The sequence below is a fragment of the Pimephales promelas genome, chromosome 13 (assembly GCF_988280905.1).
Source record: "Pimephales promelas chromosome 13, fPimPro1.hap1.1, whole genome shotgun sequence".
Classification (NCBI taxonomy): Eukaryota; Metazoa; Chordata; class Actinopteri; order Cypriniformes; family Leuciscidae; genus Pimephales; species Pimephales promelas.
Window position 1 is genome coordinate 12,909,500 of NC_142781.1, and position 52,154 is coordinate 12,961,653.

At 38.1% G+C, this 52,154-nt stretch overlaps 1 protein-coding gene and 1 long non-coding RNA gene across 2 annotated transcripts; one reads left to right on the plus strand and one right to left on the minus strand.

The window, feature by feature from the left end:
• Nucleotides 1-6,858: 6,858 nt before the first annotated feature.
• LOC120494157 (uncharacterized protein C14orf132) lies at nucleotides 6,859-34,061 on the minus strand. Its single transcript, XM_039693329.2, has 2 exons — nucleotides 33,801-34,061; nucleotides 6,859-10,299 (listed from the first exon to the last, which is right to left on the minus strand). The coding sequence occupies exons 1-2, from the start codon at nucleotides 33,825-33,827 to the stop codon at nucleotides 10,069-10,071; spliced, it is 258 nt and encodes an 85-aa protein (XP_039549263.1). The 5' UTR covers nucleotides 33,828-34,061; the 3' UTR covers nucleotides 6,859-10,068.
• On the plus strand, nucleotides 10,232-16,020 carry LOC148976829 (uncharacterized). The gene is made up of 3 exons (XR_016145998.1): nucleotides 10,232-10,321; nucleotides 14,851-14,965; nucleotides 15,358-16,020. It is a non-coding gene; the product is annotated as an uncharacterized LOC148976829 (long non-coding RNA).
• Nucleotides 34,062-52,154: the final 18,093 nt, after the last annotated feature.

The following is a 52,154-nucleotide window of genomic DNA, read 5'->3' on the forward strand; positions in this document are numbered from 1 at the left end:
AACAGCGCAAGTAAAAGCTCTTGGGGTAGTCATATTTGGGTCGACTGAAATCAGAACTGAGTGTTCAAGGGAGACAGTGAAAGAGACGTGAGAGTTATGTTAAGTGTCGCTCTGAGCACCATTGAGGCGTCTGTAAAGCATGAGCTCTGAAACAGCAGATGTCTCTGGGGAGCCTGCCTCAGTCCGAGTCAACACAGACGAGGGTTTGTGGGAACAGGCTGAAAGGCTCATAGACTATGTATCAAATCAAAGGAAACAGGTTGGATACTGGGGTTTTGCAGGCTCACTGCTTCCTCCAGAGAAGAAGAAAAAAAAAACATATCCATATGTTTGGTCTCCAGAATAATTAGATTTATGTAGCTTCACAAAGCTTTTGATATAGGCTACTTCAAGTGTTAAATTATTCTATGAATGACACTATACTAGTTCTTGTCAATTTAACTCTAAGTAACTCGAGTGTTTATTTGGTTTGATGACAGAACTAGGCTTCATCATCATACTTTGATCTATAAAGGGAATAATTATCGGTTGGTTCTGATCTAGCGTCTAATATTAATGATTCGGAAACTCATCCGTGCTCCTTCATTAAAGGTCAATATCCTCCCTTTTATAATCTTGACCCACCAACAGTTCAAGAGGTTCAGAATATTATTTTATCACTTAAAAATGCAGCCCATGGTCATGATGGTATTAAAAGTGTTCTTATTAAAGAGACAATTGACTACATTATCAAACCTCTTACTCATATTCTTTCTCTGTCTCTGAGAACTGGAATTGTTCCTCAAAATTTGAAGGTTGCTAGGGTTATACCAATTTTTAAGACCGGTGACTCGAAGGATTTTAGTAATTACAGGCCAATATCAATTCTCCCGTGTATATCGAAAATCTTAGAAAGACTTGTCTATTCGAGATTATTTAATCACTTGGATGCTAATAATATTTTATATAAACATCAATATGGTTTTCGGAAGCGACACTCTACCTAGCATGCCCTTATTCAACTTGTAAACTATATTTCTTCAGCTCTTGATAATAAAAAATATGCTCTTGGAGTCTTCCTGGACTTGAGTAAAGCATTTGATACGGTTAGTCACAATATCTTGATTGCTAAACTTAGTAGATATGGAGTGAAGGATGTTGCCTTGAGATGGTTTAGAAGCTACTTAGCTAATAGAGAGCAATTTGTTAATCTGGAAGACTATGATTCTATGAAGTCACAAATTAAGATTGGGGTCCCTCAAGGATCAATTCTAGGGCCTCTTTTATTTTTAATTTACATTAATGATATGCCTATGACTTGTACTAAACTCCTCCCAGTTCTATTCGCTGATGATACAAATCTTGTAGCTTCGCACCATGACTTCAATATTCTAATAAAAATGGTTAACGAGGAACTATCATATATTATGGAATGGTTTCAATCGAACAAACTTACTCTCAATATAAAAAATTGCAACTTTATGATTTTTTGTAATACTCACAAACATTACCCTATTGAATTATCTAAGATCTACATTAATAATACTCAAATCGAATTGGTTCAGCTCAGCATACCAGAATCATATTAATTTTGTTTCTAAGAGGTCAGCTAAAATGTTGGGTATATTGAGGAGGGTTTGTCCTTTGGTTCATTCCTCAGCATTTTTAACCTTATATTATAGTTTTTTGTTTCCATTTATTAATTATTGCAACATTGTTTGGGCAGCTACATATCCTACCCACCTTAATAAATTATTAGTTATACAGAAAAAGTATCTTAGATGTATTTCCCATTCAAACAGATATGAACCTTCGGTCCCTCTTTTTAATAAATTTAAAGTTCTCCCTATTGATAAGGTAAATATTTATCAAACATGCTTACTTATGCATAAGTATTTATAGGAAAAAAGATCTACCATACTCTTTCCAGAATTTGTTTATTCCTATCTCACATGTTCATTCATTGCACACTAGACATAGCAATAATAACTTAGTCTTACCAATCGCACGTACCACAAGACACCAATTTAATATTTCTTTTAGAGGTCCTAAGCTTTGGAGTGAGTTAAGTCCATCGTTGCAATCAATGTCCTCTTATTCAGCTTTTACAAAGCATTTGAAGAGTTTACTATCGCTAGCTTGATGCCTTTTTATGTTGTAGTTTTTTTATTTATTTTATTATTATTATAATTTTTTTCCTCTCTTTTCTTTTCTACGCACATTTGTTTGTATTGAATTGCTTTCTATCATTTGTTGTTTATTTTTATTTTTCATCTTTTGTTTTGTGTGTTTTGTTTTTTGTTGTTCTTCTTTTTTTTCTTCTGTGATGCTTAGTCTGCATATCTCGTGAGTTAATAGGAATAGGAGTGGAACTCTGTACAAGCCTAGTCTGGCTTCGTTCCCTCCTAGCATTGTTCTGTACTTGTACTAAACGTGCTAAACAAATAAACCTAAACCTAAATAAAGCTGCAGTGATCTCTCATTTTATTTCCCAGGCATGTCTATGCAAGCAACAAAAAAGGGAATGATTTTAAAATCATTTATTGTGTAAAAGAAGTTAGTTAGTTAGTTAGTTAGTCAGTTAGTTGTTTGACTTTGGCTTCAAAGACATAACCACAGGGATCGACATAACTTAAAGGGGTGATGACATCAAATTTTCCTTGAGCTTTTGACCTTTAAGAGGTCATTCTATTATAAGAATATCCTGTAAGTTTCAGAACTGAAAACGCCTTTGTTAGTCCAATGAAAGCTTTTATTGACACCAGGCTCAGCAAACGACTCATTTTTCAAAGTGGGGAACTATGACGTCAAAGAGGATAAAACACCACCCCCGCAAAAGAAGATCGCCTACTTTAACACGACCGGTTTAGCTCCGCCCACCGAATCACGCATTACATGCATAGCTAAATAACATAGGCTTACCTCGTGATGACAAACTGGATCGCGCTACCGAGCAATACAAAATATTGTGCAGTGCCTGGTAGTGGAAGAAGACAGTCGCTGCATAAGCTTCCTCTGGATTCCAATAGGACTGCATGGTTAAACTTTGTTTGTAATGATGTTCCATCTGGTGAGGGTAAAAGATTGTCCATCTGTTCGCTTCATTTCACTGAGGATTGTTTTGTAAACATGACTGGATTTGCAGACCGATTAAGATTAAAAAATGGTGCTGTGCCGTCTATATTGGATCTGACAGGAATGGTGCAACACACGGACACGGGTCGAACATGTATGGGCGAATTATTACCTGTTGGCATTTTACAACATTGGACTTTTTCAAAACAATTTCCCCCAAGTGCACCGATGAAGTGAGTTGAAATTTATTATAATATGCAAAACTGTTATCCCCTCACAATAGTGGGCGTTTACTTCCAAGTCTTCAATGCAAGATGCCCATAAAAAACGAGCGTTTTTGAGCTAGGCTCATAACTAGGGTAAAAAATAGCCTATTTCTTATTCATTTTGATGTTTTTGAAAGTAAAAACCATGCGAACATCATAAGTTGACCTCAGACAACAATATAATAATTTTTAAAAAGCCAGTTCATGACCAATTTAAAAAAAAACTAAATGCATAAGGATGGTATAAAAGATCTAAAATGTAATATACTACATTACACTTAAACACACGTCAAACTGCTTTCAAGTAAAACAGATTGAAAATATTCTGATAGCCTATAATATTGCCTTCAATACCCTATTTATTTTTATAAACTCATATTTAATGTGTGCAAAAATATGCATATCAGTAAACAGCTTGTGATTTCCTCCATTAGCAACTATAATGTAGTGTAAACATCTCCCATAGCCACTAATCAGTCTCTGACATCTGTTTTGAGGGCTTTTGCCCGCTCTTCCAGAACTATACCTCAGAATTCATAATTTCCTTACAGAGGTGTAGTCAATGAAGCACGTCATCTTATACGGTAGGGGGCGGTAAAACTCCTAAGCGGTGAGCAGCCGGTAACAAAAAGTAGTCGAAGAAGAACGGTCTCGTCTCAGTTCTCGCGCATGCGCCCATAAGGAAGTAATGGAAAGTCGAATAAAGTCGTTATTTACGTTTTTTTTTCGCACAAAAAGTAGTCTCGTCGCTTGATAAAGTTATAGTTGAACCACTGTAGGCACATGGAATATTTAAACCTTTTCTTTTAATGACTTTCTGGGCCGTCAAGAGGCAGTCCCTCAGGCTGTCTATGGAAGAGTGATCCAGCCCTCAGATTCAATCAAAAATATCTTCATTTGTGTTCTGAAGATGAACGAAGGTCTTACGGGGTTGGTACAGCATGGGGGTGAGTAATTAATGACTTAATTTTCATTTTTGGGTGAACTAACCCTTTAAGTCTCGGAATTTGACTGCAGAGGTGTTACCTCGCATAGTAGGGCTGCTCTCTAAGAGCTTTACAGTTGTCTTTGGCTGAGGCCAGGGGACTAGTAGGCTGATATGACAGAGAGAGCAGGTGCACAGTTATCCCATTTGCTGCCTGCTTCAGCTTAAGCTGTAAGGAGTACCATGGATTATGTATTTACAGGCATTTGTTCAGGATAATATTCCCATAGCATCAACACCATAATGCAGCTTCAAGTTCCCTTGAGATGGAACGTTTTATGTTTACATATGTTACCTGGTTCCCTGAGATGGGAATGAGATGCTGTATCATGTTGCCATGATTGGGGCATGCCTGTGTGTCTTTATTCAGACAATTCAAAGTTGTATTGTATTCAATTCAATTCAAACGTGTAATGAAGTGTATACGAACGGTGCTCCATAGGACTGCCGTCAGTCAATAAGTTATCAGGGAGTCCGTCAATAACTATCTCAGACATCTGGGTTATGCCTGGTTCAGATTACACGATTTTAGCCCAATTTTGGCATGATACGCTTGACGTAGGGTGTCGTGGGGATTCGTAAACGACAATGGCCGTCGGGACACAAGATTCGATCGTATCATCTCGTATAGTGTGTCATAGTGGGTGACAACCTATGTCGCATCTGCGATGCATTACGACACCACGACAAAAAGACTAGCATGTTTAATTTTTTTAACGGTCGTCCACGACGGTTCCGTCACATATGAGGTTGACCAATAGGAGCACAGAAGCTTTTCCGTACACGACTTTGAAAAAATGGCGAAACGAAAAAGAGGCGATGGTGCTAATGTTAAAACTAAAAGTAAAAATATATAAGAAAACAATATTTTACCTCAAGTTCTCTTTAGAGGATTGACAGCCCACACTGTCCTCTTCGAGCAATCCAGGAACGTGTCCATTGTCGGGTTTTCTTTCTTTACATTTTTCTGAACACAGGACAGCCAATACAACACTCACCGCTTCATCCATTGTTTGTTTACGTTTGTTTCCGGAAATCACTCGCTACTGGTTTCGCCTTCTCGATGCGATTTTGGCATGATCCGCTTGATGTAGGGTGTCGTAGAGATTCGTAAACGACAACGGCCGTCGGGACGCAAGATTCGATCGTATCATCTTGTATACTGTGTCATAGTGCACTCTAAAAAATGCTGGGTTGTTTTAACCCAATTTTGGGTAAAATATGAACAAACCCAGCCATTGGGTTAAAAATATCATTTAAAAATGTAACCCAATGGCTGGGTTTGTCCATATTTTACCCAAAATTGGGTTAAAACAACCCAGCATTTTTTAGAGTGTGGGCGACATCCTACGTCGCATCTGCGATGCTTCACGACACCACGATAAAAAGACAAGCATGTTTAATTTTTTTAACGGTCGTCCACGTCGGTTCCGTCACATGTATGAGGTTGACCAATAGGAGCACAGAAGCTTTTCCGTACACAACTTTGAAAAAATGGCGAAACGAAAGAGAGACGATGGTGCTAACGTTAAAACTAAAAGTAAAAATATATAAGAAAACAATATTTTACCTCAAGTTCTCTTTGGAGGATTGACAGCCCATACTGTCCTCTTCAAGCAATCCAGGAACGTGTCCATTGTCGGGTTTTCTTTCTTTACTTTTTTCCTGAACACAGGACAGCCAATACACCACTCACCGCTTCATCCATTGTTTGTTTACGTTTGTTTTCAGAAATCACTCGCTACTGGTTTCGCCTTCTCGATGACATCGCACGCGCCGTTAAAGACGGCATGCAATGACTGGTCAGGAAGCAACGTGTAGTCTGACATGTGTCGTCCACGACACGACAAGATTTTACGAGTCAAAATCGCGTAATCTGATACAGTGACTATCGTAACAGACAAAAAAAAATTGTGTAATCTGAACCAGACATTAAATACATAATCCTAAAATGTTCTCCATGATTGTTTTCACTTCCTACTCAGTTACAGTTTCTGTGTGGACCAAGCTGCTATTGATTATTGATTGTAAACATGGGCATTCACATGTTAATGCATTCTGTTAAAGGGATAGTTCACTTTGAAATTAGTTTTTGATATGTTTTAGCTTACCTCAAGGGCATCCAAGATATAGGTGATTTAATGACTCGTAAATGTAAGTATACATTGATGGCCTAAGACACAAAACGAGCGGTTTTTGTGAGAAAACGAACAGTATTTATATCGTTTTTACCTCATGTAATCACAGAGACGTCCAAGTGGTCTGAATCAGTTGTGCAATGTCCAACTGAACCTAACTGAATCAGTTCAATGTTACGCCGGAAGTTTGACTGAAAAATGTCAAAATTGAAAATACTGTGGAAACAAAGACACCTACATCTTGGATGCCCTTGAGGTAAGCTAAAACATTAAAACATTAAAAAATAATTTCAAAGTGAACTATCCCTTTAATAACAGCTAGATTATTGAGGTGAAAGTGTCAAGGTTTTGCTTAGTTCATTTTCAGAAAAAGATGAGCAAATTTGTTATCATAAGTATACGACAGTCGCACATCTAGTGTTCAATGACTCGTTTAATTCAACAGTGGTTTTTTTCAATACAAAAAGAAACACATTGCAGTGCAGGTGAAGCAGAATTTAGCTGAACACACCAGTGTTCATTTGCCCTAATATACATCAGGCCTCTATATAAAGACCTCTCAACATCAACAGACATGACTTTTACTAAAAATCTTAATATCTACATTGTTTTTGCTGAGCAGATTTTTTTTGTTACTTTGCATCACTCTTCTAAATGAAGGTTTACTGTTGTTAGGGGATTGTGATTTGAGCTGGTTTAATTAACAGATGTCCCTCTATTAGGAACTGCAATGGTACCAGCAAACTGCAGTTTGTTCCCTTAATGGAAACAGACTTTGAAGGACATTTCAATCTTCTCTCCAATTGGACTGTATTACATACCATAATTAACAATCACCTCTTCATCAAACTTCATTGGGGCAGTTACAGTTTATCTGCAAAGTTTTTTTTTTTTTTACATATGGATGTGAGGCCTTCCAGCCCATAAATCAAATTCAATGATAAAGTGAAGGCCATTTCCTGTTCAGCATACAGTATATTCAACTTCATCTCCTAGTGCAATCCGTTGCAGAAAAGATTATCATCTTGGCTTGGTCCCAGTCCATTTCATCCAAGTGAACCGTAAGTCTGTTGATCAGATCAATACTGTGATCGTCATTCGTCACAGTCTGAAAACTGTCCGGTCAATAATGACTCAATTAGAAATCGTTTTGGTTTGTAAAATTTGACTGGTATGAAATAACTTTCTAAACCTTTTTTAGTTGGAGACATTTAAGTACATCTAAAGGCCCGTTCACCAAGCACGATAACTATGAAGATAACTATAAAGATAAAATTCAAAAAATCGTTCTCCATATTAAAAAATAACAGAGTTCACACCACAGCTATAACGATAAAGATATGAGGAACGATATCGTTGGGATCACTTTCAGAACGATTTTTTTTTTTCAGCTGTCCAACGATAAAACACTGACAACCAATCAGAATCCATTCTAATTTAAAGGTCTCGCGCATTTAAAATGGCAGATGACATGCAGAGAAGTTAATCGTCGAGGTACAAAAAAATCCTCCACTGGTTGACAAGGCAAACCCCCTTTTCAAGGATACGTTAAAAACGATAGATATATGGAAAGCAATCGGTCGTATCCTGGGCATAAATGGTGAGAAGTATTCACAATGAGATATTATGCATATTAGCATAGTGTTACAAAATAACCTCAGGTAGGCTATCCAGCGCTAGTTGACAATATTGTTGAAGTTGCAGTGAAAAAGCCGTTGTATATCCAGCCCGTTCTCATCCTTTAACGTCATATAGAAAGCTATATGCAAAAACGGCGCAGTACTACGCACATGGCACCCTTTATCGTTAATATAACACGCGAACCCAAGACGTTATAAATCCTTTAGCGTGAATATGACACGCACACCCTACCCCACACCTAAACTTAGCCCTCACAGCGCGTGTTATATTAACGATAACGGGTGCCATGTGCGTAGTATAGCGCCGTTTTGTCATATAGCGTTCTATATGACGTTAAAGGATGAGAATGCGTTGGTATATCCCATCATTGACTTCGTCATCTAAATCCACTGTTAGATATTACACTAGACTTGCTAGATTCACTGTTTAGATGCGCTTTCAACTCCTCTCGGCTTTTAAGGATATCGTGTACCCAAAAGCGCCTGTTTTTCTTTTGATATTTGTTTGTAACGTAAAGCAGCAGTCGTCCATTTTCGCTACTTTTGTGCTTAGAATGAAAAGACCGTTATCGGCCATTGGTGTGGACGCATATAGTTATCTTTATCGTTACCTTTTTAGTTATTGTGCTTGGTGTGAGCGGGCCTTTAGTCTCATTAACAATTTGCAGTCGTGTGAACAGAATTAAAGGAGAATTGATTAATTGTTAAAAAAAGAGTGTATTTGCTGTTCCTAAACTACAGTAGTAAACTATCTTCCCTTGAAAGACTATTGGTCAACTAGCAAGATCAGCACTAGCCAGCATCAGCAAACCTAGAGCAGGCAACTAATTCCAAATTACTTGGGATTGTTGGTCCATTCATATACTTCATTAAGGCTTTAAAACGCTCTTAACATATATAATAATAATGAGCAATAGGAAAGTTATTAGCGTAATTATGCATGAATACAATTTCTTTGTTTGGACAGTTGCCTTGTGCAAGCGGGCAGTAAATTTGTTTGCTGGTGTATGATGGTGGGATAAGAAGCCACAGCCACTTTCTCCCAGACAGCATGAAACAGTCACCATAGCAACCACCACCTTTTTATGCTGAGCTCATTAAAACCAAAGCTTTGACCTCTACCAAATTCAAGCTACACTTGTCATCCTCAACAAAGGGGACGGGATGATTCATCTGTATGAAATCATTTACTGGAACGCAGGTTTTAATTCAAATCATTGTGTGGAGGTGTGTTTCTTAAATGTTAAACTGGACCTTCCATAAACTAAAATTGATTTACGTGAGATTTACGTGAAGAGATTGTCTCCAAATTGATGTCTCCTAGGGTCAAAAAAATGAAATAATACATATAAAAAAAATAACCAATGTGTGAAAAAGAAAAAAAATATAAATGGCGTATTATCGGTTTCAGAACAAGGTTAAAATATTTCAATAATATACAGTATATTTAAAAAAAAAAAGGGTTTAGTTTCATGTTCTGGGCACTTACATTCTCCACTTCCTACTTTTACATTAAGTTATGGTTACTTTTCCAAATTAGGTTTGGGTATTCATTTCAACTTCCTTATCACTGCTCTAAAAAGGATGCTGGATGACTTCCAGAGAGTAGCGTTTGCCCTCTAGACATTTAAAGCTTAATAAAGCATTTCGTATCACACGCAAAAGCAAAAAAAGAAAACACACATACAAATGATTTGGCAAAATTCTGGCAGTATTAGTCACTCAGAAAAATAAAAACAGCAGATTTTCCTCACATTACGCTGTTTGGCATCAAACAATCTAGTCAAAAAAGTGTTTAACATGAAAATTACAAAATCATTTCTGGAGCTTCTATATACGGTTCTGAATAGAAAATAAACAACTAACACCGTGTACATTTTTTATTTCTGGAATGATTGCACACGATGTTCGTCTGATGAGGGCCCCGGCATCCTGTGTTTGGGGACGAATTTATCTCCAAAGTTCAGTTGGTTTCATTCTAGAGGTCAGAACGTAAAGGCATAAACAACGCCCACCACTATAATGTTCCCGATGGTGGCTGTGATGGCGATCCACAGCCATATGGCATCTCGGGACATGGACTGTTGCTCCTCCTGTTGGTTGTGAGCTGCCAGAGCGGCGGCGTGGACGCTAGCAGAGGAGTTGAAGAGAGAGTGATCCGTGCTGTAGTCATCGTGAGGCGATGAGTCCATGAAGGCTCCTGTCATCACAGGGATCTGATGATGGAGAAGAGATAAGGTAAGACGGATGACCACACAACCAAATGATTCAATCTTCTACATCGGTAACACTCTGATGTGCATCGTGGTCTGGCTTTATAGACGTCTTTCAAAACTTGGTAACAATTCGATTGTTTAGACATTTTGCTAACTAAAAGTAAATTTGCTACGACATGTCAACTAACTCCAGTTAGAGTAGTAGACTGTCTGCATTGATGCTCTCCAACAGACTATAAGTAACTACATGTCAACTTATCACACTAACCTTAACCCTAATGGGAGTTAGTTGACATGTTGCAACGTTAATTAGTTCAAAGAATGTTTAAAGTCTCACAAATGACTGCTAGCCACAATTACAGTTTCAGATACAATCAATAAGTGCACTTAGATGAGTTCATTCCTAGCCGAGCAGATTGATAAATGTTTAGACTAAACGTTTTACATTCCTTAAACATCTTTGACATGTTAATGTAAAATATTGCTTAATTGAGTAAACGTAATTAAACGAAAGGCCATTTTTACATTCATCTCAATAATGTACTGTATATAGACTGTAAAAAATCTTTTCAAGATTTGTTATCACAACATATTTTCTTTTGTCAAATCAACTTTAATAATTTATTTAGTTGAGATAACTTATTATTTTGAGTTTCAGATGGTTAAATTAATCTCCTTCATTGTATTAACTCACTTTTTCCAGTTCAATGAACTTAAAATTGTAAGGCAACCAGGTTACTTTTTTACTTTTTAAGTTAAACCATCAATATTTTTTTTACAGTGTACCCAGTTTGAGATTGGTCAGGTTTATTATTATCATTTTATGTTGAAAAATGTCTGCTTAATATTTCTGTGGAAACCACAGCACATTTTTTTTTCAGGATTTTTTTGTAAATATAACATATAAAATAACAGCATTTATTTATTTAATCATGTACCAGTGTTAGTATATTTGTAATGGATCTATACATTTTGGTTTTACTAGATTTATTGCAACAACAACAACAACAAAAATTACACAAACACCAAGCTTTTTATTGTACTTAACTAACTCAGAAAAGTGCAGAGTCATACCTTGGCTGCAGAATTACTGATGTAGCTGATAAAATATAAACTATTGCTGAATAGTTTAGTTTTATAACTATTGCTATATAAATTGAATGCAGTGTGAGTCGCTTTGATTAAACAGCATCTGTCAAATATACACTGTTTAGGAAGCAGGAGAAATGCTAAAGCCTTATCGGATTATTATTTATTTTTGAGGTGTCTAAATAATGTAACTAGACCTCTTTTTATGATCTGAATTCTGAAGTCTAACACAACAGGTACATTATTTTTATTCTCAGAAACAAACACAGATGTATCACAAAACAAATGTGTTACTTTCCATAAATCAAGATAATTGTTTTTTGTCTAACCTGTGGAGAGAAAACGATTCTCTTCACTCAGCGATAACAGCCTTCCCATTCACAGTCTGCAATCTGTCATTTGTTTGTGGTGTAGCAAAAAAAAGAACACAAAACAAATCTAAATAGTTACCCATTCATTTATTTGATTATAATGAAGACAGCTCCTAAGGATTTTGGTTGTTTGTTCAAAAGTTGAAATATGATGAATTATGTTATTTTAACTATTTTAATAACTATAAATTTCTTCATTTAGAAACTTGTTTTTATGAAATAGGACCAGAACACCTCATTAAAAATTAATCGTCTAGAATTTTATTGGATTAGTTTTATTGGAAGAAAGGCATTTTCTGAGATTTAATTGTCTTGTTTACTATTGACTTTTTTATTTATTTAAACATTCAAGGGAATAAGTAAGTTTAAGTACGTGTCTTTTTAACTCTTATGATCGTACATTGTAAACAATTAATGGACCCATTATCCACTGACAGATATTTGAATATTTTTTATTTATATAAATAGTTAAAAAAAAGGTTAATAATAAATCATTATCACAGCTCAACTAACAATAATAATTATTATTATTATTATTTTTTTTTAAATTGCGAGTGAGATTTTAAACCAACGGCTTTTCACATCAAATGCAAGAAATATACCTCTATACCAAACTATATCTCCCTATGTCTAACATGTTCCATCATCTCTCTGGGGCTTCTTCATAAAGACAAAAATAAAACGTGTTACAAATGAATTGCATTTTATATTTTACAAAACTTGACTATCTAATAGCCCTTGGCCTTCAAAATGCTCCCTTTTAGTCATTCACAAAGCAGAGCTGTCATTTCCACAACCTTCACAACAAATTGTCTAACAAGTTGCATGTTGATGATTAAAGCGAGAATGTGAATAAGAGCGAATAACAAATCTGGCTATTTCCAGAGAGGTGTCTGAGCTGGTTTAAGACTGATCAAAAGCTGCATGGGGCAGTAAAGAGTCTGAGAGCCTCCACTGATCCAAGATGAAAAGACGCTCACCACCAGGGTAAAAATATCTCAAAGAATCCAAAGATGGCCAATTTCTCTCCTCTCTATTCAGCCTGACATACACACCTGTCTGTGCTGGTTTGTGGGTGTGAACCCTTAAAAGCTGCACACTTCACAAACACACACACAGAGACGGATCCTTGTTGTGCTTCACTATGGCAACTGGTGACAGAAGAGAACAAGGAATGGTGGTGGCAGAGATGCTGTGAATGAAGAAGGATGACAAACTTAATGGTGTATGAGAGGCTACCAGTGAACCATCATGAGCTGAAAAAAAAAAACATAACTGAAGGCAACATTATGAATCATCCATCTTAGAGTATAATTGTTTATAATGTGTCATTTCACTCATGGCTGAACACTTTTTAAGCAGTATCACACACACACACAACAAATTCGCAAATAATATTGAAGATGTCTGTTTACATGCTGGTGTCGATCCAAGTTCTACAACATTTTTAAATTAAAATACGTATTTATTTTATATAAAATTAATAATTCAAAATTAAAATAGTTAGAATTATAGTATAATTCAATAATGCAGTATAGTCTGCCCGGCTTATATTAAGACCAGGGAAGCACAGCAGAATGTGAGGTTTTTATATTACTTAGGGTACATTTACACGACAATGTACTAAAAACAGAAAAAGGTTTTATATATATATATATATATATATATATATATATACACACACAGATGACAACGTTGTCAAAATGGTCCCTGTTCACATGGATCAACCAAAACTATTAAAAACACTGTATTATCATGCCAGGCCAGTAGTTGGCGATGTCACTTTGTAAAGAAACACTAGACGCCTACAGACTAAACACATAAGATACACTGTTTTCACAAATTCACGTTTGCTGTAATTTACAAATAGATGATATTGATAAGGGTATATATATTTTTTAAACTTGCAGTTTGAATACCTTTTTCAAAAGTTTGCATTTTCAGGACCCAAAAACTCCGTTGTCATGTACATGAACAGCCAAAACACGTAAAAAGTTTTCTCTTTTTCGTTGAAAACTGTGTCGTGTAAACTGCCCCTCAAAATTAGGCCTATTTTGAGGTGTTATGTTGCTGTATGACTCAGAGGAGAGTGATTGGCTGATTATTGAAGTCAGTGTAAAAGCAGAGGCAACTAGGCAGCAATCGATACAGCACTGCACCTGCTGTTCCTCACTGACAGAACAACTACATCAATCTTTGAGGAGAAAAACCTCTCGTCTTTTTGAAACATAAAAAAATTGACGTGCACATAAATAACAGTGCTAATAAATCAGAATGAGGACGTTCACTGGAATTCTAAATGGAACATTTTCAAAGTGCAGGGATTTTCCTTACACATTTCATTTCTTCATAACATTGTACAAAACAGGTAGCATTTGATTCAATGCATGCAATCAAAAGTGGATGTATAAATTCACATTATGTACTAATAAGCACCGACTAAAGGTACATAAAACATTCAAAAACCTGCCATTATTTACTATTTCATTTTTTTTGCATGATTTTTAATAAAATGAAAAGCTAGAGCTTTCAAAATGACAAAAAAAAAAGTTTTCTGAAGCTGTATGATAGATTTGTGTGAGAAATATATAAAGACTGATATACTGAGCTCTCATTTTGCATGTTCAACACAAGTAGGTGATTTGTGAACAAATCATTCATTTGAATTTAATATTTTCAATGAATCAATTGATCCAATGTACAAAACCAGCCAGAACGATTCGCTAATGAATACAAATCTAACTTAATGGTCAAATTTTTACCTTTAACTAAACATATTTAGATAGATATTTCGATATCTAAATATGTTTGATGAAAGGTAAATCTTCCAAAATCTCTGTGTAAACAATGTGTGACATAGACGCACGAGAGATCACTTCCGGCATAACGTTGGAAACGGTTCAGTTCGGTTCAGTTGGACATCTGATTCAGATCAGTTCAATAGCTGTTAACAAGAGGTAAAAACTATATAAATACTGTTAGTTTTCTCACACAAACCGCTCGTTTTGTGTCTTAAGCCATCAGCGTGTACTTACATTCACGAGTCATTAAATCATGTTTAATTTTGACTTCTCTGTGCATGCTCTTTGAGGTGGACCCCCTAAACCTGCATTATTTGACTGACAGACAACAACGGTTTGACCGAAAAATGTCAAAATTGAAAATACTGTGGAAACAAAGACACCTACATCTTGGATGCCCTTGAGGTAAGCTAAAACATATCAAAAATTAACTTCAAAGTGAAATATCCCTTTAATAGCTCATTGGAGGTGGATATTGTCCATGAATAACAACTACAGTGTAGCTTGAGTAGACTTCAAATATAGTGTGACTACTTTTATGATTTTATTTGGTTTTATTTATTGTTGGTTAAAACTAAAAGCTTTAATTCCCATGCCAGTCTTAAGAATTTAATATTTTTGGATTTGAAATATTAAAGACTTTAAAATAACTCTTGCAACAACAACAACCACCATTATTTTTAAAGCACTTTCAACACAATAAAATTGATCCAAAGTGCTGTACACAGTGCATAGCAGGTGTTATGATCCTCGATATTTTGTTGTGTGGGTTGTTGGTGTTCTGTGAACGTGTGCAGGGATTGGCGGCAGCTGGAGGACCCTGATTGGTGGATCTACAAATTCACGGCGTTTAAAAGGGCGGCGCTCAAGGAAGATGGGGAGCTCATTCTGGCATTTGGCCTTGTGGCGTGCAGAGCTCTGGATTCCTCCTCCCGTTGACAGATCCCAAAACCTTCGATTTTTATTGTTTATGTGGTGATGAGTTACTTTGACTTTTTTTAGTCTTTATGATTTAAGGAATGTAGGAGTGCCCTGCCATTTGATTTGACTTCCTTTGCAATCTGTTTATTTTCAGGGAGTTCGGGAAGTTATTTTGTTACTATTTTGTTGTATTTTTGGTTTACTCTCCGTTTAGGTAATTTAAGTATTGTTTTGTTTATAAGTTTCTTTTGTTTGTTATTTTGGCCTTGGGGCACCCTGAAGTCATTTTCCTTTAATTTATCATTTCTGTTTCCACTACACAAAAAAAAAAATAAATAAATTGTTTTTGTGGAACTTCGATTTTGTCTCTTTGGTGGTCTGTCGGCCGGGGCTGGTTTCCTTTTTAACATCATTTAAAAACTCCACGTCCAACCGTTCCGTATAATACGGGACATAACAGCAGGACTACACTATAAAAAAAATATATAAAATAAAGACAACAACAACAAATTACAGGTTTCCAAAAGCTATAAAGAATAAAAATGTGTTTTCAAAGTAGATTTAAAAATGTCCAAGGAAGGAGCAAACCTCACATGATACGGGAGAGCATTCCAAAGCTTGGGTCCAGCCACAGAAAAGGCCCGATCACTCTTAGATTTGTAGGGACATCGTGACACATTTAAAAGCAAGTGACTTGACGTTAGTAATGTGTGCTTATAGGGTCCACAGCGCATACACTCTGCTTATTAAACACAAAGGGACTCACAGCAGCATACAAACATGTCAAATATTTAAAATAAAAAGGATTACAATGTGAAAGATCATTATTGTGTACATAAAGATATGATGGATTCCGGCTTATCCTGTCCAGACTGATCTCATGAAGTAGCGTGTGTATGACACGCCAATTCGTATTTCCATTTTTGGCGCGCTATCAAGGCGCTATCATAATCGCTTTTCAGCTTGTTTATGAACGCCGTTGACTTAACGTTATTACTTTATATATAAATATATGACTTATCTCAACCCCGTCCCTAAACCTAACCGTCACGTAATGGCATTTATGAGTGTTCCCTTACCATCCTAGGGAAAAAAAAGGTCGCTCCCAAGATCTACACTTTGCTTCGTTCCGCGCGCACATTTGACGGCGTGTACAGACACACGGAATCACTCGGATGTTAATGGCGTAGACATACACGCATTCACGCGGATAGCTCAAAATGCGTAGAGATAACACGCTACTTGACCCGAAAGTGGCGTGTATGTTTACGCAAAAGTCATGATGTCATGTTGTCATGTCGATGGTCTGCTTGCGCACTTTTACCTCGAGCAGTTCTGTTTGCGGTCTGGAGAAGCGTTCGGTCTTTCCACAATCGAATTCCGTCATGTAAAGAATGCAATTGGCATTTAAAGGGAATGGGAAATGAGACTCGTAACGTATGTAAATCCCAAAACACACCCATTACTCATTAAGAGAATAGGGACAACACTTTTAGACCATGCGTCTGGCGTGCAGACCATTTTTCCCGTCGTTAAACAAGCAACAATGGATTCTGACACGCTCTAAGTGAACTTGCGCCCTGTGCTTTAGATCATGCGCTTAGATTGTTAAAATAGGGTCTTTTAGGTGTTTTTGCAGAGCAAAAGTTCATAGACCAAATAGTCTTATTTTGTAAAAGGAGAAAGGATTTGGAAAAGAAAAAGTCCACATTTCAATTTCTGCCACCAATTGATGCAGCATTGGAGCATGAACAGGAGATTCAAGCTGTTCCCTTTTTGAGGGAACTCAGGGAACACCTTCAGTGTGACTGCTTCTGAGGCACGTGTGAAACTAGTCCAATCCTGATTGGTGCTGTGTCACATTGTGAGGTGTGATGGCATAAGGCGGAAACTACAAAGGGAGGCCAGCAACACAGCGATGTCAGTTTTTGCTCTTTAGCAAGTACTCTGTGTTGAATTATCTGTCCTATTTGGTGTAATTTGTCCCGTAGGAACTTGCTCTGTCCTTCGGATGAGACATTAAACCGAGGTCTTGACTCTCCATGGTCATTAAAAATACCAAATTTGCCCCTTGGCCTCTGTCCATCGTGGCCTGTAATGGCTATCACTGTCTCCTCTCCACCAATGAGCAGGTGTGTGTGGTGGGTGTTCTGGCACAATATTGCTACCGTCGCATCATCCCGCTGGATGCTGCACATTGGTGGTGGTTGAGGAGATTCCCCCCTTCCATATGTGAAGTGCTCTGAAGTCCCAGAAAAAAAGCACAATATAAATGGAACAAATTATTATTATTATAGCTGAAAGAGAGTGTCTTCCTGTCCGCGATAAAACTTTTGGAGGTTACACATGAAATCTAGCATCACAAGAGAGGACCCACTGTCTGCTCTGGTTCCCCCTTAAGCCTCCTGCCCCATGGGGCCAGATTCCATGGTGCAGACTTAGCTGAGGCTTTGTCTGTGTGGCGAACAGGGTAGGGCCAAGGTGGAGCTACGCAAGAATAAAAGGAGGTGCGATGACAGTGAAGGATGACAGAGGACCAGACGGGGGGCTGAGGGGCTGCTGCTTTCACTTTAGTTTTGTGTTTATTTTATTATTTAAGTTGCCATGTATTTACTGGTTCCCACCTCCTTCTTCCCAGAGGTAACTAACCTGGTTACATGCTGAAACCCCGAAGATAGAAGGCACGCCCTTTCATAGACCAGTCGCTGCTGTGGGGAATCTGAGGTGCCATCGAGCATGGCTGAGCAGAGTCTGCCAAAATAAGCGCTCGAAGCAGTGGGCTGGAGTGAGTAGCCGCGTGGCTGCCGTTCGCCGGAGCCTGCTGCTGTCTGCCATGATGGAAAGACCAAGGAAGGGGGGACTCGCTGCCAGCTGCTCGAAGCCGGAGGAGCCTTCACCGTCCACCAGACAGCGGAGGAGTCAGAGTTCTGTCCACTGAGGGCTTTCTAGCGCAAACGCCAGGCATTGTGGAGGAGTTCACCCAGCTGGTGGAGGACCGTATTGTAGAAGGTCCTTTTTTCGCTCTCTCTTTCTCTGGTCTCTATCTCTCCTCATGCATCCGTCTCCTTTTTTTTGCCTTGTCTGTCCTTACCCCCGGGTGCTGCGGCTGCCATGACTGGCCCCCGCGCAGTCTCGTTAAGTTCACTCTTGCTGTTAGTTGGAGCCAGTTAACTGTATAGTGGCTTCAGTGCTGGAATTCCTTTAAGACTGTCACTCTGCCGGTCTTCCCCTGTACAAACTTAAAGTCTGCGTGATGACCTGTCTCATTCCACACACCACTAATGGTGGACCTCAGGAGGATTATTACCTGGTAATTGGATTCCTTTGTGGAATTATGAGGATGAGGCCTGCAGCTCAGGTTAGAGTCCCGACAGGAGGATCTATCCATGACTTAAGAAGAGCTGTCCCTGGTACTATTCAGACATTTGGCTTTTAGTTATATAGGTATTCATTCTACTCCTGTCAAATGTGTCGATGGACAAAGAGAAACTACATGTAATTTGTACAACTTCTCGGTGAGACTGACCAGTTGTTAGAATGCTTCGGACCCCTCAAGAGGGCTGCCCGGCTACCAAACTAACAATCAGCAGGTGGATTTTGGAGGCAATTTTGTTTGCCCTCGCCTCTACCATTAAGCCTATTCCACCGGATGGCATTAATGGCGTTAAGTTTGGCATTAAGTATTAATATGGCATTAAGTATGTGAACAAGACCTTTGTTGTAAGGTTTATAGACTGGACCTGCTGTCCACATCGGGGTCTCAAGTGCTCTTGGCCTGAGCTGTGCCTGAAGAGTTTCATACCAGGACAGTCATGTGTCAGTATGGTGTAGTGGCTATGTCGTTTCTCAAAGTGTCATTATACGACACAGCGTGAGTTCCCTTGAAAGGGAACGTATCGGGTTACTGTAACTCTTGTTTCTTGAAAAGGCAACAAAACACTGCGTCTCTTCGCCATACTTCCTCCATGCCTGGGAGAGACTTGCTTCAGCCTATCATAAGCTGATGTTACCGTGTCGCTGGTTCCCTTTGTAGCTTTCATGTTACGCCATATGTCACGGTGACCCCTAGTGGTCAGAACAGTGTAAATGCAACAAAAACCGGGGCCAAACATGCATGAAATCTTTTAAATGCAATTATCTAATAACCTAATAAGATTATCAAGTGTATGTGTTCTTTTATCAAGTGTCAGTCCCATCCCACTAGGTCCAAACGAATCTGGGAATCCGGACACACAGCTTGCATACAGTTGTTTCAATGCTTTAGGAGGGTTAGCTTTTAATAACAGTGACTGATGGATTTTATATATAAAAAATCTGAAATATGCAGGGAAAGAAATGCTACATGAACATTTGATATGAAGGCTTTCATACAATGCAACTGTCACATGAACTCAGTATCTTTTCACTGCAGAGGCAGTGGTTGAAATGAGTTGCCTGGAGCTCAATACCATTCAGAGAGCTGTATTAAGTCTTAATGAGTCCCATGCTTCCTGTAGCCTCTGCTCTGAGCTACAAAAAAATGAAGGATTCAATGGAAAACTGCTAAGAGCCCACAGGCTCACAATAGTGTAGGCACTCTGGACTGGAGCACCTAATAAGAAATAAGATAACAAACCCAAACAAATGCACACACACTTAAACCGCATATTTATAGATGGCCATAGCTTCTTTATTCAGTCTACTTTCTCACAAACTCACATGCACCAACAACAAAACATTCCTGTCCTGATATTCTGAATCTCAACTTTCACTCAACTTTTTTTTTTATCTCTACTCTAACATTCTCCAACCAAAACATTCTAATCACATGACTTTTTTTTAATTGAAATAATTCAATTTCATATTTAGAAGTTAAAAGATGTCACAGACAAAAGTGATAATCTTTTTTTTAATTTCTTTTTAATAATAATTACCTACCAGTAAACACATATCTCCATCATTCAAAGTGATGAATAAACAGTTATTCTGTATTTAAAACACTTTCAGTTTATAAGAACTACAACAGATGTTACCTGTTTCATGTATGTATTAATGTATTACAAATATGCTTCATATTAAGTTTTTCCAACCAAAATGGAGAAATTTTTTAGGCAATTCAAATAGGCCTACATAAATTTTCAATTAATGACTAAATCTCCATCGAGAAATCATTTTTCTATGGATATATGTGTGTGAATGCTTTTTTTTGATCTCACAATCATTCGTAATTGTTCAGTGCCTGAAGGACATAAGTATTCAAAGTTGGCACAGCTTACCCCACTCTCCCTTAATTTATTACAATATTATTATGATGTCAATGGATTGCTGTGTTATCACTGTGCCAAAGACAATGCGCTCCCGTACAGCAGGGCTCAAAGCAATTTTTCCCTCGTTCCATTTAAATGTCACACTTTTTAGACAAAATCCTCTTTTCTGTTCACAACCGCAAGTCTTTGTTCTTGTTTCCACTCTTAGAAAACCTCCTTCAGCAACTTCTTTATGAACTTCTGGTTTATTATGGTTGAGGTGCAGTCCACTGGCACTTTGGCCTTCAAGGCACCCACAAATTAAAGAATGCCAGAGAAAATAACGTGTACTCGGCTATAGCAGGAGACTAGCGTCCAGGAAAAAATTTGACAATATAAATCTGCAGAGCCAGAGGACAATGCCAGCTTTTTTCATAGTTTTGGATTCACTCAATATGGTGATATATCTTCTGCTGTGCTTTTGCCTGCCAGTCGCAATCAAGTTACATTCTAAATTGCACCTCTTCAACTTCTGGCAGTGTGAGATTTGATTAAGAGCGACAACCCATCACTACGAATGACTGATTGCCAAAGTGGTTTATTCTGGCAAAATACGGATTCAAATTTTGAATGAAAATTCAGAATGATGAAGCGTCTCCCTGGATGTGACCGGAAAGGACGTTTCCCTTAAGCGTATGAAAGGATACATCCATGGATATTCTCCACCAAGGGCATGACATTGGCTGTCTGTTAAACTAAATAAATTGGATAAAGAATTTCTGACCGAAAGTTCTGCTACTGATTGTGAAACTTTTGTATTTAGGTGATTTTCAGTGACAGATGGAACTTACTTTTATTAAAGCATTTGAGGCAGAAAAAACATATTCTGGCATGAGTAGCTAGTTTTTAATGCATTAAATGTCTGTAACCAACCCTTAAAATTATAATTTTGGATATCTTATGGCCCTTTTGCTGGTATCCAATTTTTAACATGACTTGACTTGATAATTCAAAGCAATTTCAGTTATAATATTATATTTAAAATGTTCCACACAACTCCTACATTATTTTTTTTAGTATTTTTTAAATGTATTTATTATATTGTATAATGATAAGAAAAGACTTTGAGCGACTGCAAAAGACCCGCAGCAAGACTGGGTGGCAACAAGCGCTGAGGTTTCAGCTTGCACAGTAAGGCACATGGTAAACACATGCCAGAACTCCAAAACTACACCGCTACTAACCCAAAAGCACAAGAAAATAGCACAAGAAAAAGTTTTGGGATAATGTTCTGTGTAGCGATGAAACAAAACTGGAACTTTACGGCCCTATGGATCAGTGGTATGTATGAAGGCAGAAGAATGAAGCATAAAGATCACTCTGTTAACAGTTAAGCATGGTGATGCTCAGTGATGCTCTGGGGCTGCTTTGCATCCTTTGGCACTGGAAACCTGCAGCGTGCAGAATGCAAGATGGATTCATTGAAGTATCAGAAACTCCTAAGAGAAAACGTTCAGTGAGGAAACTGAAGCTTGGGCGTCATTGGACCTTCCAACAGGACAATGGTCTCAAGCATACCTCAAATTCCTCCAAGGCTTGGTTGCAGAAGATGTCCAGGAAGATTCTACAGTGGCCATCAAAGTCACTTGACTTGAACCCCAGAAAATCTCTGGTGGGATGTAAAGAAGGCGGTTGCTGCAAACAAACCCAAGAACATGACTGAACTGGAGGCCATTGGTCATGAGGAATGGGTTAAGATTCCTCAGAAACGCTGCCAGAAGCTGGTGTCTGGTTATACATCTCATTTGCAGCAGGTCATAACAGCAAAAGGGTGTTCTACTAAGTACTAAAGATGCTTGCCATGAAGGGGTTGAATAATTATGAGACTGTAGAAGTCATTAAAAGTTGCATCTTCAGTTGATTTTGGAGAAACCACTTGACATATTTGTTCTACAACATTTGTCCTAGTTACTAAGTTGCACGTATTGTGAGTTACGATGATGACCTCCCTGTGTATTTATAAACCCTGTGTTTCAGTTGCTCTTTGTCTGTTCTCGTCATTACAATGTTGTTGCTCTGTTATCCGTGTTTTGTTTCTTGGATATTCTGAAGTTATTTTCCGTTTTTGCTGTTCTCGTCATTACATTGCTGTTGCTCTGTTATCCGTGTTTTGTTTCTTGGATGTTCTGAAGTTATTTTCCGTTTTTGCAACACCCCAGCATTATAGATTTAGTTAATGACCAATTTCAACCCCAATTATTTTTATTTTATTTAAAATGTAATGTTTATTATCAGAACGTAAAATCAAAGTTTAAACTAAATTTAGACATATATGTGTAGCATGATTAGTTATTATTTTCTGAGAGTTCAGTAAGCTTAAAGGAACACTCCGACTTTTTGGGACTTTAGCCTATTCACCTTACCCCCCAGAGTTAGATAAGTCCATACATACCTTTTTCATCTCCGTGCGTGCTATAAGTCTGTTTGACGCACCCACCGCTAGCCTAGCTTAGCACAAAGACTGGATGTGACTGGTTGCAGCTTTCATACTGATCCAAATGAGTGGCAAAATAACGCAAACGTTTTCCTATTTACATGTTGTGGTTTGTATAGTCACATAATGTACAAATAACAAAGTCAAATGAGACACAGACATCTTTTAACCGTATAAAACCTGGGAACTATTCTCTGAAGGCGAAGCACTGCTACTTTGACGGCGTAATAACCGCATCACCGGAGACAAGCCGTGGTGAGGAGCGGAGAGTTCGCTCGATGTTTGGGTAATAGAGTCAGCAATTTATAAATAGTAAAAGCGTAGTTTAGAGTCATGGGTTTTCGCTCTATTGTAAATAGCTGCGACTGTAAACAGGGGAGGTAACCATGTTTCACAGAATTCCAACTAAATATGCTGACTGGATGAAGAAATGGCTAACTTACTCTGGATATTTATCCAAACACACCTAAGATTATCAGGGGACATTACAGTATGTTTGCTCGGTACATTTCAATGAGGACGACTATTTTGAAAAAATGGAATTTGCCACACGGACCATAATGTGCTGAAGGATACGGCTATCCCATCGATAGCACAGACAGGACAAGTGGATCACCTGCAGCTGAGGTAAGTGATCCGTTATGTTTTTAGATGACCTACTGTAACAGTGCCTTTAGCCAGATCTAATGTAACGTTAGTGACACTATTATATGATTAGGGTATGAATATGTTTTTATCTTGATGCGGTGCGGACGCGCTTGGGGAAAATAAACGAGCGCGTTCACCGCGTTGAACTTGCACCCTGCGCGCGGCGCGCCTAGTAGCCTAAATTTGAAATAACCATGGAAATAACGAACTTGAGCGTGCAAAAGGGTACGATAGGCTGTGAGTTCATTGTGCAAAAACAATTTGTGCTATTACTTTCCCCTTATTCTATCCTATAGTAATGCAATACTGTATATTATATAGGCTAAATAGCCTACATTTGGTTCAGCTAATAAATTGCATTTAAAATATATTGATTCCTGTAATAATAATTATTTATTCATGTGATATTTCTAAATCTGGGTGCGTTTTTGGTTGGAAATCAATGAAACATGGTACTGTATTACCTGGTCTCCCCTGTTTATTGTCACAGCTCATACAATAAAGCAAACACCCGTGATAAACTATGCTTTTCTATCTAACGTTAGTAATTGCTGACTCTTTATTCCAACGCTGAGCGAAGCGAACTCTCTGCTCCTCGTCACGGTGCGTCTCAGGTGATTGTTATCACTCTGCCCAAGTAGCAGTGCTTCCCCTTCAGAAAATATAGTATTTATACGGTCAAAAGATGTCTGTGTCTCATATGGCCTTGATATTTGCACACTCTGTGACTATACAAACCACAACATGTAAATAGGAAAACGTTTGCGTTATTTTGTCACTCATTTGGATTAGTATGAAAGCTGCAACCAGTCACATCCAGTCTTTGTGCTAAGCTAGGCTAGCGGTGGGTGCGTCAAACAGACTTCTAGCACGCACGGGGATGAAAAAGGTATGTATGGACTTATCTAACTCTGGGGGGTAAGGTGAATAGGCTAAAGTCCCAAAAAGTCGGAGTGTTCCTTTAAGGTTGTAAGGTTCAGAGAGAAAATGGTGGGCATTGATTTGACATTTTAATTCTGTTTCAAGACAGAGCTTGCTGTTTTTCCTACTCTATTACTCTTCTGTCTCAGCCTATAAATGATACAGAATGAAGGAGTGTAATTTAGCCTTACTCTACTGTATTGGCATATGCTAAAAGCTGTTTTACATTAAGCCAATGTCTATCTAAATCTAAGCCAATGCTTGTGCTCTCAAACCAAAGCTCTTCTTTCACACAATAACAATTACTCTTCATCCTCCAGAGAAAGGGCTGCAAAAATGGAAAAGAGTTAAAGCAATTTGCAGAGGCTTTGCAGTGATCTCATATTCAGCCACTCCTGAAAGGAAAAGGAAGCTTTTAAATTATGTAAATGAATGAAACTTAAGAGAACATTGGCTAGAAATGAGCGTTAAAGAGAACAGCCCAGCGATATAAAGAGAAATAGGTGATATGAATATATTCCAAGTAATAGGCTATTCATACCCACTGTAATAATCCATTAACTCAAAAAAGGGAAACAAGAATATAGTTGTTGAAGGCAGAATGAAGTGTGACCACTTGACTTTCTATCAATTTAAGCAGTTAGACTAGGAAATTAAAGGAGACCAAGAACAAAAAAAAAAAAAGAACCCCAGTCCTTCAGCTCTACCAAGATAGCACGCATTGATGTTGAATAATGAGTTTCTGCATTGTAGAAATGAAATCTTATCAGAGTCTGATAGCCCTCATGCCATGAGGAGATAAAAGCCATACCACAAGTGGCTGTTACACACTGCATGAAGATATACAGTGAGAAAAACAGAGATAAAGGTGTCATTAGACAAAGCTTTGTAATGCTATTCATTAGGAATCACAAAATTATCAAACATTAAAAGCCTACTTTCCTAAGGTTTGAACACAAAGTATGATTCATAATTCTCATTGTGAGATATCTGTGGAAATTTTAAATTTATATATATATATATATATATATATATATATATATTGTACTTAACTGAATATCACACTTTAATTATATTTGTATGAATTACTTATTTTCCAAATTAATCAAAGTAATTATTCCTTTGAATAGAAAATAATTAGTAAGAATAGAAGATAGCATTTAATACACAACAATGTTTGCGAGCAGACTAAGAGATAGCCACATGAAATGGTTTGCTCTTTTCAACATTTTAATATTTTAGTTTTAGTTTCATTAATGATTAAGTGTAAACATTATTGACATCATTACAGCCTTATGTTTCTCCTTTCATTCTCCTCGTTTTATTAACTTTATTTGTCTCTTAAAGTTTATACATATATCAGCACTCTATTTTTTAGAGTATAAAAGGGCTTTTATACATGAGAATATTCAACTGGGTGTCCATTGCATCAAATGAGTATATGAGACCATGCCAATCCCCCAAAATTACCAATTACCAATTGGTGTTAGTAATATTTTAACCTTTTGACCTCACATAAAATGTTGTATATCCAGCACACATCAGTTAAATACATTAGGTTTCCCCATCTGTGATTGAACCACATGCATTCATAAATGTGACGCCTTACATAAGAGTATCACCACATGTCGGAGAACTGCTCACGAAATACAAGAGAGGCAGATGGGAGGAAAAACACCTTATGTGAACCATTAGCTTGTGCCTCTGAGAGAAGAAATCCTCTGGCTAGAGCAAATGAGTCAGTGTGCAATGAAGTCCACAGTATTATCTACATTGAAGTGCCATTTCCATTCACAGCAGCTTCCGGCCCCCCTCCCACTCCCTTTAATGTCCTTATGGGCCCACACTTACCCATCCAGGCATCACTGTCCTCAGGGTAACAGGGATATGCGGGGAATGACACTCGGGTCTCAGAGGAGGAGATTTGAGATTGGAGATGTGGCGTTTGTTCAGCTGGCTGAAACGTACGAGAACTCTCTCATCAGCAGTTTGCAAATTTGTCTTGGCTCACAATTTTAGTGTCACAGACACTAAAATTTGTTAAATAACCTGAATTAACCTTAATTAAAAGATTATAACTTCCAGCCAGACTGATCTCATGAAGTAGCGTGTGTATGACACGCCAATTCGTATTTCCATTTTTGGCGTGCTATCAACACGCATAATCGCTTTTCAGCGTGTTTATGAACGCCGTTGACTTAACGTTATTACTGTATAAATATATGCCTTACCTCAACCCTGTCCCTAAACCTAACCGTCACTGGGGTTAATGGCATTTATGACTATTCCCTTACCATCCTAGGAAAGAAAAACATAGCTCGCCAGATGTAGATGTACATTTTGCTTTGTTTTGCTCGGACATTTGACGGCGTGTACAGACACGCGGAATGACGCGGACGTTAATGGCGTAGACATACACGCGGATAACTCAAAATGCGTCGAGAAAGCACGCCACTTGACTCGAAATTGGCGTGTATGTTTACGCAAAAGTCATGATGTCATGTTGCTTCCAGCATTGAGCAGTAGCTTCACCTCAAACAGCCAATTTACATTTCTCAGTGGTGAGGAAGCAGATTCTTTGTTTATAAAAGCATGTAGCTTTTCAGTAGCAAATCTTTTTAATTGTTATTGATTAAGTAGCAAGGAAGCATTGACCCAAGCTTTTTGTTTTGTTTTCGCTAACAATATACAACATACCATATGAAAATATATTCTGTCAGCTTCTTAGAATCACAACTCAAGTGAAGCCCGATTCATGGATGAATCAATGTTTTGAGTCAGCTCTATTTAAAGAACTGATTAACAAATCGGTCTGAATCTTTCAGATAGCTCAGTCACACACTGAATCAATTGGAGTGCTTTCTCACTCCATTAAACACAGACATGAAATTTTATTAGGTTCAACACCAGAAGCTAGTAAAACAGTAGTAGTACCAAAAGGTGTCATGGCATTTCCATGGATTTGACATGGTATTCTTTAAAGTACGCTGGAGTACCATCTAAATATCATTGTACATGAATGGGGGTGGCACAGTGGGTCAACTCACAGCAACAAGGTCCCCAATTCAAAACCCGGCTGAGAGTTTCTGTTTGAGTTTGCTTTTTCTCTGTGTGCCAGTGTGGTTTTCCTCCATGCTCTGGTTTCCCCCACAGTCCAAAGACATGCAGGTTAGGTAGATTTGATATGTGTGGGAATGTGAATGTCAGGAAGGGCATCCGAAGTAAAACCTATCCCAAATCAAATATGTGTGTGAAGCGGACCCTGCAAATTAGTGGGAATAAGGCTAGGAAGATGGATGGATGGATAATGATACATGAATATGGTAATAATTTAGTACCAAGAAATCTAAAGCTTGGCCGAACCCTAAAGCTTCCAGCACATGGGCGACGGGTGAACCACCAATATTTGATGTAGCAAGTGAAATATTAACTTGGTCATTTGCGGTGTCGGTGCGGTTCAGGAATCAATAGGAAGAGGAAGACTGCGGGTCCAATAGCCAAGACAATTTCGACGCAATTCAGAACCTACTGATAGGCACCTGATTTCAAACGGTCCTGTGATTATTTGTGTTCATGCTCTTCAGTCTAAATAACGTTTCTAATTGCAACACTGAGCACAGCGTTTCCACTTAATCGATTGATTCAGTAATTAAGAGCAGACTGATCTCTTGAAATGGCGTATGTATGACACACCAATTCGTATTTCCATTTTTGGTGTGCTATCAACACTTTATTTGACTATACGTTACATTACTGTATATAAATATATGACCTACCCCAACCCCGTCCCCTACCCTTCTATCCTAGGAAAGGAAAATCAATATGTATTTATACCCTAGGTTCTCCCTCATTCTCCGTTTTTTTCTCATCAATGTTAAGTTGTGTTTGTATTAGTTTCCTGTTTGATCTGCAGAGTGTTGTCATTAAATACATTTATACTTAATCACCTTCGTCTTACTGCGAGTACGGAACCAACACATGGCAGAAGAACGAACCAAACTCAAAATAGACTTCCCGGTCATCCAGCTGTTATGCCTCAAGCAGGAGCAGCAATCCCTCGAGAGACCCATACCACTGGATTTCTAGATCTGGCGTGCCTCACCAACTTCCTGGACCGATCGCTGTGCATCTTGTCAATGTAAGCCTTAATGCAGAAACGAAGGCGCGCCTGTGAAGGAGTGGGTCCTTTGGGGAATTTTCCATCTGCCATTGCCCAGCTGCAAGGTAGATGAACCTGAGCCCATCACAGACAGAGGAATTCAGCCTGCCGCAGGGAATGAGACTGGGCCGATGAAAAGGGCAGAGCTTGACCATGCCTCAGAGCCGAAGCCTCGACAATCTTCTGACCAGGTGTGTGAGCCGGCAACACTGTGCGCCCTAGTAGGAGTCCTCGTTAAGTATGATTTAATGGAGTGGAGCCCCGCCCACACTCCCGCCACAACACAAAGGATGGAATGTGTCTGGACTATTTATTTTGTTGTTTTAATGAAGACTGTGTTAAATAGGATTATTCTCTACCTCTACCACTGCTGATCCTACCTAGCCCTGAATCTCAAGTCTGCCAGCTGGTCCCTCCAGTACTAGTTCTTCTGTGTCTCTAGTGGTTCCATACAGCAATTGTTCTCCAGTACTTCCAGTATGTCCTCCCAGCCTCCCTCTCCTGCCTCCTCTTCAGATCTCGGTCAGTAACGCTACACAGTCACTTCTGTCTCTCGTCAACCTCTCTGTTCCTTCTCCACCATCCCTCTGTAGTGTGGGGCCAGTATAACAGCACCGCCTGGATCCCATGGTTCAGCCTCCAGCCACTGATCCAGTCACTCCACCTCGGCCCATTGTCCAGACTCCTTCGCCCTGGCTTCTCCATCCCTCTGCTCCACCTGGGACCATCGGCCTTGTGGCTCTACCGGGATCCCTTGACCCCCCCGGCTCTACCTCGGTCAGACGTTGCCTTGTCTACACTACGGTCTTATGAGCCATCTGCTATGCGCCTTCCCTCCAGCTCCACCTCGGACTCCCCGTACCCTGGTTTAACCTCGGGGGGTCGTCACCACGGCTTCGTTCCCCTGAAGCCTGTGTTATTGTGCCTGTCCATTGCCTCTATGTCTGCGCTCCAGGCTCATTCTCCACCAGCTCAATCTCTGTCTGTTGTCCCCACCCCATGGACTGACTACATTGCCCTGGACTGTGTGATTTTTTTCCATGGCCTCCTTCAGACCCCTCTTCCTGCCTCCTCAGTTAGACTATTTACGGCATGAGCACATGCCTTTTCAGGAGGGGCATACTGTACTGTATGCTGTGTTCAGTGTTCCCTGTGACCTATTTTTGCTGTCTGTTTAATTAGTCATTATTTTCACCTGCCACTTCATCAATTATCTCATTAGTTCCTTTTGTTTGCTCTATATATTTATACCCTGGGTTCTCCCTCATTCTCGGTTTGTTCTCGTCAACATTGCTAGCATGAATTAGGATGTTGCTAGCATGTTTTAGCACATTTCTGGATTGCTAACATGTTGAGCACATTGCTAGCATTAATTAACACATTGCTAGCATAATTTAGCATATTACTAACATAAATAATTTGATCATTATGATTACAGCATGCCCATGGTCAGTGAAAACAACAGTTATGCTAAGTTTGGCTACCTAGTAAATGGATGGATGGATGGATGGGTATATCTCTAAGTAAAATTTGCCTGATGGTCTACTGTAGATGCATTTTTTAAGAGAAATAACTCAAAATAATAAAGTGAATACTATTTACATAAATAATAGGCGATTAGGCTAATGATATATTGAGCATTCCCACTAACACACAAACACAGAAAAAATATGTATATTTCAAAGATGACTACATTTACTAAAAGGTATCATGGGACAAGTGAAAAAGCCAAAGCATGTGTTATCACTGTACAGTATTACTAGTACATAGTTGTCCCAAAGGAGAACTGCCCACAAACGTGTAGCATGCATTAGGGATTCAGTGACTGTCAGAGAGTATACAGAAAGACCCAAGGCTAAACCTCGGCAAAGCATTCACAGAAATAAGACACAAAGTAAAGAATCAAAGAAGCAGTCATGAGCCAATGGGTAAATAGAGGAAGCCACTATGCATGTGGTGAGGTTCAAAGGCTGATGAAAAGGTGCACAGGCAGAATGAGTTTTTTTTTTTTTTTTCATTTGCTGGAAACAAAAGATGCAGATGACATTGAAACCATTCAATGTGGACTGTAGAAAATAGAACAAACAAACACTTGGAGTGTGTTGAGGCCAAGAATGTATTTGGAGGCAGATGGTGTATGTATGCAATTTCCAGATGGGACTAACTGGACTGTGATAACTAGCCAAACTTTTACTTGAAGCCACAAAGACTAAGTATTCTGCTCATGACATTTTCTACACTGGTACTATGAATAAATTGTAAAACCAAGAAACACACCAACAGGGCACATTGAGGGCACGAGTAAAACAGGATTTTATGTTAGTGACACCCAAGATTAATATCCCATCTAAAGGGCTCGAGGGAAATGCCAAATACTCATATAACCAAAAGTTATCAAACAATATAGAGCTAAATGAATAAGCCACTTTCTCTTTAATATCTGCCTTTGATGAACGCAGGGAAGGAGGTGCTGAAAAGCAGGACAGATGTTGAAAAGACTTCAAGCTCGTTACTGGAAGTCAACAGGGCTTTTTTTTCAAATTCCTAACTGTTAGCACATGATTGATTAGATTTAGAACACTCTACGTATTCAGCAACATAGTGCTGCACACAGGAGACCCAACTTGCAATTGAGTTTAGTTCACGAAGTGCTAATATGTTCGACTTTATACCTCAAAATCTTAGGTGAAAGAATGAATGTGAACCATTTGTGAAAGCCTGATTTGAACATGTTTTGAAATTAGTTTTTCCCTGCATTATTAGTACAATACTCTATGTATAAGTTGTATAACTTTTAGTAACATCACTAATAAAGTTTAGCTTGTTCCCCCCAACAAATGTGCTCCACCGTTCTACACCATCTGAGCAAAATTAAGCGATTTAATTAAAGGCAGAGATCCAACATTGTCTGAGATAAATGAGGCAAGTTGGAGAATTAGTGGAAATCTCGCTAGCAATCAGGGCCATTATAAGAAACCATGGCCATCTTTTATCACCTGTCAAAACACATAAAGCCAAATATAAATTTGCATCAAGGGCACAAATGTGGGATGAAACCAAACTGAAAAATCATGTAGCATTGAACTGCCGAATATTCAGATTTGGCCCAACTCTAAGACTCTCCAATGAGAGGCATTATAACATATTTGAAACCAAGACCTCAATCCAGTTCATACAGTCACATGGTCGGTTCTGAAAAAGACCAGACTTGGCATCAGAAATTAGTCAAACCAAATCTTACTATCAGACGTGACTATATGAGGGCCATGTCTATTCTTGGTGATAGCACTGTTCTGGCAGGCTAATTTTGACCCTAGCATGGCTCAAAGTTAGTCTCAGCCATTAATATTAAAGCTTCTGCCTCTAGGCTGTCAAGAGAAATGACACTGAGAGAAGACACAAAACTAATGGAGACATCACTCTTTGATGCCCTGCAACCTATCTCTGTCTGGCCTTTGATCAAATCCATATACTGCACAAACTACACCTAAAGTTATTTCCATAGCCCATCCAAGAGGGAAAGGGTTGTTTAGTTGCACTCCTGGCTGATGTTGCAATGATGTTCACTTCGCTTGGATACATCCTTTAAAATGACTCTGCCAGTGCAATTTTCTGATGTCGCTCCAAGCAAATAACGTTTCGCTTGTTTGCCTACGAGAAAGTCTTCATCCAAAATAAGCACTGTGTGTGATCACAGAGGATTGGCTTATAAAAGACTTTTTTTTACATCAAACTCCAGTGAAATGGCTGCCATGGGGGAGTTTTCTTTTAACTAACTTTCCTCTGCTGCAGTGTTTTAAAAGACTTTATACTTTTGCCTTTAGATATTTTTTTCCAGCCAGGTTAATCAAACACAAGGAAATGAACATGACCATAAAGCTTGAGCACTGCTGTTCTCTCCTATTAGCCTTTCACTAATAATTGCTTTACAGCTCATTACAAAACCTGCAGTTGTTCCTATCAATTCCTAATTTTATTGTTCTCTGAATCATGTACACTGCACATTCTCACGGTCTAATAAATGCAATAATCTTGAATCAAATTTATTAAAATTGCATTTATAATGTACATGTTTAGGACTTATTTCATTTCAATATATTGCTTCTTGTTTTACAGTGAGCGATGAAGCAATTAACCCAGAATAATTTTATAATTACATTTACTGTATGCTGTTGGATTATGCTTTTATTTAATTAGACACACACTCACATCTATCTATCATCTGTATGTCTGCCAGTCTTTTCTTATGTATGTCTGCGTATCTTTTCTTATGTATGTCTGCGTATCAGTAAGATCGCACTCACTGTTTACTAAATGGCAACTAGATAATTTGATTTTTTTTTGTGTGTGTGTGTGGAATTGTTCAGTAAAACTAATGGTTTCTGATTGCAACAGTGACAATAAGTGCACCTGGCTTTTTTTTAGGAAAATATTCTTTAAGTAACAGCTGTCAAATGGATACAGGTTGAGTTTTTAAAGTGCGTCAATGAATATTTGGCTTGTCATGATCTCCACAAGTTGCAGAAAGCAATGATTTATATACCCAGCATGATTTGATAATGTTACAATAAGCTTCATGTGAAAAAAGAAAATGTGACATTTTTGTGGAAAGCAGTTCAAACACTAAGTATCACAAAATGTGTCTTATTATTAACAAATACATAGTCATAACTTCTCTTTGTTTTACATTTCCTGGAAATCCTAAAACTTAAAAGAGTTTTAGACCCCACAGTATATGGGCTACAGTACAAATTGAATTCTCGTTTTGCTGATTTAATAAGCTGAAGTTTGTATTGAGTTCCACATAAACTTCAAGTTGACTTTACTGTGAATCTTTCTGATGGCTCGAGACGAAAGCGTGAAATGTCTTACCTGCGCGGCCATAAATGACAGATCCATGATGATTTGCTTATCAGGAGAATAACTAAAGCTTCAGGAAGGTCAGGTAAGCTCGCTTTCTGTGTCGTCTGTCCACTGAGGTAACCTATTTACTTCCGAATAACATCGTCGAGGTACAGCCTCCAGGTACATGAATCCTGAACATCTGATGTGCGTCTGCGATCATTTTAGAGACGGATCAACAGCGAGACGAGAATGAGACGGAGCAGAGGAGAAGAAACAAGAAAAGAGAGAGAGATAGAGAGAGAGAGAGAGAGAGAGAGAGAGAGAGAGAGAGAGAGAGAGAGAGAGAGAGAGAGAGAGAGAGAGAGAGACCTTCGTATTCATGTTTATGTGATTGTGACGCCAAGCGAACGTCTCGAAATATTTTAGACAAAGCTTTTGTAGATGCGCCACATGTATGAGCTGAGCTCGAAATATTTAATAAAAGCTCCCTCAAAGCTAATTATGTTCGATTTATCTTCACCAAAAATTTGATTATGATTTATTTCTACAGCCTTAAATGGTAGGCTAATCAACCAAAAACGTTAATTTTACTTATGGATTTTCTAACAGTGAAGAAATCAGCTAGTAATCTATTTAACGGAAAAGATAAAGGTAAAAGCCTATCATAATGGTTTGCTCAGGCACAAGGCAAAACATGAATAGGAAACCAAATGCAGTAAATTCGTTTTAATATGGCAGTCAGAACGTGTCAAATATTTAATGTATCCAGATCCATTTTGTTATGATATGCTGGCATGATTATTATTATTATTATTATTATTATTATTATTATTATTATGTTTTTTATTATTTTTTTTTTCCAAATGCAAAGTGTTGCAATGATCAGCAAGAGGTGAGATTGGAGACAAACTGTTGCTATTAATTACAACTAATTGTGCCACCAACTTGTTGCCATCTTTAATGGTAAATAAAAGCAACATGGGTTGGTCATTTTAAAAATGAATCCTTTTCAAATGCCATATAAACAAATTGGCTCTCTACCTGGTTCATTTGAGGAGCTGGTAGTCTCAAGTCAGAACTTGTTGACTCTTTTACAATCTTTTAATGGAAGACTATTGAAAGCCTCACTCTCTCTGTTTTGTGCATGGCAATAATCTGAATTGCAAATACGAGAGGTAATTGTCATTCTAGTCTGTGAGCACGAATATGCCACCCTTGGCAGCTTAATGGGGTTTAGAGGACAGAATCGCTGTACTCTTGATGAACTTTCACACATTTGACCACAACATTCAAGATGTACCTAGCAAGCTTTACGACAATGCATTGATGTGTGACGAACAGACAAACGTGAAAAAGAAGTGTTCTGCAGTGCACTGAATGTGCACTTGTAGTGTACTTCAAATCTTAAAGTATAATATAATATAAATATAATATTATTGAAATAAAGGGCCACTTATTTGTAAATAAAGAGGTTTACTTCACCGCTGGCACAATGGGCCTCCATTAAAACATGGCTAATGCTCTGTTCCAGACAGCTCGAAATTGCTCCCACCTCGTTCTTGGAAATAACACCTGGAATGCTACTCAAAGGCGGACATTCGACCTGTGAACTCAGGGAACATTGATCAACACAAAGGAAGATATTTGGAAGAATGTTTTAATCAAACAGATCTCATTCCCCATTTACTGTATTTACTATGGAAGTCAATGGGGAATGAGATCTGTTTGACTAAAACATTCTTCCAAATATCTTCCTTTGTGTATAGCAGAACAAATAAACACATAGAGGTTTGGAACAACATGAGGGTGAGTAAATACTGACAGAATTTTTATTTTTGGGTGAACTAACCCTTTAACAATGGCTGACACAACCATGCCCTAACATACAACTAACAACAGGTTCTTTTGAAGTATTTTACAGAATGTGTATTCATTGGAAAAGAAAGCTCTATGGGGGTGTGCTTGCCAGTGTTTTAAAACAAGGAACTAATGAGGAAGAAGGACCCAGTTTTTGGACCCACTAAGCGTACACTTAAGAGTTAACAACATTTCTGTCAGGTCCATTAGGCTAAGTCAAGAACACAGACAAAATAATTAAAAAAATTGTATTGAATTGATGCAAACAAGTTGATGTTCCTGAATTTAAATTTGGCAGTATGGCTCTGTTCAGGGAGTCCTCTGACCTTAGCAGAGAGTCAGTGGACAGCAGCATTAGGGAACGCTCAACGTTTAGGAGCTTTGAGAGCTAAAATATCCCCTGTGAACAGAGCAATGTGACATAGCAAATGCCACGTTATGCATAAGGAGGAACTGGGGAGGTGACGGGCAGCAGAAGCGAACAGCAAGCATGTTTATGAGCAAGCTGAATGAGTTACCCAGCTAATGCAGCTCATCTGGAGCAAATCAGCTGACCGGACAGTGTTGTTAGCAAATAGCATTAGCAGTATCTGGCCTGCCAGACCTGGCACTCAATTTCTATCAGGTCCATTAAGTCAAGACCCCACAGACAAAATAATTCCAAGAATTGAATAGATGCAAACAAGTTGATGTTCCTGAATTGAAATTTGGCAGTATGGCTCTTTTCAGGGAGTCCTCTGAATCACTCAAGATGATAGCCCCTCACTAGCTGATTAGTGGTCTTGATAGTTTTAGGCTGTGTTTACACGGAAATGATCTGAAGAGAAAACGCAAAAGTGGCGTTGTGTTATCACTTTTTATTCTGCGTTTAGACGAGCGTCATGGGTGGGAAATCCGCGTGCATGGTAATGCAAAAGTGTGTGAAATTCGATGTAGTGTGTACTCCAGGCTGCCAGGTGGCAATGTGAAGCACTGCCACACAACAACACCAAGCCTATGTACAACCTTCACTGTCTAGCAGACTTTTGTGTTTCTACTATAGAAAGTAAAAGAAATGGACAGAGCGGCATTGAAGTCCGTTAAAAGCTGATCACTAGGCGTACAGCCTGTCACGTGAGCAACCTGCATGTCTTCTAGTAGCTGTACCGATGAAATCTGAATAATTCCCTTACGAATATCACATAGACGGAGAGAGTGAGTATTAGCTGTCCATGAGCTAGCAGCAGGATCATCTTTATTAATCTCTATGGGCTTCTCTCTCAACTTTATCGGACTTTATGCCTCTACGTCCCCCCGATTGCCTGCGAGCTTCTCCTCCTGTCTATACGCTCATTTTCTACTGTGCGACAGAGAGTCGATTCGTTATGACGCAGTTGTTAGCCTATTTTTTTTTACAAGAACTGCTTCTACGGGCCATAACGTAAGATACAAGGTAATGGAGCCTTTTATACACTGTCGTGTTTCTTTAGAAATAAATAATGGACAATTGGAGTCTTTGGATACCTCAGATGTAAAGTTATTCGCTGTCAAAGTGACGCCAAAATGAATGGGAGTCAATGGAATGCTAACAGCAGGTGAAGTTCTGCTACAATGGCGGCTCCCACGAGGCTTCAACTTCCGGCTGATGTATTACCCCCTTGGTTTTTACCCTTTACACGGGAACGTGGCGGTGGAGCGTTTTTAAGATTTCCACTCTGGAGGGTGGTTTCACTTTTTTTACATTTTAAGCCCCAAAAACGCTGTCACTGTGTAAACGAAAGGAAAGGCACATCCGATAAAATATTTTTACGTTTTCACCCGCGACCGTTCTCGTGTAAACGGCCTTATTTTGATAATGTTGTATGTCTTAATGTTCTTATTTGTTTCTCTTTGTTTTACAAATATGACCTATATATGTTGCGTTACTTAAAATAAATGTTTAAATAGCATTATATTGTTATGCTATAAGTGGAGTTAAAAATTATTCTGCACATTAATGAGCCAATATGTCATGTGGGATGTGGTGGGCTATGTATTATGATGTGGGCTTCTGTGGGCCAGAAAGTCCAGGGCCACTTTTTGGTCCCAGTTTGCCCCTGACCACACCAGTAGTGACATTGTCCAGACATTGAATGTGTAATACTTGAGCTGATACAGCTGAGCTGAGAGTTTGGAGGCAGAGGGACGCCCACAGCTGTCCCCAGAATAACAGGTCAAAGTACATCAATTATTAATGTAGAATCTGGAAATCCCTTCAGCCACCGATAAAGGTTAGGGCATATTTTCTGGTTAAATGTTTGTCTCATAGCAACAGGAATCTCTGAATGAAGTCTTTGGAGACTTTTTTGCTCGTAATGTCATCTGAGTGGGAGGGTAGATCTAATGTCTGCAGGCCTGGAAAGTGAACAAGTTTATATTAATTATGTCATATTATATAGAAGATTCAACCTCCAGGCATATGTTGGTGTGATTGGGGTGTAGGTCATATACAGTAGTTTTTGATATGCATGAAAGCACAATGAAATGAGTACTTAGACAAATACAAAATTATGTTAAACAGAGGCCTGAGGCTATGGGAATAGCTAGCCTATTTTATTTTATTTTTAATTTTTTTTGCGCTATACACTTTATAATATACAGATGCATATAAATGTGATAGTTCTTTATGCACAGACTATCATTCTGCTTTATTTTTCATCTTATACATGAGATTTACTTTTCAATTACCCACAGCCCTCTTTTGTAAAGTGTAATAAAGACAGTTGATAAAACATATTCACAGCCCATATAACAAAAGCCATTATGAGGTTAAGCAGATGATGCATAATTGGGACGATGAGCTCTTGTCCCCTCTAAACTCTTGAATAAATATCTCATCCCACTGGTGTTTCTAAACGCTGTGTCTCCATAACTCACTATGAAACTGTCTGAACCTTGTTAATCAGTTACTTTACTATTTTTACGGAACAATTAAAAACGTTATTTTGCTTTCTGTTTCTCATAATATGACATTAAATGACTTTAATGCAGCTTTGATTCTCATAATGTGACATTAATCCATTAATCCCTCAAATGCCACATTGTTTCTCGTAATTTGACTTTAAGTCTCGCAAATTCGGCTTTGCTTCTCGCAATGTGACTTAATTACTCACAAATGTCATATTATTTCACGTAATTTCGGTTTTGTTTCCCATAGGCCTGATGCAACATTAAATCTCGCAAATGCACTGTTTCTGCCAATTTTTATTTTATATCCAACACAGTCTCATGAAAATGCGTATCTATACCACGAATGTCATTTCTCCTGGCATTTATACGCCAAAAATGTTTTTTGTGTGCATATGCTACGCACTAAAAAGCCCTGGGGTCAGACTGATCTCATGAAGTAGTGTGTGTATGACACGCCAATTTGTATTTCCATTTTTGGCGTGCTATCAAATCGCGTTATCGCTTTTCAGCGTGTTTATGAACGCCGTTGACTTAACGTTATTACTGTTTATATAAATATATGACTTACTTCAACCCTGTCCCTAAACCTAACCGTCACTGGGGTTAATGGCATTTATAAGTGTTCCCTTACCATCCTAGGAAAAAAAAAAAGATCGCTCCCCAATAGGGTTGGGTATCGTTTGAATTTGAACGATTCTGATTCCGATTCCTTGTTTCGATTCCGGCTCCTAACGATTCTCGATTCCGATTCTTTTAAGAGGCAGGGTCAAAAAAGTTTAGCTAACCTTGCGAACCAACGGCCTTTCTGAAGGAAATACTCCTTCTGTAAAAATACTCCTTTTGTCACTAATTTAGCATTTTGCCGAGATTTCGTTATTTTTAGAAAAGTGAAGCCACACTTTGGATCGCCGACGTAAGGTACTCATGTTCGACTCGTGTGGTTATGCCAACACTTCCGGTAGACGCTTCTTCGTTGGTGTTGTTCGCGGTTTCTTCTTCCGCTCGGCGGACTGTGAATATCGAAACTAGGAATCGAAATTTTTTTCTTTTGAACGATTCCGGGAAAAACGAAAAGTTAGTCTCGGTTCCAATCGATACTCGATTCTCGATACCCAACCCTACTCCCCAGATGTAGATGTACATTTTGCTTCGTTTCACGTGGACATTTGACGGCGTGTACAGACACGCGGAATCACTCGGACGTTAATGGCGTAGACATACACGCATACACGTGGATACACGCGGATAGCACAAAATGCGTAGAGATAACACGTGTATGTTTACGCAAAAGAGCGTGTATGTTTTCGCAAAAGTCATGATGTCATGTTGCTGAGGTAGTTTTAGGGGGGTGGGGAGTTTGTGCGTATTATACGTCAAAAGGTGCGTATCATATGCACGCGAAAAACACGTACCATATACGCGCAAAAACTGTTTTTGCCGTATAAATGGCAAGAGAAATGACATTCGTGCTATAGATACGAACTTTCATGAGATCGGGCTCTTTTATCTCAGAAATGTAAATTTGTGTCTTGTAAAGTGACCTTGAATCTCACAAATGCGACTTTTTTTATTGTAATTTGACTTTAAATCTCGCGAATGCAACTTTTCTAGTAACGTGACCTCACAATTGCGTAATTTCGTTGTGTCATTAAGTCAACCAAGTGGTTTTAAATCTTGCAAATGAGGCTTTTCCAATGGTTATGATCTGTTTTGTCCTGTTATAGTCCTGATTGATCCTCTTTGCCTGATTTTCATAGATAGTTTTCTCATTTGTCTAACAAACTTGTTCAGTTTCATCATGATCACGTTTCCTCATGTTTATAAAGTCTTGTGTTTCCTCAGTTCTCCGTCTGGTATTGTTTGTTAAGTGCAGTTGTTTTTGCTGATTTCTCCTATGTTCACGTAATTTATTAAAATACTTTTTTTTGAACTTAGAAGTTATGCATGTTAGTCTACATGTTACAACTTTATATTGCACAATATAACTTCACATGCCAATTGTGAATCAATTGCTACTTTTTTTTCCCTCGTAATCTTTTTTCAACACAGTCTCATGAAGATGCGTATCTATACCACGAGTGTCATTTCTCGTAGCATTTATACGCCAAAAGTGTTTTTTTCGTGTATATGGTACGCACTAAAAAACCCTGGGTTAGGTTTAGGGGGGAGGGGGGTGGGAGGTTCGTGCGTATTATACGCAAAAAAAGTGCGTATCATATGTACGCGAAAATCGCGTGCCAAATACACGCAAAAACTGTTTTTGGCGTATAAATGCCACGAGAAATGACATTCGTGCCATAGACACGAACTTTCATGAGATCGGGCTGTCTTTTTTAGACTTGATCTCTCCCCGGTACGATTTAATATTTCACAACTATGACTGTAATTTATCACAATGTGACTCTTTCCTCTTTTGAAGTATCACAAATTATCTTTTTTAAATAAAATGAGTGGAAATCAGTGTCAGAGTAGTTCTCCAGAAGCTAAAATAAAACTGACACTATGAAGCAGAATAAACGTTCCCCTTATGTTTTTTCATATGCTCCATACTTTGTAATATTTTATTGACCTTTTTATACTTTTCATCATGGTTTATTTAACTTTATTTTTCAGTGCTTTTCCTACAAGGTCTCAGTGATTGTCTGTGGCAGACACACCAATCAGACCTATTTCTTATGATCTTCTGCATTTTCATTCATCGCTTAAATTGCGTGAACATTAGAAGGAAGCACCCTATTGAAGCAACTTTTAGTGTTTATTTATCCCACAGAGTGATCAGAAAAAGATGTTTATTTTATATTAAAACACTATGTACCATCAATATGGTTGAATTTTTCAGAGAACAATGCAAAGAAAGTTGAAAAACGATGAGTTAGAGACCAAAAATGTGTAATTGTTTCAAAATGAATAGGATTTCATCAGAGAGACAAGCGCTTCCTTTCCACCAACAAAACAAACACAGTAAATGCAAATAAAGGTCACGAGTCTGTTAGTCCTCCATGGGGTAGATTTTCTGCTCCGATTGGCTTTTCGTCAATTAATGGAACTCTTTCTTTCCCTCTACAGTCTGATAACAGCGTCTCCCAGTAAAGTACAGTAATCTATCTCTGTGTGGTTGCATCAACAAAGACGTATGCATTCTCCTGTCGACCTAATTCAGGAGTGTTTCTGTAACTAATGCATGGGGAAGCCCAGCCTTAATGGAAGTAGAGAAGGAAATGTTGATCGGGGCTGTGTGATATCAAGCACGCATAGCTGTTGCCTTTTTAAAATTTATTGCAGGAAACATTTTATATAAAGCAATTTATATAAAGGGGCCAAGAGATCCCTCTGCTTTCCTGTCCTTCAATGATTTACTTGCAGCCTATAAAAACACAACAGCACCGATGTAGTAAAACAGGAAGAGGCCTCAAGCTAAAATAAATAAAAGATGAATTAAATAAAAGATTGTGATAGACTGCCTTTCAAATGTTTGGGGCTATTATGAAAAAAATAAGTTAATATTTGTATTCAGCATGGACACGTTCAATTGATCTAAAGTGACAGTAAATATATTTAGAATGTTACAAAAAATGTTGTTGTTTTTTTTTTGTTTTTGTTTTTTTAAAGAAAAATGTATTCCACAAAATGATTGGCCAGCAAAACTGTTTTCAACATTGATAATAATTAAGAAACATTAATAATATTTGAGCATCAATCATAAAATCAGCATAATATCATTATTTTTGAAGGATCATGTGACATTGAAGATGATGCTGAAAATTTAGCTTTGCCACCACAGGAATAAATGACATTTTATATAAAAATAGAAAACAATATTTCATAATATTACTTTTTTTAAGCCTTTGTAAGCAAAAATCTTAATTATTCTAAACCTTGGAAGGAGGAAATTATGCTTAGAATCAAACTTGTTTTATTGTTATGTTTTTTTGTTACTATTAATATGTATATTCTGTTTGTTATGTGTTTATCAGTAGCTCTTATAAAGAATAGGAATAATAAAAGCTTTCATTTAAAATAATCTAATACTAAATACTTTGTGCAACATTGAGGAATTCAGGATATTAGTTGCTTTTTTCACTTTTTTTCAGGTTATTGCATTTTTGTCTCTGCTCTATTTTCATCTCCAGATTGTATAAAGATCACATCTCCCTTGAGCTTCAATCAGTTTAACGGGCATCTATCTTCCTCTTTATCTAATGAAGGTCAGCATCTCAATTGAATACAAACACTCCCCTTACATAAAGCAGATGAGAAGCTGACACTATTGAGTGAATGGTGAGGGTCAAACACATGCTGAGTTGAAATTAATTTTGGGGGTGTTAAAGGTCAGAATGATTTACTCAATATGATCAGAGCTGCTTCATTGAAGATTATGTTTCTAGAACACCAAGACTGAATCAATCTGACTTCACCGTCGGTTATGCAAGTGAAAGTAACTTTTAAGGGTCAGGTCAGGTTTCGTATATCCTTTGTCGACAGGTTTCAAAAAAATTGAATGTTTTGTGACCCTTTGTGGTCAGAATGGCCCCCCTGGTGAATATGATCAAAGATGGCTGTACAAAATAAATCTGCATTATGAATTAAATGTTATTCTCCAAAACACAATTATAGTAAAATATAAGTATACTATAATTCTATATACTATAAAAGTATATTGCCATTAAAATGTACATTTTTTTAGCACTCCAGGGTACATGAACATGAAATTGTCTAGCCATGACTTCTTATTTCACAAGAGTATAAACATGAGGAAACACAAAGGCCAAATTCCCTTAATCATTCATCACAAATAATATAGTTCTGATGTGCAGCAAAATATTGTTGAGCTTCACAAAATAGAAAGTGGCTGTAAGAAAATTGTTAGCATTGAAAAGTCTATTTCTACCATAAGGACAATACTTTTCCAATAAATAAAAGATGTTTGTCTGAAAAGTTTAATGCACGGTGTGAGGAGGAAAGTTTGAGTGGCAAAGACTCTTCAAGGATCACGGATGGAGAATTGCACTGGAGAGATTCTGTATGGAGGAATGGTCTCTGATCTCTTGTCAGTTGTTCTCCAATATCATCAGCAGGGGCGGCTCGCCCATAGAGGGCGCTGGGGCGCCGCCCTCCCTCCGACCTGTCTGTCTGTTTTTTTTAATATATATTATAATTTATCATTTTGAAAAATAATCTTTGTTAATTATATGCTAATAATGGTTTTACTTTGAAAAGTGTTTTGAACTCACCAGAATGATATTTGCATTCACTTTCGTTACTTTTATCATGTAGTAGTAGTATAGGCTGTCTTCTCAGGGCGCCAGTTCGCTCAGCCCCACAGTGCTGGAATTTAAGCCAATGGTTCCCCGGTTGCTATGCAAAAAAGTTTATATTTCGCCAATCAGCGCCGTCAAATTTTATGGTTTGGGGGCGCTGAAAATATCGCCCACAGTATCAGATTAGGGGAGTGCACTGTGCACGCGCACCACGGGACATTTTTTTACCTCAGATGAGAGAAGAATGGCAGCGCCAGTGACGTCGAGTGGAAATAATGTAAAGTTAGTCGCTCTGTCACTCACTCACTCACTCACACACACATAAACACTGTTTCACACACATTTGATATTAAAATAGTTATAGGAATATTAATACCTGTGTGTTTGCTTTGTTTTTGATGTTTTTAAGTTCTGAGCTAGATTACTGTGTTTCATACTAGTTAAAATCAACTTTCTTCTCATAATTGGGTGTTACAATCAAGAATGTTGTCCCACCCTCTCTTTCAGAGCCTTTTCTCTCTCTCTTTCTCTAGTATCAACACATTGTTATCCATTATCCAATTGTCAATTTGTCAAAAATATGTAGTCTACAGCTGGGGATTGATTAAACTAGATTGTTGTATTACTTATTTTTTATTTTTTTTTGTATTACCTATATTATAATTTATCAATATTATGCGTTTGCACTTTTTCTGTCAGCACACAGAGCACAATAAACATGCAACTTGTTCATTATCATTAACTGTCAAACTGTTATTATTATTATTGTATTATTTGACCATTGGTATTGACTGGTTTAAGTTATTTTATTGGTATAGGTAAGGGCATGGCCTAAGGCCTAAAATGCACCAGAATGCAGGAAATCACATCTACTAAATTCAATTTTTTTTATTTTGACCCCCCTCTTACCCCCCAGACCCCCCTCTTATTCAGCCCCCCCTACAATAATTTTCACCAGCCGCCACTGCTCATCAGGCATTATAGGAGAAGACTTAGAGCTGCTAACTTGGCAAAATGAGGTTGCAAAAAGTATTTACTAAAAGGGTGCCCATAGTTATGGCCAATTTGTTTTGGAGAAAAGTATTTAATATTGTTATTTTCCTCCCACTTTCAAATATTTTACTTCAATGAAAGTTTAGATTTTCTTTTTTTTTTTTTTCAAATGAAAAATCAAATGGATAAATAATGCAGATTTTTATATATATATATATATATATATATATATATATATATATATATATATATATGCAGATGAGAGTTTCCTAGATGAGAGTTTGATTATAAACACCAGAATAGCAAATTTAGGCTTATTTCTGATTCTGGTTTGGCGATGTCACGTCATTATGATTCTGGTATCTAGAATCAAACTGAAATTCCAAATTTAAATTGTAAAAGTTTCTACTGATTGTTGCCCCTTTCTCTGAAGGATAAGATTTTCTCTGGATCCACAAGTCCTCACAAATATTTTTAAAACGATTTAAAGTGAACTACGGAGAAAATGCACAGAAGTCACATCAGCATCTTTTGAGTTTGAGAAACTGAAGTGTGTTTTGCATCACTAGTGGCACCAAAAAGGAGTTGCAAACATTTTGAAAACTCCACTTGTCTGTCATTGGCCAGACATAATCAGTCCTGCCCTAAACTCACCCCATTGGTTGAGCCAATTTTACTGTGTCAGGCTGCTCCATCAATTTTTCAAACATCTCATAGACTCTGCATATTAAACTGGAATATGAGAAAGGGTTTCTCTTTCATTTCCCTTTATAACCATCCGAGTCTTGCCACTTGGATTCTCCATTATGCTTGGTCGGCTCTCTGTAACCATGGCAACAGCAGTGTCTCTGGCATAGAGTTACTTTGTGAAATGAAATGAAACAAAAATTTTATATTATAGAAATATAAAATACTATATAAAATCATGTAGTTAAAATGTAATCAAAATAAATAAATTTGACCATTTGCATCCATTAATCTGCATTATGATTTTGTACACAAATCAGACATCTATAATTATAGTACACAATACAAAGAGAACAAAGACAACCTTATGGAGGTTTTAAAAATATGTCTCAGATTTGTCTTACTCACTGTGAGGAATAGCTTAGTATGTGCTGGTTTCCATTTTAATGAGAACCTTAATGAGGAAATATCCTGGAAACTTACCACAGCTGTGTCCCTTTATATGCAATGCCAATGTTTCATGAAACCAAATTGCCAATCTCTATAGCTAGAGGTGATAAAACCAATGGGAACTTTTACAAACTTTGAAAGACACTTAGAGAAAGTTCTTAAATAAGATTCAGATTAAACCCAGTAATAATCAGGTTTGAGTCCAAAACAAAATGACCCATTTATGAAAATCGTCTTTTTTGCTCAATAACTGAAAGCTTTAGTGAGTAAATGCCCCTGTCACAATGTATTATACTTAAATGGCTAATCACCCAGTGGCTTGACCTTTAATGCTCCGTTATATTAGATGCATCTAAATTTGAAGTGTCTCACTGACATTTCTTGTGTGATTTAGTTCCGTCACATGATGTGCCTGATTTCTCATTTGGGCCTCCGGATGAGTTATCAGGGGATGGACCAGTGTCCTCTGACGTGGAAGACTCAACTGGGCTCCCACCCTCAGGTGGAGTGGCCCAGTCAGAGTATGGTGCAAATTTAGCGGCTATGCTTGCCCGGGCCGCCGAAAGCCCCTCGAAAACTCTTGATTAGATGATTGGTATCTTAGCACTGAGCGTACTGCGCATGCTCTTGGCCAGAAAATGTTCACACTAGAGGTCCAGAAATGGCATCTCTGGCTAAACCTTGCAGATATGAAGTAGTTCGACAGTGTGATTTCTGGATGCACCCATCTCGCAGGGTGGCGTCTTCAGCAACACTGTTGAGGACATTGCCCAGCAGTTCTCAGCAGTGAAGAAGCAGACTGAGGCGATTAAACACATCTTGCCTTTGCACGAATCCCATAGGCTGCAGAGGTCACGCTCGTAATCTGCCTGTCTTCATTTTACAGGAGAGGGTAAATGCACAAATCCGTCCCCCAGTGGAGAATCCTTTGATTCCTTTTGTTTCGCCGCTGACTCAAAGGACAGTTGTACCCACATTTTCACTTTTCACTTCCTGGGTCACACAGCCTGCAGACAGAAATGATAGATGCGAGCCCCTTGCTTCCTCATGTTTCATCCCCAGCACACGCACAGGTCAGCGTGGCACGTTCCGAGGATACAAAGATTCTTCAACTTCCACTGGCAAGTTACAGTTGGAGTTCGCGGAGAAAGGTAGGTGACCAAGTACACCTACAGCCACGGAATCGCGGTTCCCAACATGGCAGGTAATGGCACACTGTGCCGCCCCACTGCGGGTATCTCAAACACAATTGCATCTCTGATGCCACTCGTGTGGAGTTTTAGAGGCTGGCTAGCACGGCCCGTTGATCAGACTATGCAATGTGGTTCAGTTTGCCTGGCACCCGGACAGGTTCAATGGCATCTTCTTTACCTTGTTGGCATCTCAGTTCTCCATGCGGAAATTGTGGTCCTATTAGCGAAGGAAGCAATAGAGCCTGTCCCTCCAGCCGAGATGGAGAAGGGTTTCTACAGCCATTACTTCATTGTACTAAAGAAAGGTAGTGGGAAACCACCATTCCAAGACCTGTGAGTTTTGAATTGGGCCTTGGACAGGCTTCTCTTTAAGCTGAGATGCATTCACCAACAGGATTGGTTTGTAGCGCATACTGTACATTCATGTTTTGATCTTGCCTCGGCACAGACAGTTTCTTTGGTTCGCCTTCAAAGGTCAAGTATATCAGTACAAGGTCCTTCAGGCTGCCCCTGTCTCCTCAAGTCATCACGAAAGTCGCAGAGGCCGCCCTTTCCCCATTAAGAGAAGCAGGCATTCAGGGTCTCAATTATCTCAACAATTGGCTGATTCTAGCTCTCTCGCAAGATTGATTGTGCGCACACAGGAACCTTGTGCTCAAACACCTCAGTCGATCGAGCTTTTCAGGTCAACTGGGAAAATAGCAACCTCTGGTTGAAATTGGACTCAGTCTCTATGACAGCACGTCTCACAAACAAAGTTATTCATGGGGAAGACGACTCTTCCAATCAAACATTTTCAGAAGCTCCTGGGGCATATGGCATACTCAGTGGCCGTCATGCTGCTCGGGTTAATGCATATTAGACTTCAGCACTGGCTTCGGACTCGAGTCCTGAGATGGGCATGGTGCTGCGGTACGCTTCGTATGGCTTTCATGCCGGTCTGCTGCCATACATTCAGACCTTGCATTTCTCTAGGCAGGAGTTCCCCAAGAACAAGGGTCCAGTCATATTGTGGTCACAACATATGTGTCCAAGACACCACGGATAGCACTAACCATCAGAATTAATTCTAAACAAAATAAATATATACAAATGAAATATGAATTGAATTATGCAGTTTAATATATAAGGGTATATACCCTTGTCTAAGACATTATGTGGCAAGCTTTGCCATGTGAAACTGTCTCTCATAGTTGGAAGTATGGAGGTCAATATGTCCTGAGTCTGTCATAATATCTCCGAGTCCCTAAGGACAGTAAGGCTTATTGAAGCCACAAACACTGAACATCAAAAGGCCTAGAAAACAGTCAACAGCAAATATACTCAGCTGCAAATTTGCTCCATATGCTGTGGGAAAAGCCTGTCAACTAAATATCACTTAAATTCAGTTAAAAATGGCCTATAAATTTCTTTAGCCCTTTATAGCATTTAAAAAGTACCTAAATAATAGGAATATTTATGTTTTCACACACTATTTGAGTCTGGCTATGCTTTACATGTATTTATTTATTCAATTTATGTTTGACAAGGACATCACAATTACGTTGGACAAACATTACATTGGACATTGAGTGTTTTAGCAAACATGCTAATTTTCAACACCTGTCCACTGGAGGCTTAACAAAAATAATAATAAATCAGTAATAATAATAACAATGCTGATAATAAAAGTAATAATAACAATGATAACAGTAAAAGTAAGAATAACAATACTAATAATACAAGGAAAAATTGTAAAGATAAAATATAACACAAGATTACAGGAGGAAAGAAAGAAAGAAAGAAAGAAAGAAAGAAAGAAAGAAAGAAAGAAAGAAAGAAAGAAAGAAAGAAAGAAAGAAAGAAAGAAAGAAAGAAAGAAAGAAAGAAAAAAAGAAAGAAATGAAAATCCAAGTCCTGATGCATAGAAACACTTAAGTAAAAATGATTTTCTCTTTCTTTTAAAAACTCATTCAGGATTTTGTGCAAAACTTTCAAAGATTTTTTTTTATGTATATATATAAATGTATTTTATTAAAAATTTTAAAAATTAAATAATATTCAGAAAAAAGGACCCTTTCAGTCTGAAACAACTTGTTTCTATTGAGTATTATCATAATGGATCATTTCAAGATGACACGCTTTTGCTACAGAAGAATGTTGCATACATTAAATCCAATAAAAAAAATAAAAAAATTATCAATCTGGAAATTTCACTTCCAACACAAACAAGTGAACTGCAGAGGCAGTTTTTTTTTAAGTCACATCCTAATTTTTGGAGTTTAAAGCTGTGTTTTCTATCACTAGTGGCATCAAACAGGAATTGCAAACATTTTGAACACTCCACTTGTCTTGTATTGATCAGAAATACAGATAGTCCCGCCCTAAACTCACCCCATTGGTTGAGCCAATGTTACCGTTTCAGGCTTGTCAGGATGCTTTAACAATTATATAATTGCTCAAAGATTGCAGCCTCTGCATATTAAACTGGAATACGAGAATGTATTTTAGCAATGACAAATTACAGACTTCACCTTTAAACCACTGTGGCAAAGAACCAAATTACAGCTTTTCATACTTCACTTTTATTTCCCTTTCATAACCATGCACCGACATGCACATTCACACAATGTTGGCTGCTAATAGCTTGCTATCACCCAGTCATGGTGTGATTTATAACTTGGGCTACCTAGCAGATGAACAGATGGAGTCTACACTGATGACAGTACCAGGGAAGTAGGACGGGACAGGGCACAGAGCAGAGCCATTGCTCACATATGGGGGCGTGATCTAATTTGAATGCAAATTTTGGGAGGCATTCTACTTCGGATGTTCATTTATTCTGCGTCATAAAAAAAGAACTGTGTATTTTTCACATTAAATTGATCATCTGAGTGGAAGAAATGGAAGATAATGGACACTATTCAAATACAGGGCCCTTCGGGGCTGGGGAGGTTGGTACTAATTGAAAAAGATGAATACGGGAGATAAAATCTTTGTCTGGAAGGAAATTGAGCATGTTCATCCTTCGTGGAGAATTTGAATCATTAGTGTCTGGAAAATACGGTTTACTTTGAATCTACAGTTTATGCAAAAGTGCATGAGTCCGTAAAAGTGATGTTGTAAAGCATGTTTGAGTGTGTAATTCGATCTGTGGAACACAAAAGGAGATATTTTGAACAATGTTCAAGCTGCTGTTTTCCATATAATGAAAGGGAAAGTTAGATTTTCAAGCACGATTTTCATTGAATAAAGACATAAAATTGTATTCCGTTCCTGGGTGTAATTCGAGCGCAGACTAGAGGACTGTTCCATGACCGATGTATGTAAAATGTTTTTGTCCTAACATTTTGAGAGGTTCAAAGATCAGATAACCTTCTATTAACATTATTGGAGGAATATTTGCTCAGAACCTTTAGAGAACCTTGCCAGAACATTAGATGTTCTGAGAATGTTCCCTGTTGGGATAGTACTTGTTGATTTTTTGAGCTTGACACCATTGATCCTTATCCACTTATGGAAAATATCATGTGATCATTCTTCATAAAGTCTCGTTTTGTTTTCCACAGAAGAAAAGAAGTCAAATGGGTTTGAAATCACAATGAGTAAATTATGACAGAGCTTGTGTGGGTGAATCCCTTTAAAACTTAATCAGAGAGCATACAGATGATATTGTGACATTATGGGATTCCCTCAGAGAAAGGCTAAATGCTTTGATGGATGGCTTCACACTATCAGCACCCCCCTTTTGATCCCCGTCAATGGGTAGGAATTGAGCTGCATATCTTACTGTACATGTGGCTCAGGGCAGATCCACCTTAATGTGATTATGGATGACCATCTTCCTCTGCCTCAAAAAAAAAAAAAAAAAAAAAAAAATCAGCATTGCTCTTGGCTGTTGGCTGATATAAAGTGAGCAGTTAGACTGGTCATTTGATCAAAAATAATGAGAATTACTGCACCTTTTAATGATGTGAATCTTCATTAAAGTTCACACACTAAGGCCCTGTTTACACGAGAACGCTCACGGGATGAAAACGTGGGATACAAATATTTTATCGGATGTGCCTTTCATTTACAAGATACGAAAGAGGATTAGGGCCAAGCAATAATAAAAAAATAAAACCATCTTGAGATTAAAGTCATTATAATGCGAAATTAAACTCAATAAATTTCGAGAAAGGAAGTCGAAATACAATCTTGAGAATAAACTCATTAAATATCGAGAATAAACTCATTGTTTTTCGAAAAAAAAAGACATTACATTTCAAGAACAAAAGTCGAAATAGAATCTTGAGAATAAACTAATTAAATATCGAGAATAAAGTCGTTGTGTTGTGAGAAAAAAAAACTCGTTAAATTTCTAGAAAAAAGTCGAAATAATCGTGAGAATAAACTCATTAAATTTCGAGAAAGTCGTGTTTCGAGAGTAAAAGTCGAAATGAAATGTAGAGAATAACGCATTCGGTCAATGTTCATTGCATAGCCTACTGATAGAGGACATGGCAGAGTTGGATCACTAGTCAAGCTATATATTAGACTTTATTTCAGTAACAAAGAAATACTATCAACTTTAGCAGGAATGTATTGCATTGAAAGTGTCACTAAATTTGCCAGTGCAGAACTTTACTGATAAAAGACATTTGAGCCGTCACTTGAACAACGAAAAGCGCTGGCCCAAATGCACTCTGCATGGCATATGGACAGCTGATCAATTAAAACCGTATGTACGGCACTGTATGGTTACAGTCGTTACATTCTGTGGATGGAGGCGGCGTACACAACCACAATCCTAAAGTAATAGCTACTTCATAAAAAGAGTTACTGGCTTAGGAGGGTGTCCCGAGAGTTCTGCACAGACATGGGGACCGAAAATTGTAGTGTGGCAGCAATGCAAAGGTTTTTACATGTAACCAACTCCAAGTAACCATGGACACAGTTTCTCGAAACAGGACTTTATTCTCGAAATTTAATGAGTTTATTCTCAAAATTGTATTTTGACTTTTGTCTCAAAATTTAACGAGTTTTTTTTCTCG

What these genes read in the sequence shown, in the direction of transcription:
- LOC120494157 (XM_039693329.2), bottom strand. Translation starts at nt 33,827, where the DNA reads ATGGATCTGTCATTTATGGCCGCGCAG. An exon ending in TGTCATTTATGGCCGCGCAG is followed by an intron (nt 10,300 to 33,800) that starts GTAAGACATTTC and finishes CTCCATCATCAG; the next exon opens with ATCCCTGTGATGACAGGAGC.